Here is a 72,089-nt window from a genome sequence, read left to right as displayed (position 1 = left end):
CCCGAGGAGGGATTCGAACCTGCGACCGTAGCAGTCGCGCGGTTCCGGACTGCGCGCCTAGAACCGCTAGACCACCGCGGTCTGCCTTATGGAACAATTTATAAAGAATTTTCAGCGTTATTTCACACCATGCGAATACCTCACGGTTGATGAACAACTGCTTTCTTATGGGGGGAAGTGTTCCTTCCGGCAGTTTATTCCAAGCAAACCTGCCAAAAATGGAATAAAGGTATTCGCTCTTGTAGATTGTAGAATGATGTACACGATGAATTTAGAAGGTTACTTTGGAAAACAGGAACCAGGGCCTTATTTAGTCAGCAAAATTGGCTAAGTTATTTGTTACTATTTGAAGAAGTTCACGATAACCTGTATGGGTGGTCCACTGATAGTGACCGGGCCAAATATCTCACGAAAGAAGCGTCAAACGAAAAAACTACAACCTGAACCAACCGCAATGGATCAGACAGAGAAACCTGAGTGAAGAGAGAGACCACATCAAAACTTACTAGAACATCAGAGGCATTCAAGCACATTCCCCTCCAAATCGACGTAAGAAATCCGTCGAGTTCTTAATGTCGTGCACACACCAATCTACTACAGCCCTCAACAGGGTACCAGTGTAGCAACATGATATGTCGGAGCACCAATGTTATTCACAATCGGACGAAGAGAAACAATATCCTTGTGGTCTTTATGGAGGTCATACAACCTAGTGGGCACAGCACAAAAGGAATTGAGACTATTGATGGTCCCCTGCGATAAAGAACTTTTCTTCAGTAGGCTGTTAACCTTTTGCTCAACACTTTTTGTGGGACAGCACCGATCCTGCGATACGTTGAATCAGACAGTAAACACTGCATCTTGTTCGAAACAACGGTAGCATTGCCCTTGTTCACAGGTAAAATAACAATATCCTGATGAACACTAAGGACTGCTTTACATTCACTGAGAGTTGATCCCGATACTGTTATTTTACCTGCGGACAAAGGCCATGCTATCATTGTTTTGGACAAGGGGGATTACTTTCAAAAGATGCAGTGTTTACTGTATGAGTCAACGTATCGCAGGATCGGTACTGACCGCACTGAAGTGCTGAGGGAAAGACTAACTGCTTCCTGAGGAATGTTTACTTGTCGCAGGAGATCATCAAGAGTCTTAATTCCTATTGTGCTGTTCTGCCTAGGCTACATGGCCTCACTGAGGTCCACAAGCGAGGGGTTCCTCTTTGTCTGATTCTTAGTAACATTGGTGTAGCAAAGCACCTTGCTAGCCTGTTGAGCCCTATAGGAGGTCGATGTGAGCACCACATTAAGAACTCGACGAATTTCTTATTTCGATTTTAGGAATGATCATGAATGGTTCTGATATCTACTACGTTTTGGTGTGGTTCTCTCTTCACTCGTGTTTCTATGTCCGATTGTTTGACTACGAGCAGACAGATGGAGTTGCCATGGGAAGCCCGTTGTCACCTGTTATTGCCAGTTTCTTTATTGAAGATTTCGAGGAACGCACCTTGGAACCGGCGGCTTTGAAACCTGGGTGTTTTTTCAGATATAGAGACGATAATTTTATTATTTGGCCTCATGGCAGTGAAAATTTGAACGACTTTTTAGAACATCTGAATTCAATTTACCGAATATTTGTTTTACTTTGGAGATGGAAAAAGATGGCAGTCTTCCCTTCCTAGATGTGTCGGTCAGCAGGAAGGTGGATGGTACGTGGGGATATGTTGTTTATAGGAAGCCTGCTCACACTGGTTTGTATCTGTAGGCTGACAGTTGTCACCATCCGGCCCAATGTGAAGGGGTACGTCATACCTTGGTCCACAGGGCCCATGTCATCTCGGATCCTGAAATTTTGTCGGTTCAGTTAGCCCACCTGGAAGCCACAATTTTTCAGAATGATTATAGTAAAAGACAGGTAACATACACGTTACACTATCAACCAATTGTGCACCAGGTGAATGATGATAATATGAAGTGGCAACAAAGCCTACGGCCTTTTGTCTTATGCAGGGAGTATTTCGAACTGGGTTGGTCGTATTTTGCGGAAATATGATCTGATGTGTGTTTCGACCCCATCTAAGATCAGTGTCCTTTTATGTTCCGTGCAGGATGATCGTGGTCTGCGTAAACGGGTGTCTTCCGTATTCCTTGTAGTTGTGGCATATCATATATTGGTCAGGCTATACAGGAATGTGGAATACCAGTGTACTGAGCATAATCGGCACACACGCTTGCAACAGCCCAGAAAATACGTTATTGGAGAATATTGTCGTGGCTTCGATCAGTCTATGGAGTATAGCAAATACGAAGAGTCTCTATTGGGACATTGTGTTATAGAACCTGTCTAAATTAAATTACAAGTAACTTTATAAATAAAGATGATGTTTTTGTGTAAATTCTGCATGGAATCCAGTTCTCTCACTTGTTAAAAAACGCAGGGACAGAGTTTACGCTACCTCATCCGCCGATTATTAATTTTGCTATCGACAACTTCTGTCGTCTGTCATCTTTGGTTTGTGATGGTCCTAGTGTTTACAGTGTGTATGTTACCTTTACGGAGTTTCTGTGAAAACCGGCGTTTTAAATTCGCTTGCATAGCGCTTATTTGCTGCAGTTTTGCCTTTAAAATGGCAGGCCGTGCGCCTGTCGGAATATCGGCGATGGTCGACGACGTCACCCAGCTGCACTTCAGTAAGTTATTTGAACTTTCACGGGACACATCACTTACAAAACTGTAATTTTCCCAATTGACTGTCGGATGATTAAAGTCTCCATCGACGATTACGGTATGATTTCCAACTTAACGTACAAGTGAATAAGTTTTCTCTAAAGTTACATCAGGAGATGAGTCTGGTGGGCGATAGAAGGATCCAATTATCATTTTATGCCCACCCTGACACTGAGTCTTGCCCAAACAGTTTCACACGCAGTTTTATTTTCTGTCTCGCTGGATGTGGGTTTCTTGTCTGCTGCGACAAACACACCACCTCCATTTCCCGTTTGTCTTTCATTTCTATATACAATCAAATTTTCCCCCAAAATCTCACTGCTATCAATTTCAGATTTCAACTAGCTTTTTGTACCTAGCTATGTGCGCTTCTTTGCTCTTCAGGAGCGCTTTGGACGATGGCACTTTGTTGCGATTGCTTCGGCAGTTAACCACTAGAAAACTCGGAGAGTCACCTATATCACCACACACAGTCACCTACCTTGATAGCAGCCTCTAGCGTATCGTGCACACCAGACCGATTTAGGGGCACCGTAGTGTTCTCAACCTACGTCACAAGTCTAGCTTGTCACAGAAAGACACTGTTTCAGTGTTTGTACTCGACTCGGAACCAATGGGCTATGATCAGTTCGTTGAAACTCTGCGCTCAAGCCTAGTCGTCATAACCTTTTCTGCCAGTCGATAGAATGATCCAAGTATGACCTCGGAGCCCACACGACAGGCATTACTTGTTCCTACGTTTGCCACAATGTGCAGCTGGTTGCACCTGTTCCCTCAGAGGCTGCCAAAATAGCCGTTTTAGCACGTTGGATGAGGCGTACAGGCATACACACTGAATGCACCTGGTGTCGTTTCCTGTCCATTGCTGCCGTTTCCGTTAGGGGCGCCATCATTCGACGTACGTTTGAACTGCCAACGATTAATAGACACCTATCTTTTTGCGTTTGCTTCCTCATGACACAGAACAAAACTGGTTTCCGCAAAACAGGTGTAGTGACTCATACTGTATCAGTTTCAGTTTCAGTGAAATACAGCACTTCGAACTTGTTGGTACAGGACGCCTAGACCTACCATAAAAACGCCACTCGCATTCAACTGGATGAGCAGTGACAGATCCCGTACGTTCTGCACAGGAGAGAGGTACGGCATGGAAGGTTATTAGTGGAGGTACATTTGGTACTGGTACCACAGGTACATGATTCTCGGGTGCTCTTCCAATACACAAATTCGCAACAGCTGCCAGTCGTTTGAAGGCTAGTCAGGGCGATTTCCAGATGCTTACAAACCTCAACCAAATCACCCCGTGTTCGAGAACAGTATTCACGGAGGAGTTCCATTTTGGCTGGTGCGACGTATTACAGGACAGTAAACAAATAACTTTAAATTAAACCGGCTGATTATCTTTTGTATCTGTTGAGCTAAGAAGTTACTAATTCCCTAAAAGAACTGCAGAAAACACACAACACGATAATTTTATCAAGGCAAAAAAAAAAAAAACTATTCGTAAAAATTTCTAATTTCCTAAAACTATTTGAGGTTAATTATAGTTTTTAACAAACTCGAAAGTAAAGGTAATTTGGGAAAAATGTAGGCAATATATTTTTCTCTTTAAGAGCAAACTAAGTCCGAATATTTGCTACAGTAACCAATCCACAAATGCCGATGTACTACAAATTAGATTGTGTCCAGGACAATGGTAACTTCCGAATATTTTTGAAAATGCACGTCAATTTGCGTTCAAGTACAAAGAAATTCGGGGTTATCTATTCTTTGGCAGTTAATTGTGAATCACAAATACTGATTTTCTATGTAGCGAGTTATCCGAGAATGCTCGTAGAGGTAACACACGAAAATACACCTTTGTAAGCGTCCGAAAATTCTCTTAAATAACTTATTTCTCACGTATTTTTACAGTTAAATTAGAGAACGATCTTTCTGAATGATGATAGGCCTACTGTTCTCAAAATTTTTAAAAGAACACAAGTAAGTTCAAGCCTACAACTGACGGCAAAAGGAGGGGTTTATCGCGGCATTCGCGAATGTTCGAAATTTCACAATGTATCACAATACGAACAGGTATTAATATAATCAGTTAAAGATTTTGCAGCAGCGACGCAAACAGTAATATATGCGAATCCAGATTTCAAGTCGGCACACGAACCTTCCACAAGTGGTCTCGCACAAAGAAAAACTCTGAAGTCGGCTTTTATATATAAATAAAGATGCGAATTGCACCGAATTTTTACTTACCTGTTTCTGTACCAACGTATACACTAGTGTGCCGAAGAAGAACACTTCAGCATGAGCTATCTCCGTCAAAATCTACGAAAATGCGCAGCACCAACAAAACACGTCCTCTACCTGTTACAGTTAGCAACGCAGTAGCAAATTAGGGCGGCCATTAGGCCATTAGGTAAAAAGCTGAGTTAAGGGTAAAAAGAGCAGTGAAAAGATATTTTATGGTCGATATCACCAATAGGTTATTTTCCTACGTTAAAAATGTGGTTCGGAATGCTGTTATTCGGAGTGATTATAACAGTGAAATCGATTTATGGTCAATATTCTCACAAAATTTATCTTTTTTATGTAATTAAAGCTTAAAAACAAATAAATATCAAGATTTGGTCATGTGATCGAAAACGCTCTGTTATTAGCTGAAGTTGTGGTGACGTCACAAACTAGGAGTAAGACGAAGATATACGTGTGTTCCAGGAGTGATAGCCGAAGTTACTAGGTTCTTCCCTACTTTTTTTCTGCAAATAGTATAGCTATTTAGTGATGGGAAACACATTTACAACTTTTAAGTAAAAATGGAAAGGAATTTATGAACGCTGATAGTCGAAACCTTACAAAAATTGATACGTTTATGCTCCTCTCATTTATAGCGGCGGTGTGTGCAAGGACGGACACACTTTTGTCTGCTCCCTGCAACATCATTAAACCAGCTCAAAACTAAGAAATTGTGGAACTTTAGCAAATGGGTCCGTATCTTATGTCCACATAGTCGACTACCAGCCATGAAATACGACACAAGACACAATAAAATTATTCTTGGCAAATCCTAATGCTAGTCCCCGGTATACAAGGTACTCAGCAGAGAAGGGCAAGGTTCGAGTCCTGGAAGAGTCATAAATTTTCAGAAATTTTGAAACCTTCCCGTCTAATATTGGATGAACGTTTTCTTGCTGACTGAACGCTGCGTCTCTTAAAATCTTTTAACTGCTGCTCTGTCAAGACTACCTGCTGATTATTACGACGAAACATAAAATGTGTTGTCGCCGTGGCCCTCAGTCGTTACCTGAAATTATTAAGACTGATTCTTACCTTTAATTATTTATACTGGATCGCCATCTGACTGCTACAGCAAACTGTGGAATGAATATACTTACTTCTCTTTAACATAATTATAAGCTGCTGGTGGAGTTTCATAATACTTTGTGACTGGAATTCTTTAAGTTGAAGTTAATTTAGATTTGATAAAAGCTGAAGCTCAGTTTAGACTTTTCTTTTAAGATAACAATAAATTCCGTAAAGCATTTACGTGAATGATTTTGGGATAGAAAATTCTTAATGCATTTAATCTGGTAGAAGTTAACTATATTCTGAGAACGATCTTGACAAACAATTACAAGGGGTATAGTTCTTTACAAAAATTCTTAAAAAGTAGCGTTGCGCTACATACCTAATTTTCCATCAAAATTACATAACTATATTCTGAGAACGATCTTGACAAACAATTACAAGGGGCATAGTTCTTTACAAAAATTCTTAAAAACTAGCATTGCGCTATATATAGCGAGTGGCTGGCGACCACACCGCTTCTTTCAAAGTGTTAATTCATACCTCGCTTACAGCGACCTCCTCTCATGTCTCGCTAGCTACGACTGCCTCGTCTCACATCTTACTCGCAACTGCTCGCTTCCAACGCTCAATGCTACAAAAGTGCGGTCTCGCCGCCAACAATGGTTTTTGGTGCAGACAATCCCTGCTACCATTACAGATGTATTACTGCGCGCTGTTTCCCGCTCTTTCTCAAAATGTATCTATGCGCGGTTTCCCGCTCTTTCTCAATAATACACAATGCAATTTAATTAACAAAACAATTTAAATAAGAAACAGTTCAGATAATTACATGCTAAAACAGTTTAAATACGCCTATTACATAATTACATATGCCGCTACTCGGCTTTCTTAAAATTTTACTACGTTGTTGAGTCATATGGACTCAACATAAGTATAAAATTTGATTATAGAAAATAGTTTGAACAAAGTGTATACACAAATGCTGTCATACGAAATGATTTGTCTATCTCTAATAAAGAGAATATGTAAATAGAAAGGGTTTTAGTAGGAATTGTACATCAAGTAAAATTTGGTTCCCTTAAATTTAACAACAAGAATAAGAGTAAATGTGAAAATCAATATACAGATCATATGAAGCAATTGAAAGTTTACATTATGAAACATTTAATTCAAATTGGCATCTCTTAGTACCACAATTAAGGAAGGTACAAAAGGAATTGGATAGCATGGTCAAAGCACTGGCAACTGTCTGTGAATGCACTCAAAAGTCTGTTCCTTTCCCTCACATAGCACAACACCAGGTTTCGCCATGTGGTTCCATCATCGCCTTGCTCCATAGTTTTAGTGTACCCAAACACTAAGTACGTCGTCGAATAGCCTGAGTTGCCGCAGCCACATCAGGATTAAGTTCCATCTCCAATGGTCCATTAAGGTTGGTGGTGTGCATCTTGGTATGCAAACACCTATTGTCGTACATCATACTGTGGTGTGTATCTAGGTATGCAGGCACCAATTGACATACATCGGGCTGTGGTGTGCATCTAGGTATGCAAACACCTCGTCGAGAACATCATTGGTTGAAGTCACGTGTTTCACAATTCACTGATTCTGTGCTCAATAACCATGGGGATGCACAGGAATTAAGGTACGGGTAAAATTGTTTTGGCAATGGGTTCACGGACATTGTTGGTACCATAATTTGACTACCAAATAATTTTCCCTATGACAAAATATGTTGTGTCGTAATTTGTAACAATATGTAGTTTTAATTTAAGAATTCTTCCAGGAACTTATTCCCATATATAAAAGACATAAAAGTTCCTACTTATTCAGTTTGTAATAGGCGTATTTAAACTGTTTTAGCATGTAATTATCTGAACTGTTTCTTATTTAAATTGTTTTGTTAATTAAATTGCATTGTGTATTATTGAGAAAGAGCGGGAAACCGCGCATAGATACATTTTGAGAAAGAGCGGGAAACAGCGCGCAGTAATACATCTGTAATGGTAGCAGGGATTGTCTGCACCAAAAACCATTGTTGGCGGCGAGACCGCACTTTTGTAGCATTGAGCGTTGGAAGCGAGCAGTTGCGAGTAAGATGTGAGACGAGGCAGTCGTAGCTAGCGAGACATGAGAGGAGGTCGCTGTAAGCGAGGTATGAATTAACACTTTGAAAGAAGCGGTGTGCTCGCCAGCCACTCGCTATATGTAGCGCAATGCTAGTTTATAAGAATTTTTGTAAAGAACTATGCCCCTTGTAATTGTTTGTCAAGATCGTTCTCAGAATATAGTTATGTAATTTTGATGGAAAATTAGGTATGTAGCGCAACGCTACCGCAACGCTACTTTTTAAGAATTTTTGTAAAGAACTATACCCCTTGTAATTGTTTGTCAAGATCGTTCTCAGAATATAGTTAACTTCTACCAGATTAAATGCATTAAGAATTTTCTATCCCAAAATCATTCACGTAAATGCTTTACGGAATTTATTGTTATCTTAAAAGAAAAGTCTAAACTGAGCTTCAGCTTTTATCAAATCTAAATTAACTTCAACTTAAAGAATTCCAGTCACAAAGTATTATGAAACTCCACCAGCAGCTTATAATTATGTTAAAGAGAAATAAGTATATTCATTCCACAGTTTGCTGTAGCAGTCAGATGGCGATCCAGTATAAATAATTAAAGGTAAGAATCAGTCTTAATAATTTCAGGTAACGACTGAGGGCCACGGCGACAACACATTTTATGTTTCGTCGTAATAATCAGCAGGTAGTCTTGACAGAGCAGCAGTTAAAAGATTTTAAGAGACGCAGCGTTCAGTCAGCAAGCAAACGTTCATCCAATATTAGACGGGAAGGTTTCACTTGGCGATATCCATTCAGTACGACATTTTAGTGAATCTACTGTGGATATGAATATACTGACTTTGATAATAGTGTGAATAAGTTACTGTTAAGTGGCGCAACGCATATACTAAAGTGTATAACTTTTATTCACAGGTCATCGGCAATTCTGTTTGCTTTATTGATTCGGCGTTGAAAAGTGTTTGTTCAGTGTTGAATACGCTTTGAACAGTGATATATTTTGTTGCGTGTGATGATTATAGACAATGTCCCGCAGAATAATTACTCGTTCTCAAACTGATAAAACTTTTTGTTGCGTGTGATGATTATAGACAATGTCCCGCAGAATAATTACTCGTTCTCAAACTGATAAAACTGTACAAAATACTGACGAGAGATTCTTTTCTGGAATAGGCAGTAATAATACGTGTGAAAACCCTGATTCTGAAACGTTAGGTGAACAGACATTTAATAACTGTAACAATATGGAAGCGTTTAACGAACAAGTAACTTCAGAAATGCCCACAGACAATGAAACGGTAGTGCAAAATAATTTGGCATTAAATGCAACAGACGGTACACAGTCACAAATTCCGCATAGTAGACATAACAGTTTCAATAACGAAACCACTACAATGCAGTCAGACAGAGAGACTCCATTAAGCACTGATTTAGATTCAAACGGTACACAGCTACACAACCTGCGTAGCAGATCCAACAGTTCTCATGACCAAAATTCCGAAATTACGGAAAACGTGACGCAGTCACAATCATCTGAGGATGTTCAAACGAACACAGATCTACAGCCTTTAACAACGAATACAAATACACACAGAAGTCAATCCGAAACGGATCCAATAATGGCATTTTTGCTACAAATGAGACAAGACATGAATCAAAACTTTAACAGAGGGTCACAAGAATTAGAAGAAAGGTCACAAGATCTAAAAAACGAAATTAAGGCAGAACACGCACACACAGATCAGAAATTAGACAACATGTATCAAAATCTAAAACACGAAATCAAAGTAGAAATTCAAACAGTCGCTGAAAAATGTTCACAATCAACACAAGAATTACGCGACAAAATTCAAGAAATATCCGATAACCAAGCAACATTTGCAGTTAGTATACGGGAAACAATGACAGAAAACTTTGCTAAACAAAACGCTCAGATTGATGAACGTTTTAACAATCACACAGAAAACTGTTTGATACGTCACCGTAAACTGGTGCGATCGCAGGATAAAGAACGAAAAGAATTACTACAAACAATCACTAAACAGCGTCAGGACGACAAAAAGAAAGTGTTTGCCCAGGGCAAAACATATGTAGACAATCACATACAGTCGATCTCGGAAGAAATCGAAACGGTCAAAGAAACAAATAATCAAATACAAGACAGGCTTACAGAAATCCAAACACAGACAATCGATGTGAAAACTTCTACAGACACTGAAATCCAGAATGTTAAAGATAAATTAACAGAGGACGTTCAGACACTAACTGACAAAATAGAACACATAGAAATTAACCATGACACAGAAAATTTAAAGGCAGATTTTAAGAAAGTCACCAAAAGCAAACCGTAAATTACGAAACGAACTGACAGAAAAGATCAATGAACTCACTACAAGAATAGATCTTTTAGATACTAACAATGACGAGAGATCAGACGACACTGCACCAGTCCCAGTGCAACAGAACTCTAATAGTAATAACACGCCATTGACAAATATACAACAAACTATCACAGATCTAAAATCGCGTAATGATTCATTGCATCAGCAAATAAATTCTCTACAGCAAGAGATAGCAGACGCACAAGAAACCGCCGCACATAATCATTTTCAACAGAACACACACCGTTACGAAATGCCTCAGATCCATAATACATATAATGTTGGTAGACTTCAGAGAGTAAGAGATTTTACCCAGGAAGAAAGACACCCGAATCCATATTCAAGACAATACGACAACACTTACACACACAGACATGACAGTTTTGATCACAAACATTTTCTTTCAGTTAGAAAGTTTAAAACATTTAAAAACGACAAGGCGCAAATACATCCGTTGGATTTTATCCAACAGTTCAGGGGAGCACTTCCACCATCATGGCCAGTACAACATAAGTTAGAATTTATTGTCAGTTTTCTTGAAGGAGAACCAGCACGACGAATGCGACCAGTTGCTAGACAATGTTTTTCCGTAGATGCATTTGAGGAAGCATTTTTATCAGCATATTGGTCTGACACTACACAAAACAGCATCAAAGATCGGCTACTTAGTTTGCCAAACTTTGAAAATTCTACCTTTCCAACAATCACACAATTTTTCGAGTACATGGTGGAACAGAACCAGTACCTCAACGAGCCATACAGTCAATCGGCATTAATACAGCTTTGCATTTCAAAACTTCCCAGAGCTTTGAAAGTGTCATTACTGACAGGGCAACAAAAGGACAATGTATCCGCTTTTAGAGACATCTTACAACTATTAGAAGCACACCAGGCAGACTACGCATTTGTTAACAAAAATTTTTCACGACAGAACGGAAAACAAACAAACTCAGCTACTTTTGAACAAACACGATTTGGTAATAACAATCCGAGTAAACGCTTTCGCAGCGAAAATGACAACGAAAACAGGAGTAATGAAAAACATTATACTGACACGGTAAATTTATATTCAGGACAGCAACAGATCCGAGACTTAACACGCAACCGAATAGGTCAAATTTCCATATGAATCATCGCTCAGATAATGCGACCGGGGAAGGCCATTACGCGGGTCGACCGCAAAATGAACAAAAACAAACGTTTCTACGGGGTGCAGGTGGGCTGCCGTACAGTCACAGTTATAACGACAGGAGAAAAGAAAACGAACACAGACCGCCGAGGACGTTCCACAATGACAATTTTAACGGACACTACAACAGGGCCCAACAGCTGCGTTACCGTATGAATGTACCAGACACCAGATTTCATCCACCAGACACTGCTAATAATCAAAACGGCAGAACTGTACAGTTGATAGAACACATACCAAACTCCCAAGCTGAAAATCACATATCGGAAGAATTATGACTAGAGAAAACCTGCAATGAATCTCTTAATGTCGATACTATGAAATCACACAGAGAAAACATAACGACCGAAAATGCCATTACATTTGACGACGTGAGAGACACATTGTTACAGGAAAAACCAATCCTACAGAAAACAATATATCACCCAATAATAGAGATAAATTTACAGTCGCACAATATTTTAGCGATAATTGATTCAGGTTCACCTATGTGCGTAATTAACGAAGACACATTTAACAGATGCAATAGCAATAATGATTACCCAGTATTTCCTTTAAACAGAACGAAGGTCAAGGGAGCTTTTGCAGGAAAAGGCATTGAAGTTAAAAGACAGACACAATTAACATTTGTTTTTGCAGGGGAAACGTTCCACAGTGATTGTTGGATAGTTCCGAATTTAACAACAGACATGATATTAGGAATAAATTTTCTTGTTCAGTACGATGCGAAGATTGACTTCAAATCGTCATACCTCACACTACAAAAGGAAAACAGGGAAGTGATCGTAAGATTTCAAAACACAGTATCCTCCGAAGAACAAAATATGCACAGGATCGAGATTATTACTGATTCTCAAGATAACGATTGTTATATCGCACTATACACGAACACACTTAATAATGACTTGGTAGAGGAACAGGAGTACAATATGTTCGAGACAATTACACGCAAGGTAGACAATAGTGTAGCAAAATGCGACGCAGAACGCACAGAACTTGAAAATATTCTGGTACAACACAAAGCAGTTTTTGCCAATGTTCCAGGAACAATGACAGGATTTATGTACGAATTTCAGGTGAAACCACACGAAACTTTCAAAGCAAAGCATTATCCAATCCCACACATACACACAGAAGCAGTTAAGAAAGAATTACGAGCAATGATCGATCAAGGAATAATAGAACCAGCAGCCAGCCAATATATAAATCCACTACACATTGTTGAAAAGAAGGATGGATCACTACGTTTAGTTTTAGATTCACGTCAAGTTAATAAAATAATCATTACAGAAACCGACCGACCACAGACGTTAGAAGAGTTACTGCAAAAATTTCATGGCACCTCCATTTATACTACACTCGACCTCAAATCAGAGTTTTGGCAAATCCAACTACACCCAAATTGCCGAAAATATACGGCATTCCTTTGCTTTGGGGAATGCTATCAATTTTGTAAACTTCCGTTTGGACTAACGATTTCGTCTGCCGCCTTTATACGAGGCATGAATACTATTCTACCACAAGATCTGAAAAACAAAATTACTACATATGTCGATGACATTTTAATTGCAGCAGAAAACTGGGAACAACACAATCATACTCTTCAACAATTACTGAATACATTCGAGCAGAATGGTATAACTATAAACTTGCGTAAATCTGAATTTGGTAAAGCGTCAATAAAATTTCTAGGGCACATTATCTCACAAACAGGTATCGCACCAGACCCTGACAAATTGCAAGCACTGAAAGACATCGACGTGCCAACAAACAAAAAGGAACTTCGGAGCTTTTTAGGTCTTATCAATTATTTTAGAAAATTTATCCACTACAAAGCATTAGACACGCCCTTGCTATACCAGCTTACAAGTAAAAACACACTTTGGTCATGGAATGAAGACGTTGAAGCTGAATTCGAGAACTTGAAAGAAGCATTATTAAAAGCACCTTTGTTATCACACCCTGACCCAACACAAAACTTTTCCGTTGCAACAGATAGTTCAACCACAGCACTAGGAGTACATATTTTCCAAGAAATAAAGGAAGAAGATAAGACAGTCGTGAAACACATTGCTTTTGCAAGCAGGATACTTTCTCCAGCAGAGCGCAATTATTCTGTAACAGAATTAGAGACACTATGTGTAATTTACGCTTTTAAGCGATTCCGTCATTTTCTATATGGCCGACATACAACAATATATACCGATCACCGAGCAATCCAGTTTTTATTGTCAGCAAAACTTACGCACGATAGATTAAGCCGCTAGAAATTATACTTACAAGAGTTTGATTTTACCATTATACACATTCCAGGCACGCAGAATACTGTTGCCGACGCATTGTCGAGGTCCATTCACAATAAACGCATGGAGAAAGAAAATACCTTTTGCTACAACAACCATAGTATTATGTATATTAAACAAGTAGCTTTCGAAAACTTTATATCAGCAGCATTACAGGATATAGAGAGAGAACAGCAGAAAGATGAAACACTGAAAGAGATTGTAACGCTTTGGAAAAACAGAAGTAACGCTAAAGTCAGACTTCATTACACTGTACATCAAAATATACTCTTTATTCGATCATACCGAGACGGTAATAATTGGCTTTTATGCATTCCGGAAGGGATCGTAAATAAACTGATATGGTATACACATCTAAGTTATGGACACTACGGAGCGAGGAAATGCTTTCTGATTCTGCGACAAAATTGCCACTTTAATAACATGGAAAAACACATAAGAAAAGTAATAGCATCATGCAAGATATGTCAAAAAGCTAAATCATCAACAGTGTCACACATTCCACCATTGTATCCCATCATACCGGTTAAGTTAAGACACATGGCAGCAGTGGATCTTTTCGGTCCAATCCCCAGAACAAATAATGGTTATAGTTATATTTTTGTAGCTGTAGAACTAACATCCAAATTTGTAACATTTTCTCCACTAAGGAAAGCAACAGCAAGAACAGTATCAAGAGCGTTTGTAAGAGATTTTCTATCAGTAGTAGGACGTGTACAGAAGGTTATTTCGGATAACGGTCCGCAGTTTAGGTCAGACGTATGGAAGAAAATGTTAGAAAGTAAGAACATAACACCTATTTACATATCAAGATATCACAGTTCTTCCAACCCATCAGAAAGAATAATGAAAGAGATCGGGAAGTTATGCAGAATTTATTGTCATAAAAGACATACAACATGGGATAAATATATTTTACAGTTCCAAGAAGTGATAAATGCAATACCCAATGAATCTACGATGCTTTCACCAACCGTAATACTGACAAATAAAGACCCACCGAACAAAATTACCGAACTAATTACTTTTCCTAAGACGCGTAGGCTTCGACATTGTGAAATAATAGACACAGCATTAGCAAACACTAAAAGAGCTGCAGATCGGCGGAAGAAACAACAGAAGCAGGTAAGTCGACTACAGAAGTACGAGATTGGCGACAAAGTACTGATTCGCACTCATTTTCTTTCCAACAAAGGTAAGCACAGATGCCGTAAATTCGAACTTCTGTATGCAGGCCCTTACAGAGTTCGTAATATTCCACACGCTAATGTAGTGCATGTGGAAACGCTACGTAAGAAGAAATCATTAGGGAATCATCATGTATCCAACGTGAAACATTTCTTGACTTAAATTTTTGCATTTCAGCTGACGAAAGGACGGCGTGACACGTAAGTATGCAACAATGGTAGTTTCAGCGCGCTTCAGTAACAAACAAAGCCGCGACACGCAGCGGGCCGCTAATATTTCACCGTACCTTAAAGAACACAGCAGTACTTAATGATGCTACGCCAGCCAAGACAAATAAAAACACGAGAAACATTTCCTAACTTAAAGAGAACATGCAGACAACGACACGACGTATGAATTTGTGCACTGAGAGCTCATAAATGAAAGAAATTTTTTTATAACGTGACATAATTACTTAAGAAAATGTCGATTTTTGCAATAGCTAAACTGATAATATAGATCGTTCATTAATCAATTATTTTAGTGGTAACATTAACATGTACTCTTTATTCCAGAATGCAGCATTGTTGTCACACGTCATCAAAATGAAACGTAGTTTTAGTTAGAATAAGGATGTGAATCTTTAGGTCACGCAGATAGCTGACGCTAATTGTCATTACAGAAATTTTATAGGTCATGCCGGGAGCTGACGTGATTTTGCAGCAGTTAATATTATGATAAAGTGTTTTATAGGTCATGCCAGGAGCGGACGAGAAGTACCAGAAGATGTTTATTGAAGTCATGCCGTGCACTGACGGTAATTAATACTGAATGTTTTATAATAAGTCATGCCGTGCGCTGACGTTAATTAATGCTGAATGTTTATAACAGGTTATGCAGAGAGTTGACACAGATGCAGAAGAAGAATGTGTATGTTATGTTAGTATATAAGAAATGTATAATGTTAAGAAATAATTTTGCTAGCATGTGACACATTGCAACACTATGGATGGGGACCACACATTACAATGTCTAACCAGAATAATGTTTACCTTAATTTTCAGCTGCAAAAGAATACTTTAAATAATTTTATGACAGTAATTTTATTGTATATTATGACCTGACATTTGACGACTCATAACTGACGACTACACCCCTGAATGGAAGATAAAATTTTAGGACAATAAGTCAAGAAATGCATTGTCAACAAAAATTTATAATTAATGATGTAAGAAACTAAGATATGTAAATACAGAATAAGTAATAATGTACTTGTCTATAACAAATCTGTATACTATCAAATACTGAATAAGTAGGAACTTTTATGTCTTTTATATATGGGAATAAGTTTCTGGAAGAATTCTTAAATTAAAACTACATATTGTTACAAATTACGACACAACATATTTTGTCATAGGGAAAATTATTTGGTAGTCAAATTATGGTACCAACAATGTCCGTGAACCCATTGCCAAAACAATTTTACCCGTACCTTAATTCCTGTGCATCCCCATGGTTATTGAGCACAGAATCAGTGAATTGTGAAACACGTGACTTCAACCAATGATGTTCTCGACGAGGTGTTTGCATACCTAGATGCACACCACAGCCCGATGTATGTCAATTGGTGCCTGCATACCTAGATACACACCACAGTATGATGTACGACAATAGGTGTTTGCATACCAAGATGCACACCACCAACCTTAATGGACCATTGGAGATGGAACTTAATCCTGATGTGGCTGCGGCAACTCAGGCTATTCGACGACGTACTTAGTGTTTGGGTACACTAAAACTATGGAGCAAGGCGATGATGGAACCACATGGCGAAACCTGGTGTTGTGCTATGTGAGGGAAAGGAACAGACTTTTGAGTGCATTCACAGACAGTTGCCAGTGCTTTGACCATGCTATCCAATTCCTTTTGTACCTTCCTTAATTGTGGTACTAAGAGATGCCAATTTGAATTAAATGTTTCATAATGTAAACTTTCAATTGCTTCATATGATCTGTATATTGATTTTCACATTTACTCTTATTCTTGTTGTTAAATTTAAGGGAACCAAATTTTACTTGATGTACAATTCCTACTAAAACCCTTTCTATTTACATATTCTCTTTATTAGAGATAGACAAATCATTTCGTATGACAGCATTTGTGTATACACTTTGTTCAAACTATTTTCTATAATCAAATTTTATACTTATGTTGAGTCCATATGACTCAACAACGTAGTAAAATTTTAAGAAAGCCGAGTAGCGGCATATGTAATTATGTAATAGGCGTATTTAAACTGTTTTAGCATGTAATTATCTGAACTGTTTCTTATTTAAATTGTTTTGTTAATTAAATTGCATTGTGTATTATTGAGAAAGAGCGGGAAACCGCGCATAGATACATTTTGAGAAAGAGCGGGAAACAGCGCGCAGTAATACATCTGTAATGGTAGCAGGGATTGTCTGCACCAAAAACCATTGTTGGCGGCGAGACCGCACTTTTGTAGCATTGAGCGTTGGAAGCGAGCAGTTGCGAGTAAGATGCGAGACGAGGCAGTCATAGCTAGCGAGACATGAGAGGAGGTCGCTGTAAGCGAGGTATGAATTAACACTTTGAAAGAAGCGGTGTGCTCGCCAGCCACTCGCTATATGTAGCGCAATGCTAGTTTTTAAGAATTTTTGTAAAGAACTATGCCCCTTGTAATTGTTTGTCAAGATCGTTCTCAGAATATAGTTATGTAATTTTGATGGAAAATTAGGTATGTAGCGCAACGCTACTTTTTAAGAATTTTTGTAAAGAACTATGCCCCTTGTAATTGTTTGTCAAGATCGTTCTCAGAATATAGTTATGTAATTTTGATGGAAAATTAGGTATGTAGCGCAACGCTACTGTTTAAGAATTTTTGTAAAGAACTATACCCCTTGTAATTGTTTGTCAAGATCGTTCTCAGAATATAGTTATGTAATTTTGATGGAAAATTAGGTATGTAGCGCAACGCTACTTTTTAAGAATTTTTGTAAAGAACTATACCCCTTGTAATTGTTTGTCAAGATCGTTCTCAGAATATAGTTAACTTCTACCAGATTAAATGCATTAAGAATTTTCTATCCCAAAATCATTCACGTAAATGCTTTACGGAATTTATTGTTATCTTAAAAGAAAAGTCTAAACTGAGCTTCAGCTTTTATCAAATCTAAATTAACTTCAACTTAAAGAATTCCAGTCACAAAGTATTATGAAACTCCACCAGCAGCTTATAATTATGTTAAAGAGAAATAAGTATATTCATTCCACAGTTTGCTGTAGCAGTCAGATGGCGATCCAGTATAAATAATTAAAGGTAAGAATCAGTCTTAATAATTTCAGGTAACGACTGAGGGCCACGGCGACAACACATTTTATGTTTCGTCGTAATAATCAGCAGGTAGTCTTGACAGAGCAGCAGTTAAAAGATTTTAAGAGACGCAGCGTTCAGTCAGCAAGCAAACGTTCATCCAATATTAGACGGGAAGGTTTCAATTTTACACGAGATATGAAAATAGCATTAACAAGAACTCATTGTAGCACTTGTTTCGATGGTGGGATGTACTGTATATAGTTTCACATTAATCTTAGTCTGAGAAATGGACAACTGAGGATAAATACATCTACTTTGCTTACAAAGAATTGCCTTTTTTTGGAAAGTATTAACAGTAGTCAAGATATCACCATATTCAAACAGTACAACGAGGTGTAGGACGAGGAATTATTGTTTGCGGAGAGATGTAAAGCGTGCGCAGCACACAGGTGACACCAACGTAAGGGCTGTGCTGTTTTTGAGTGTAAGCTAACGTCAATGTCTGAAGCAGACTTAACTTGATCTTATGTAAGTTGACGAAACATCAAAAGCTTAAACTGTAAGGATCCTAGCTGGACAGTACGAAGATAAAAAAAATGTTTCTAATAAAGTAAAAAGTGTGTGGTCACATTAAATAGAAAATATCTTTTTGAATGTGACGTGTGTGAATAGCTACTGCAAATGTAAAAGGATGTAAACGCCAAGGAACACACATCTGTTTCTAATCGGTGCAGTCAAGTTTTGAAATTGTGGTTTTAGAAGTAAGTTGCAGGCTAGATTCGAACCAGTGACGTAGGCTTTTCATCTTTTAATATTCGACAGTGGGAAAGCGTATCTTGGAGGAAAATTAATGTTAACTTCACAATGCAACACATTTCTAATTAAGTAAGCGAACTTGGGCATCGTCGTGGTGTCATTTTGCCGGTACAGTGAAACCAATTTTTACATGCCTTCTCACTCTCTGAAATATTCGAAAACAATTTTTCAAGAGTTTTTATGGATATATTTGTACAGTATGGTGCTACACACCATTTGAATCCATTTTCCGAAACGTAAATTACAAAACAAGACATCACTGTGAATTAGCTTTATGACAAAAGGAGCTGCAAGCTAGCCCTTGACGTCACAGGCATCACATGACTGGAACGGAGCGTTTAACAGGCTTTCAAATTATTTGGATTGCATTTCTGTTTTCGAAGAAGAATACTGAAATTCGAGAAGGAAAAAAAAGCCTGTTATGAGCATAAAATGGCATAATCAACCGTTTAAAACGATTTCCAGAAAGCAGTCAAATACGCTATTATTTGATTTTCATGAAGTCTTCTAATGCAAAGGCAGAATAATTTGCTAAGGGACATGGCTGACAAGACTGATGCTATCAAATTAATCTTTGAGAAAGATCAGCTTCAAGTTAATGGACTGGGACATTTATTGGAAATCAAGCCAGTCATTTGCCGGCCAGAAATGACTGACTACGTTTCAGTAACTGAAATATTTCATCATGAGTTCTGGAAAGAGATTCGATGACTTTGAACGCTGAAGACTGATTTTGATTTATTTATCAGAACACGATGTATATATGAATCGCGAATTTCCAAAACGACGTAAGTCCACGTTTCCATGGTTATGAGTTATGGGCACAGCAATATTCCAATACCCAACACGCATCGCTTAAGACCACAGAGACTTTAGTTCCTAACTTCTGTACATTATTTCCAGTAACAGGACTTTCGTGTTTACCGCCAAAACAGCCTTAGTCCAGGACTTACGTTGTTTTGCTTGTCAGGTAATGGTAGTTGTTCATAGATTCATGTATAGCTTTAAGTTGGTAAAACGTCTATATTACTTTTGTTTGTCTGGTAGACCTGCAATACATTAGCTGTAAACGAAAATGGCTGTTAGCAGCAGTTCTTTATGTATTGGTGTTGTTGAAAATGAAGAAAATTATGACCAAAAAAGAAGAAAGGAATGAAAAGGGCTGCAGAATACAAGAGAGCTAGAATAAAGCGTGCTAAGGTTAGAGGTTTGGAGCACGTAAATCAAATAGGGAAGTTAGTTTCAGCTAGGCAAACAGGACCTGCTTGCGGGTAAGCAATTTGGATTTAATTTTGTTTCACAATATTGTTGTACACAATATTCTTGTACACATCATTGTAGCTTAATGTGGCTGGTAATTACTAGCAATGCAGACTCTTGTTTATAAAAAATTGGCATATATTTCAGATGCAGGAAACAATGTCCAATTTGATTTCGGAAAGTGCATTGTTAGAAGCTATTAATTACATGAAAGATTTTAACACTAAGAACGAACAAGATGTGTTTTTGCAGGGACAAACTGAAAGTATTTCCACAAAGAGACGAAGTGGAAGGAAAGACGAGCCTGGTACTAGGGCAGCTATATTCAAATATTATGTTAAAGATTCAGACAAGCAGATAGAGGTGTGTAAGAAAGACTTCCTCACTGTTTATTGTGTTACCGTATCCAGGATGAAGAGATTGTGTGTAAGCCACTGCTTCGAGGCACGTTTCCTAAACACCACGCAAACCAGGGAACGCAAAAGAGGCTGATATACTTGCTTCTAATCATTCCAATTTTGCGTCATTTCCTACTAAACAAATCCACTATGGAAACACAGATATTTTCTACTTAAACAGTGAACTAACAGTGAAAACTATGCGTGAAATGTTTCTAGTCAAATATCCTGATAGTAATGTGTCTTACCACTATTGTCAAAGATATTTCAATAACCATTTCCGTTTGAGATTCGGTAGACCTAGTATAGACACATGCATTACGTGTGAAGAACTGAATGCTAAAGTGAAAAGCGGTGCGGTTAATGATTGTGCTAAACCTGCAACTGCAGCAGAACTCTTGGTTCACAAACGTCGCAGCAAAAAGTTCTACAAAACACTAGAAGATACAACCGAGCTATGCACTGAGACGGAATTTTCTTGCTTTAACAGTTGACTACATGCAAAACATATGCTTGCCTAAGACATCAGTTCAGGACATGTATTATTATCACCAACTGACAATTCCAGTTTTCTCTGTGCATGACATGAAAACTAATTCAGTATCCCTCTACACCTACCATGAGGGGCAAGATAAGGAATGTCAAAATGAGGAATGCAGTTTTAGCTAAAAAAAATTTAAAAAAAGGTTGGTTCAAAATGGCTCTGAGCACTATGGTACTTAACTTCTGAGGTGATCAGTTCCCTAGAACTTAGAATTACTTAAACCTAACTAACCTAAGGACATCACACACATCCATGCCCAAGGTAGGATTCGAACCTGCGATCGTAGCGGTCGCGCGGTCCCAGACTGAAGCGCCTAGAACCGCTTGGCCACACCGGCCGGCGGTATGCAGTTTTCTCCTCCATTATTTCAATACCGTTGTCTCATCTAGTGTTAAAGAACTCTGGTTGTTTTGTGACGGCTGTGCAGGCCAGAATAAGAAGAACACTCTCATCAGGTTTTTAATGGCTCTCATCAGGTTTTTAACGGCTAAAAGTGCTCAGAGGCGTTTTGTGAACATCAGACTTCTTTTCCCAATCAGAGGACACACCTCTCTGCCAAATGATGGGGACTTCGCAGTAGTGAAAAGACAACTGTGGCGTGTGGACACACTGTACACAATGAAGGACGTGTATGAATACATAGTCAGCTCTAGCGCTAAAGGAAATTTTACATTTAAAGTCGTTGAAAGTGAGGATGTGTATGACTACAACAACAGGTGGCCGCATTATTACAAAAGAAATGCCAATTCAACGGAGATGTCTGGTAAGGACGTTCCTAGAGATCAAAAGGTATCTGTCACGGTTTCAACTTTTATGGAATTCTGCTTTTCTGCAGAACAGACCGGAATAGTTATGGCAAAACCATTCGTGCCCCAGAACTACCACATAGTCATGCTTATCCAAAGGGTGTGTGTCCAATCAATGAAAATAAAATTAAAGATATACGCAAAATATTCAAGTCTGTAATGAATCCAAACCATTTTATGAGAAAATTGCAGCTTGGGAAACAAAGACAAATGAGTAAAATTGCAATTTCGTTTTGGAAATGTTGTCCTATATGTTTATTTTCCTGGATGGTTTACTGTTCTATGTATTCTGAACGTGATATCAATAAAGAAAATACATAATTATGTGTTTACATGCCAGAATTTTATTACTTAAAAAGCAAAACTGAAGTTAATTTGAAAAACGACTGAAGTCCTTCTTTTTTAAACCAAAGAAGATAATCGAAGAGAAGGTTCCCTTGAGAGATATTTTTAGGTCAGTCTCCCTCCCCCCCCCCCCCTTCCTCAGCCTTGAAAGGAAACAGAGAATACATTTTGTATTTTATTTTTTATTTACACGTCAAGTTCCGTAGGACCAAATTGAGGAGCAAATCTCCAAGGTCATGGAACGTTTCAGCACATGAAATTACAGCATAAAAGTAATAACAGATAAAAATAAATGTTCATGAACCTGAAAAAAGTCTGTCCATAAGTTTAAGTTCAAATGGCTCTGAGCACTATGCGACTAAACATCTGTGGTCATCAGTCGCCTAGAACTTAGAACTAATTAAACCTAACTAACCTAAGGACATCACACACATCCATGCCCGAGGCAGGATTCGAACCTGCCACCGTAGCAGTCGCGCGGTTCCGGACTGAGCGCCTAGAACCGCGAGACCACCGCGGCCGGCTAAGTTTAAGTAAACGCTATCAGCAATACAATAAGAATCAGCTTAATTTTTCAAGGAACTCCTCGACAGAATAGAAGCTTGTGACCCATGAGGAAACTCTTCAGTTTCGATATGAAAGCGCGTGGATTACTGATAAGATTTTTAATTCGAATGGCAGCTTATTGAAAATGGATGCAGCAGTATACTGCACACCTTTTTGCACTAGAGTTAAGAAAGTCCGATCCAAACGCAGGTTTGATTTCTGCCGAGTATTAACCGAGTGAAAGCTGCTTATTCTTGGGAATAAACTAACATTGGTAACGAGATACGACTATAAGAAAATACGTATTGAGAGCCCAATGTCAAAATACCCAGACTCGTTAACAGTGGTCGACAAGAGGTTCGTGAACTCACACCACTTATTGCCCGAACCGCCCGTTTCTGAGCCAAAAATATCATTTTAGAATGGGAAGAGTTACCCCAAAATACAATACCATACGACATAAGCGAATGAAAATAAGCAAAGTAGACTAATTTTTGTGTCGAACAATCACTCACTTCTGATACCGTTCGAATAGTGAAAATGGCACTATTAAGTCTTTGAACAAGATCCTGAACGTGGGCTTTGCACGACAGCTTAATATCTATCTGAACACCTAGAAATTTGAACTGTTCAGTTTCACTAATCATATGCCCGTCCTGTGAAATTAAAACGTCAGGTTTTGTCGAATTGTGTGTGTAGACTAACACGATAGTCGGATAACGAAACCTGTGGCACAAGACTGCAGACGTTGTCGGAATACAAAGTGCCCGACTGCAATCATTCCGCCTTTCCTGTCTTGAACGCCACACGTAAGCTCGAGAAGGAGTGCCCGTCGCCAGAGCTGACTGATTATCAGCAACCGGGCGCTTATCTCAAGGGCACCCGTGAGGCGCACGCAGCATTCCTCTGCTTTTCCTTTTGTGTTTACCGTGAATGCACAGTTCGCTCTTGTTCCCGAGTGAAATAAACGCACAGTGGACCGCTTCTGAGAAACTAACTTCCGGGCTGAGGCTGTACTGGAGGACAAAAAGTATTTCAAAACGCCTTTTTATTAACATCAACGAGTGAAAGAAGCTCGCATCAACAAATACACCTATTTCACCGTGTAAGCTTCCTATAAAAATTCATCTATAAACGAAAATACTGAATATCCTTTTTTTTCAAAAATATTCTCTACGTGTAACGTGTGCTTTAGATATCGTATTCAATTGCTGATCAATACTGGCTGTTAGTCAGCTGTGTGTTGAGCGTGTGAACAGTGTCGTGAAACAAAGCTCAATTTGAGATAATGAAAACTAACCTAATGAAATGCCAAAAACAGCTAACAGTGAAAACTGTTTAGCTGTAACTCAGTACTGAAAAGCGCAATGAAACCGAGGGTGATAGCGCTGTGGTTTGCATATTGGACTCGCATTCGTGAGGACGACAGGTCAGTCCCGCGTCCAGCCATGCTGATTAAGGTTTTCCGTGATGTCCCTAAATCAGTTAAGGCAAATACCGGAATAGTTCTTTAAAAGGGCACGGCCGGTTTACTTCCCTTTTCTTCCTTAAACCCAGCTTGTGCTCCATCGCTAATGACCTCGTTGTCGATGGAACGTTAAACACTAATGTCCTCCTCCATGCTATGGAAGGTGCGTAACGGGAAGCGGAAAGTTTGACTTGAAATATCCAGGAAGTAAAATAGTCCTCATTTCGGTTGAAAATAACTGTTTAATATTACCTGCACTGTTCACTGTAAATCAGTCTGCTTAACAGGCGCAACACCTGAAAAATCTGACTGTGTACTGTTTGCTTACAGGAATGCAAAGTGAGATTTGCCCTGCGATAAAAGTAACTTACCTCATGATCATCATGTTGTTTTGGTGTCTGGTGTAATGATGTTCTCGAAAGTAAATTGAAATCCACAAATAGGGCAGGTAAAGGAAAACAATCTACTCAATACAAAAATTCTTTATGCTTGTCAGGGACAATCTGTGGCTGCGTGTGACTTAAGGTGCAATGCACACATAACAAAATATTCAAATCTTTATTAAGACTGATGGAGGAGGGTTTTACTTACAACTGTTCTTGCAAAATAAAATTCTATTGCCAAAAAGACTGTGCAACATAACACGACTCTAACAATTACAAAATTCTCTCTTTACTAAAAACATTACAAACATTACAGACATTTAAAGTAATTGCGTTACTTGTGACATAACGGAAACAGAGATCAAATTAAAACTAATCATAAATACACTACTGGCCATTAAAATTGCTACACCACGAAGATGACGTGCCACAACCGCGAAATATAACCGACAGGAAGACGATGCTGTGATATGCAAATGATAAGCTTTTCAGATCATTCACACACGGTTAACGCCGGTGGCGACGACTACAAAGCGCTGACATGACGAACGTTTCCAACCGATTTCACATACACAAACAGCAATTGACAGGCGTTGCCTGGTAAAACGTTATTGTGATGCCTCGTGTAAGGAGGAGAAATGCGTACTATCACGTTTCCGACTTTGATAATGGTCGGATTGCAACCTATCGCGAATGCGGTTTATCGTATTGCGACATTGCTGTTCGCGTTGGTCTAGATCGAATGACTGTTAGCAGAATATGGAATCGGTGGGTTCAGGAGGGGAATGCGGAACGCCGAGCTGGATCCCAATGGCTTCGTATCATTAGCAGTCGAGATGACAGGCATCTTATCCCCATGGCTGTAACGGATCGTGCAGCCACGTCTCGATCCCTGAGTCAACAGATCGGGACGCTTGAAAGACAACAACCATCTGTACGAACAGTTCGACAACGCTTGCAGCAGCGTGGACTATCAGGTCGGAGACCATGGCTGCGGTTACCCTTGACTCTACATCACAGACATGAGCACGTGCGATGGTGTACTCAACGACGAACCTGGGTGCAAGAATGGCAAAACGTCATTTTTTCAGATGAATCAAGGTTCTGTTTACAGCATCATGATGGTGGCATCCGTGTTTGGCGACATCGTGGTGAACGCACATTGGAAGCGTGTATTTGTCATCGCCATACTGGCGTATCACCCGGCGTGAATGTATGGGGTGCCAAGGGTTACACGTCTCGGTCACTTCTTGTTCGCATTGACGGCACGTTGAACAGTGGACCTTACATTTCAGATGTGTTACGACCCGTGGCTCTACCCTTCATTCGATCCCTGGAAAACCCCTACATTTCGGCAGGATAATGCACGACCGCGTGCTGCATGTCCTGTACGGGCCTTTCTGGATACAGATAATGTGCGAGTGCTTCCCTGGCTGTCACATTCTCCATATCTCTCACCAATTGAAAACCTCTGGTCAATAGTGGCCAAGCAACTGGTTTGTCACAATACACCAGTCACTACTCTCGATGAACTGTGGTATCGTGTTGAAGCTGCATGGGCAGCTGTACCTGTACACGCCATCCGAGCTCTGTTTGACTCAATGCCCAGGCGTATCAAGTCCGTTATTATGGCCAGAGATGGTTGTTCTGGGTACTGATTTCTCTGGATCTATGCACCCAAATTGCGTGAAAATGTAATCACTTCTCAGTTCTAGTATAATATATTTGTCCAATGAATACTCGTTTGTCATCTGCATTTCTTGTTGGTGTAGCAATTTTAATGGGCAGTAGTGTATTATTAGTTTTCTAAGGGACAAAGATTTCTTTCAACTGATGGTACTTACAAACAAAATTCATTTCTCGTGCTTGCATTTGTTACCTTGAAATATTCCTCCAATAATCTTCTCCATCCATAGAATAAACAACGTTCTTTTACAAACAAGTTTTCATTTCTGTAATAAAGTATTTCAGATCATTTCTTACAATTTGTCAAATATCAAATATCTTTCTCTGAAAACTCAGCTGCTCGCTATTGTGTTTCAAATATGAATGAATCAGCGCTGAACAAAAGCCTGGCGACCAAGCGCACCACAGATAAACTTAAACACAGTCAAGGATCTTATTCATTGCTCGTATAGCGCGCTCATTCATCTTTGTCCCAGAACAGTAAAGGAGAATTATTTACAGTGGCGAACGAGATATGGAAATCTTACAACTGTTATTTAATAATATTTCCATGTTCTAATGGAGGTCCCAAAATAACGTATACATTCGTTGAAACTTGGTCTCTCTTTAATTAAAGCATATAGAAGTAATTTTTTTTTTAAGTTAATAATTCAAAAGAAGGAAGACCAGTTTGGATTCCGGAGAAATGCAGGAACACACTAGGCCAAACTGACCTTATGACTTCTCATAGAATATAGCTTAAGGAAAGGAAAACCTATGTTTATAGCATATGTGGACTTAGAGAAAGCTTTTGACAATGTTGACTGGAATACTCTCTTTCAAATTCTAAAGATGGCAGGGGGTAAAATACAGAGAGCGAAAGGCTATTTACAATTTGTACAGAAACGAGGTGGCAGTTGTTAGAGTCAAGGGGCATGAAGGGGAAGCAATGGTTGAGAAGGGAGTGAGACAGGAATGTAGCCTATCCCAGATGTTATTCAATCTATATATTGAGCAAGCAGTAAAGAAAACAAAAGAAAAATTTGGAGTAGGAATTAAAGTCCAGGGAGAAAAAAAACCTTGAGATTTGCCGATGACATTGTAATTCTATCAGAGACAGCAAGTGACTTGGAAGAGCAGTTGAACCGAATTCACAGTATCTTGAAAGGAGGATGTAAAATGGACATCAACAAAAGCAAAACGAGGATAATGGAATGTAGTGGAATTAAATCGGGTGATGCTGAGGGAATTAGATTAGGAAATGAGACACTCAAAGTAGTAAATGAGTTTTGCCACTTGGGAAGCAAAATGACTGAAGATGGTCGAAATAGTGAGAATATAGAGTGTAGACTGGTAATTTCAAGAAAAGAGTATCTGAAGATGAGAAATTTGTTAACATCGAGTACGGATTTAAGAGTCAGGACGTCGTTTCTGAAAGATTTGTATGGAGCGTGGCCATGTATGGAAGTGAAACATGGAGTATAAACAGCTTAGACAAGACGAGAATAGAAGCTTTTGAAATGTGACGCTACAGAAGAATGCTGAAGAAAGAAACGTTCAACAGACAACTAAAATGTAGATGCAGTGATGCAAGCGTACACTAAATGCTCGAAAAAGAAGAAAAAATGTTCAAATTTGTGTAAAATCTTATAGGACTTAACTGCTAAGGTCATCTGTCCCTACGTTTACACGCTACTTAGCCTAAATTATCCTAAAGACAAACACACCCACCCATGTACGAGGGAGGACTCGAACCTCCGCCGGGACCAACCGCACAGTCAATGACTGCAGCGCCTTTGGCCGCTCGGCTGATTCCGCGCGGCGCTCGAAAAAGAGCGTGAGGCAATGCTCTCGTGGAACCAGTGCTCACAGAATTTTGCAGACTCAGAGATGAAAGCCTTACACTCCAGCACCTCTCCATGCTCTGAGGTATGATTATATGGGTAACCGAATTGGATTTTTCAGTGGTTAATCATCATTTAGCGGTATGCTTTTGCTATTTGCCACAACGTCACTCTACTGCACAACCTGGCAGAAAACCCAAAGAGATTCCGATGGTATATAACGTACAGCAGCGGCAAGGCGCAATCAGTACTTTCAATGCGTGAGAACAATGGTAGTATTACTGACGACAGTGCCACTAAAGCAGAGTTGCTGAACACAGTTTTCCGAAATTCTTTCACCAAAATAGACGAAATATGTGTTCCACATTTCGAATCAAGAACAACTGCCAAATTGAGAACTCCTCAGTGTAGCGAAGCAGCTTAAATCACTTAATAAAGGCAAGGCCTCCGATCCATATCGCATACCAGTTAGGTTCTTTACACAGTATGCTGATACAATGGCTCCATTCTTAGCAACCGTATACAACTCCTCGCTCGTCGAAAGATGCGTACCTAAAGACTGGATAGTTGCTCAAGTCACACCAATACCCAAGAAAGAAAACAAAATTCATTCGCTGAATTATCGATCTATATCGCTAACTGCGATATGCAGTAGGTTTTTGGAACATATACTGTGTTCAAACATTATGAGCTATCTCAAAGAAAGCTGACAAGCAGCCAACACGGATTCAGAAAATATCAGTTTTGTGAAACACAACTAGCTCTTCATTCTCACAAAGTAACCAGTGCTATCAACAAGAGACATCAAACTGATTCCATATTTTTAGATCTCTAGAATGCTTTCGACAGAGTTTCTCACAATTGACTCCTACCCAAATTGCGTCGTACGGAGTATCAAATCAGTTGTGCGTCTGGATTCATGATTTGCTATCAGATAGGTCACAGTTCGCAGTAAATGATGGGAAGTCATACAGTAAAACGTAAGAAATATCTGACGTTCCACAAAGAAGTGTTACAGGCCCTCTGCTGATGCTGACCAACATAATAGATTTAGGAGAAAATCTAAGCAGCCCTCTTAGATTGTTTGAAGATGATGCTGTCATTTACCAAAAATGGCTCAAATGGCCGTAAGCACATCAGCGGTCATCAGTCCCCTAGACTCAGCGCTACTTAAACTTAACTAACCTAAGGACATCACACACATCCAGGCAGGATTCGAACCTGCGACCGTAGCAGCAGCGCGGTTCCGAACTGAAGCGCCTATAACCGCTCGGTCACAGCGGCCGGCTGTCATTTACCGTCTCGTAACATCATCAGAGGATCAAAACAGATAGAAAAATGAAAAAATGATGTAGGCAAGATATCTGTATAGTGCTAAAAAGTAACAATGGCCACTAAATAGTGAAAAGTGTGAAGTCATCCACATGAGTCCTAAAAGAAATCCGCTAAATTTCGGTTACGCTATAATCTAAACGCTGCCGATTCAACTAAATTCTCCGAATAATGTAAATTGGAACGATCACATATATAATGATGTGAGGAAAGCGAATCAAAGACTCTTTTATTGGCAGACCACTTAGGAATAAAACAGATATACTGAACAGACTGCCTACACTACGCTTGTCCGTCCTCTTCTCGAGAGCTGCTGCTTGGTGTGCAATACGTGACGGAAGCCACCGAGAAAATTAAAAGAAATGCAACTCGTTTTGTATTATCACGAAATAGGGAGAGAATGCCACGGATACGATAAGCGAACTGCGGTGGCAGTAATGAAAACAGCGGTGTTTTTCGTTGCGGCAGGACCTTCTCATGAAATTTTGATCTCCAACTTTCTCCTCCGAATGCGAAAATGCTTTGTTGGCTCCCATCTAGATAGCGAGAAATGATCATCATAATAAAACAAGAGAACTCAGAGCTCTCACGGGAACATTTAAGTGTATTTCCTGCGCGATATTCGAGAGTGGAACTATAGAGAAATAGCTTGAAAGTGGTTCGATGAACCCTCTGACAGGTACTTAATTGTTGAATAGTAATCATGCATCTGTAGATGAAGATGCACGAAGAAGATGAACGTTTCCAAGATCTAAACCTCTGGTCGGAGGAAGTCACCTTTAAACTTAACGCAAGAATTAAGAACCATAACTGCATGTACTGGTCTAGCGAAAACACAAACGTAACTTTATTAGAAGACTTCTTCTCTATACCATGAGGTGCACTCAAAATGTTTTATTTGCCAAAACTTACTTTTGGGTTTATAACCCAACATCAGTGGCATCTGATACAGAGGAACTGTATGTGCATCGATTTCTACAAAATGTTAACTGTACATATATAGCAGTAACGAAAATCTACTTGCATTATGCACTTCTATAGCAATGACCTGTTTGTCACTCATTGTGATAGGATCTGAAAAAGTCCAGTAACATAGTACACAATTGGTCACAGATGTTACCGCTGTCAAATTTTAGGCAGTGATAGAACTTGATAATGTTTGATATTTGACAGAAGGTGTCTTTTATTAAATATCTGAAAGGGAACAATTGACAGGAAAGGGTGAAAGAAATACAGTAGAAGAAGACTGGGTAGCTTTGATGGCTGAAATAGTGAAGGCAGCAGAGGGTCAAGTAGATAAAAAGACGAGGGCTAGTAGAAATCCTTGGGTAACAGAAGAGATACTGAATTTAATTGATAAAAGGAGAAAACACAAAAATGCAGTAAGTGAAGCAGACAAAAAGGAATACAAACGTCTCAAAAATGAGATCGACAGGAAGTGCACAATGGCTAAGCAGGGATGGCTAGAGGACAAATGTAAGGATGTAGAGGCTTATCTCACGAGGGGTAAGATAGATACTGCCTACACGAAGGTTAAAGAGACCTTTGGAGAGAAGAGAACCACTTGCATGACTATCAAGAGCTCAGATGGAAACCCAGTTCAAAGCAAAGAAGGGAAAGCAGAAAGGTGGAAGGAGTATATGGAGGGTCTATAAAGGGGCAATGTTCTTGAGGAAAATATTATGGAAATGGAAGAGGATGTAGATGAAGATGGAATGGGAGATATGATACTGCATGAAGAGTTTGACAGAGCACTGAAAGACCTAAGTCGAAACAAGGCCCCGGAAGTAGACAACATTCCATTAGAACTACTGGCAGCCTTGGGAGAGTCAGTCCTGACAAAGCTCTACCATCTGGTGAGCAACATGTATGAGACAGGCGAAATTCCCTCAGACTTCAAGAAGAATATAATAATTCCAATCCCAAAGAAAGCAGGTGTTCACAGAAGAGAAAATTACCGAACAATCAGTTTAATAAGTCACAGCTGCAAAATATTAACGCGAATTCTTTACAGACAAATGGAAAAACTGATAGAAGCTGACCTAGGGGATGATCAGTTTGGATTCCGTAGAAATGTTGGAACACGCGAGGCAATACTGACCCTACGACTTATCTTAGAAGTAAGATTAAGGAAAGGCAAACCTACGGTTCTAGCATTTGTATACTTAGAGAAAGCTTTTGATGATGTTGACTGGAATACTCTCTTTCATATTCTTAAGGTGGCAGGGGTAATATATAGGGAGCGAAAGTCTATTTACAAGTTGTACAGAAACCAGATGGCAGTTATAAGAGTCGAGGGGCATGAAAGGGAAGCAGTGGTTGGGAAGGGAGAGAGCAGGGTTGTATCCTCTCCCCGGTGCTATTCAATCTGTATATTGAGCAAGTAGTAAAGGAAACAAAAGAAAAGTTCGGAGTAAGTATTAAAATCTATGGAGATGAAATAAAAACTTTGAGGTTCGCCGATGACACCGTAATTGTGTCAAGAGACGGCAAAGTCTTGGAAGAGCAGTTGAACGGAATGGACAGTGTCTTGAAAGGAGGATTTAAGATGAACATCAACAAAAGCAAAACGAGGATAATGGAATGTAGTCGAATTAAGTCTGGTGATGCTGAGGGAATTAGATTAGAAAATGAGACACTTAAAGTAGTAAAGAAATTTTGCTATTTGGGGAGCAAAATAACTGATGATGGTCGAAGTAGAGAGGATGTAAAATGTAGACTGGCAAAGGCAAGAAAAGCGTTTCTGAAGAAGAGGAATTTGTTAACATCGAGTACTGATGTAAGTGTCAGGAAGTCGTTTCTCAAAGTATTTGTATGGAGTGTAGCCATGTATGGAAGTGAAACATGGACGATACGTAGTTTAGACAAGAAGAGAATAGTAGCTTTTGAAATTTGTGGCTACAGAAGAATGCTGAAGATTAGATGGGTAGATCACATAACTAATGAGGAGGTATTGAATAGAATTTGGGGAGAAGAGGTGTTTGTGGCACAACTTGACTACAAGAAGGGATCTGTTGGTAGGACACGTTCTGAGGCATCGAGGGATCACCAATTTAGTACTGGAAGGCAGCATGGAATGTAAAAATCGTAGAGGGAGACAAAGAGATGAATACACTAAACAGATTCAGAAGGATGTAGGTTGCAGACAGTACCGGGAGATGAAGAAGCTTGCACAGGATAGAGTAGCTTGGAGAGCTGCATCAAACCAGTCTCAGGACTGAAGACCACGACGACGAGGACTCAAAGCATTTAAGATTTTTTCATACGCAACTGAATGACCTTAATGTTTCACGATTGTGTCTTCTTTGAAGAGATTGTCGCTAGTGACACTTACCAAGCAATGTTCCACGTGATAACTGCTTCTCTTAATGAAATTTTTGCCAGTGAAGATTGTTACTTTTAACAGGTTAGGGTACCACCTCAGTTTCAACTTTGTGTGAAGCAATTTCTCAGTTGCACATTCCGCTTGAGATGGAACGGACCGAGAGGAAGTCCTGTGGTGTATCCAGCTCGTCACCGGATTAAACCCATTTAGGGTTGTTATCAGGAACATAGTGCGGGCCGTTGCGGCCGAGAGGTTCTAGGCGCTTCGATCCGGAACCGTAGCTGCTGCTACGGTCGCAGGTTCGAATCCTGCTCAGGGCATGGATGTGTGTGATGTCCTTAGGTTAGTCAGGTTTAAGTAGTTCTAAGTGTAGGGGACTGATGACCTCAGCCGTTAAGTCCCATAGTGCTCAGAGGCATTTGAAACATTTTGAAGGAACACCGTGCACCCCGCAAAACCACAAATATTGGATGAACTAACAGAGCGGTATGAGCAAGCCTGCAATGCTGTTCCATCAGAAACATTACCACTGTTATGTCCTTCTGACCCTGTCGTTGTCGGCCATATATTGAGGTATAAGGCGTTCATTTTGAGCACATGCCACGTTAAGTTTCAATTAAATCTATACGAAACCAATAGTGTTTCATTTGTTTCTTCCTCAATTGGACATATTTGGTTTAAAAGTATACATTATTTTTGTGCACCGTGTATGTAAGAGGAACTTTGTAAACCTAATAGAGAACGCACAAATGTCTTACTGAAAAAAAAAGCAATCGTGAAATTTCTCACCATTTCCATTAAATATCGGTTCGACCATTACTGACCCTGCTGTACAGATATCACAAAAAGCGGTGCATATTTTGAGCGCGCTTGTGTGAACTATCATGATCAACTCATTACCTGACCTGTCACGTTGTGAGGATCGTCTATCCCCATAGGTCGTACTAGCAACGAAAGCTTTGGTAATAATTACTTATCTGGCCGTTGGAAGAGCCAACAATACAATTGTTCTGACAACGAGCTGCCGATTGGCAGCGTTGAGTGCAGTCCTTGTTGGTAGGGGTTCGTTGAGGTCGCTTGGATGATGAAAAATGCCGTGTGCGGAATCCGTGCACGTTTTGGGGTGCCTATGATTTCATATTTGATTTAATTTATGATTCGTCCATGCCGGGATTGCGTAGATTCCTGTAGCTTTACTGTGTAATGTCCCCGTTTTTGCTTACTGGCAGACAGTCTAATAATTCGTAATTAATGTGCCCCTTTGATAATATGCATTCAGTTATCTTTTTTGTTACACGAAAACTAAAGTTCGTTATCTTCTGTACTGAATTTTAAATAATTTTATCGCTTGCAACTCACTTTAATACTTCACCAAAAGAAAAGCACGTGATCAGGTGGAATTTGATTAACAAAACTTCCATGAAATATGTCTTAGGTGACACCGACCAAGAAGAACCGTTATTTGGGACGTAGTATGAAATTCTTGTAAACCTTGATGAGTTAAAGGGGAATTAGATTTGTGTTTAATGTATATTGCGAACGATAGATTTCATTGGAAACAGAACTGTGTTGTCCGCCAAGACGTTTTTGCTTTACCATTTTTCATCATTCTCGTAGTTCAGAGCCAATATGCAACTCTGTTGTTCGGATCGGCTGAGTTCGAGAGAATGAGGTTTTTTTCGATTTTTTTACACACAGAAATTTTCTCACTCAGAGGTTTACATTACAAGAAAAGCTTAAGACGCTCGTCGTCGTAAAGTTTCTAGTTCCGGTTTATGCAAAGACATAAAAAAAACCAAGTTCAAATGTTAAAACTTAACAGCTGTAGCTATCAGGTTTCGTTTGCATGGGTGCTGGGCGAACAGTTTATGTGGAACTTAAGTTTTCAGTAGTTGGCTGATACTTGAAACGGTCATCCAAGAGTAGTCAGTGTTGAGTGTAGCCATTCGATAATCACTTTCAATGGCTCGCCGTGTCCATACAAAAGGTTATGATATTTGTAAGGGACTGATGCGCGTTGCGCCGAACCGTAGAAACTTGTAACAATTATACCACCTCGAGGAGTACAGAGATAAGAGATTGTGGGCAACTGGGTCACTACAGTGTGTTCCCGACATTTATTTGTTTCTAGGAAGGAAAAGGGGGGGGGGGCAACTGAGATTTTTTTCCATTCTGCGCATTACGTCATACTCGGGAAGCTTCTCGAAGTACATGCACGCTTTTGCCGCACTGAGCCGAGAGGTTTGACGTCAATACTGGACGCGCCGCTGTACGACGAAACTCACTCCTTGGTTTTGCGCGGCGTGGCCGGTATAAACGGAGCTTGTTTTGTTCTGTTTAGGGTTGCAAACCGTCCCGATACATCGGGACCGTCATCGTTATAGACTTTTTGCCCCGACATCCCGACAAGAACCACTTTTGTACCGATTTTGCAAAATACTGTTTCAAGCTCGGCTAAAGTACTGAAGTAACGTCATCTGTTAATGTAACATGTAAATGCGGTCTCACTTAGATTATGTTGATAAGGTCGTCCCACAAATGGCGTTGCATGTTGCGTATCCTGTATCGACGATACAAGCACCTTCTAGCTCTGGCGCCATCATTCGAGAAAACACCAGACTTCTTCAGTAGTACTGGGTTGGTACTACTGTATCTAATCAGCGCCACGTGAAAGAATCAGACAGTTCCCATTTGAATAGCGATTTGATGAGATCAAAAATGTAGAAGGAATTGGGTGCCCTGCCCACATTCTCCACAATACTATCACAAGCGACATTGAAGTGTCGACATTGAAATAATTGCCAAGAAAATATTTAATTATTTTTCAATGTACACGGCAATATCAGTTCTACTTATAGGTTAATGCCAATCATCTGACTCCTATCTCACTCAAAAACAAGACCGCTGTCGTTAATACCCGAAGTTGGGAGAATTCCATTAAAACAGTTTTTTGACGCCAAAGACAATCCACCTAAAATAATTTAAACTGTTTTTCAGTAGTCTGATCAGTGAAATTTTCTTCATGTTCCTCCAGTAACATTTGGGTAAAAAAAAAGCAGGATAAGAATAAAGTCTCGATAATTGAGTTAGTAAATATATCTATCGACGCTCAAAAATGTCTGAATTAAAGGAATACTGCCAATTTTATTCGCTTGCAAACCAAGATGAATTCGAACAAATTACAGAATGAGAACCCTAACCAAGAAATACTTAATTTTATTTCGGAATTTAAGGAAGAAAGAATGGTTTTCTATAGCATAGAATTTGATTACTTAGAGAAATGAGCTGTTTCTTTTAATAAATACTTAGTGTTTGGGTGCCGTTTTTGAAACCCCAGATTGTGTGATGATTGAAAACACTATTACACTATGTGATCAAAAGTATCCGGACACCTCCAAAAGCATACGTTTTTCATATTAGGTGCATTGTGCTGCCACCGACTGCCAGGTACTCCATATCAGCGACCTAAGTATTCATTAGACATCGTGAGACAGCAGAATTTGGCCCTCTGCAGAACTCACAGACTTGGAACGTTGTCAGGTGGTTGGATGTCACTTGTGTCATACGTCTGTACGCAAGATTTCCCACAGTCCTAAACATCCCTAGGTCCACTGTTTCCGATGCGATAGTGAAGTGGAAACGTGAAGGAACATGTAAAGCACAAAAGCGTACAGGCCGACCTCGTCTGTTGACTGACAGAGACCGCCGAAAGTTGAAGAGAGTCGTAATGTGTAATAGGCAGAGATCTATACAGACCATCATACAGTAATTCCAAACTGCATCAGAATCCACTGCAAGTACTACGACAGTTAGGCGGGGGGTGAGAAAACTTGGATTTCATGGTCTAGCGGTTGCTCATAACCCACACATCAGGCCGGTAAATGCCAAACGACGCCTCGCTTGGTGTAAGAAGCGTAAACATTGGACGATTGAACAGTGGAAAAACATTGTGTGGACTGACTAATCACGGTACACAATGTGGCGATTTTATCGCAGGGTGTGGGTATGGCGAAAGCCCCCTGAACGTCATCTGCCAGTGTGTGTAATGCCAACAGTATAATTCGGAGGCGGTGGTGTTATGGTTTGGTCGTGTTTTTCAAGGAGGAGGTTTGCACCCCTTGTTGTTTTGCGTGGCACTATCACAGCACAGTTCTACATTGATGTTTTATGAACCTTCTTGCTTCCCACTGTTGAAGAGCATTCCGGGGATGGCGATTGCATATTTCAAAACGATCGAGTACCTGTTCATAATGCACGGCCTGTGGCGGAGTAGTTACACGACAATAACATCACTGTAATGGACTGCCCTGCGCAGAGTCCAGATCTGAATCCTATAGAAAACCTTTGGTCTGTTTTGGAACGTCGACTTCGTGCCAGGCCTCACCGACCGACATCGATAGCTCTCTTCAGTGCAGCACTCCCTGAAGAATGGGCTGTCAATCCCCAAGAAACCTTCCAGCGCCTGACTGAACGTATGCCTACGAGAGTGGAAGCTGTCATCAAGGCTAAGGGTGGACCAGCGCCATATTGAATTCCAGCATTACCGATGGAGGGGGCCACGAAATTGTAAGTCATTTTCAGCCAGGTGTCCGGATACTTTCGATCACATAGTGTATATACTTGCTAAAAATTATGTGAACTTTTCAGGTGACAATTGTTTTCAGGAATATATGTATCTTAAAGGGTTTTTAGAAACTAAGCATGACCTGCAAGAGTGGAAGTCTAAACACTCCGTGGAACCAAGGGGGATTAACTTAAGGAAACCGAAAATTCTGAGCGCAAACGCAAACTTCTAAAATTGTGCTAGTATTTGCTTTCTATTCCTGTACACAACGTCACTGTGAAAAGAGTATTTTCGCTGATCTCCGCACAGTCGATTGATGAATGAAATCGACTGCTGCCAGGGACTGTGGAATCAATCTTACTGTGCCAGTTTAACTACAAGCTGACCTGCATGGAGTTTTATAAATTAGTAGAAGGAAGAAAAGACTTGGGGAAGGAGGTGAAATCTTCTGAAAAATATTGTGCACCAACTACTTCTGCCGCATCAACGTCCCTGTATCTACGTTCAAAATAAAAAGTAATTATGTTAAATAAAGATTTTACTTCTTTTTCATATCCCCATCTCAGTGTCCCGACAAGGTCTCAGCTAGATATTGCAACCCTAGTGCTGCTAGTCTTCGGTTTTCTGTTCAACCGAGTTCTTCGTTCTGTTTGACATTAATAATGCCGAATTGAGCTGTGGCTTTATTTAAATATTATATTCAGAAAACTGATCATAGTTTTCGCAAAGATGCTTAAACGTGTTATCAGTAGGTTAAGCTCCGTAGAAGAAGTGATGGGAATAACATTAAAACTGATACCTGCAACATAATTTTAAAGAGGGCGATTACTTACCAGATGATCAGGCCGAATTATTGAAACTTCCACAAACGAAGATCTTAAAGTAGACTACAGTGCGTACATTACCTCAGTAATCCCACTTGTCTGGTTGTTCCATCCGCCACCGAACAAATATCACAAAGAAATAACAGTAGCACAGCTAGTGGAAATCATAAACGTACGCTTAACATGTCTTCACTGTTACTGGAGAAGAAAAAAGTAATGCAAACAATAGCAACAGAAAAATGCTGCATCGAGGATGAAAGTAAAAAAAAATGTCTTGAGAAGGAACTAACATTACTCAAGAGGAAAAAATCAGCGTTTAACAATAGAAAACAGAAAAAAACCAATTTCTAGTCAATGCTTTAGGCAGACAGAGAAAGGCATGGCATAGCCTTCAGTGTCTGGCGACAAGTGTTCCAGTGGCTGCAGTAAGGTCCCGAGCAAGGCTACCTGCAATACTCAGTGGCCGTCTGCGGGCACTGATAGTGAGATATCGGTCTTCTTGTGGTGTTGTACACTGTGGACGTCCCGTACTGTAGTGCCTGGACACGATTCCTGTCTGCTGGATCGTTGTCATAACCATTTGAGATCACACTTTGCGGCAAACGGAGGTCCCGAGCTACGACCTGCTGTGTCTCACCAGCCTCTAGTCACCCTAGTATTCTACCCCTCATAACGTCATCAATATGTGTTTTTGAGCCATTTTCTATTATCCTTCGACCTGTAAACATTTTATAAAGATGATGCTTCACACGCCATGCGGGATCATTGTTGTGTTAGGCAGGCTACGGAACAGCTGAACGTTTTTAGAACGCTTCCATGTACTGTTCTTACGATAATAGGTTCTACGCTATTGGAAATAATGGTGTTCTTATTTCAATTTCCAGGAGTGTATATCGAGTTTTACTCACCATAAAATTCCTCTATATGAAGAATTGCCGATATTCTTCAAATAGATTTACTGTGTTGTGCAAGCTCTTGAATATTTAGAATTCGTAATATTTACAAACGCTGCACAAAATGAAACCTGATGTTCCAGAAAAACGAAAACAGTAGAAAACCCTGGAAACTGGCTGGTTACTAGTGCGCATTTCTCCAAGGGCTTCTAAAACCGGATCGAATCACCGTCAATGTGTTCCTAGGTACACTGTCTTCTCCTGCCTGGCCACAGCTGGGAGGAACGAGAGCGACAGGAATGCAGTTGCGAGCCGATAACGTGCTCAAGACACAATAGTACGTGCCATTCTAACGATACTTTTAGTAGTACAACAAATGCGTCAACGTTGTAACTGTGACTAATTTGTACGGCTTAGTGTGATGTAAATGTATGAACTCTTCACTGCACTGATACCCAAAATAATCAAAGTCGCCGTCTCTATATAGACAGAATTAGTAGTTCCTGCGTAAATAATTTACTATTACTGGTACGGTGTATGCAGCTACTGAATTGCATGATGTTTCCATTTGATTATGGAAGGGTTTTCTCCTCCTTTTCTTGCTCGCAAGATGTGCTTGCTGTCTGCATGCACGTTTCAGTGGAACTTAATTCTCTCTCACTAGTACTGTACATTACGGCAAGAAAGGAAGAATGAATTGATTGTTGGTGTTAATAACGATCATCCTCCTTTACCTCCTCTGCATTACTGCAGACGACGTGTCATTGAGCACATTTGTTCTGTGCATGCAGTACACATGAGGCGCCTAGTTGTTTCCACTGCACTGTATGGAATACGAAGGTTCTGTTATAGTTCACTAACCTGCTGTCTTCAAGTTGATGTCCCCAGCGCAGAAAACAGCACGCAGGTCGTAGGTTCTGTATCTTGAGGCTGAAACTGCCTTTTAGCGAGGTTCTGTTCTGAAATAATGTATCACTTCTTTGGGATGCCACTCGCATTTTTTTAATATTGCCACTCGAGAAGACTACATGATCTTAATACCACACCTTCTGATACAGCAAAGTACATGATGAAACACAATGTTTACGAAAATGTATCTTTACACTATTTGTGGCACGTGTCTGAGCCTCATGACTACCGGAGTGAGTCTTTTAATACTGAATACTGGCAAACACATCCTGCCACAGACAACATGACTGTACATCTCGACTGCCTAATACAGACAGACGAACAGGAACGTAAATAAAAATTGGAAACACATCCTAAGACAGACAACATATCTGTTCTTCTCGACTGCCGAACAGCTCGAAACACTTCGCGCGCCATACCAGAAAAGACGTGACCCGAACGCTTCCAAGTGCTTCGTCTGCAATTTCGTAATTCTAAAATGACTGATTGATAGTGAGCTATTGAGAGATATTTATATTAAAAAGTGAAGTCATTCTAATGAGTAGTTTAACTAATAATAATAACTATACTTTAACGTTTTGGCGCCCTTGCTCCGAACACAGCAGCCAATCACAGAGCAGTAGCATTATGCACGCGGTCGTTCTCACGGGAATGGTACCGAATCTAACATCTGTCACCGGTACCCAACACCACGTTTCGTCATCTATATACTTCTTGCATCTCCACTGCTCTCGGAACAGCTTCTTGGAGCCTAATATGATGGCTGACTAAGCCAGAAATATTACAACATAAAAAAGTAAAAGAAACTGGAAGATCAGATGAGGCGAACAGTGTAGCACAAGAAGCCTGACAAGGGTAATGGCCTACAACGCCGACCTTGGACAGCAACTGGACGAAAGGGAAAAAGCGGTGATACTCTTTCTCTGCTCCCCGCCTCGCCCCTCGCAGCCATTCTTTTCAGCTGCCTACTTTACAGAGCTGCTACCTGTATTCAACCTGTATGCAGTTCCGAGTCTAAAAAGAAGCCTGACTGTTCCCACAAAGAACCCTGGAGTGATTATAATCGCATATGGTTAGCAGACGCCCTCTGCAGCTTTACTTCTGCCCTTGGGAGATGTCAGTGTTGAACAGAGTTTGCCTCTAGTGTCTTTATTCTCTATCCAAAGCATTTGATTGTGTGAACCATGACATTATCATAGAGAAATTACAATTCTGTGGTATAAATGGAACAGCATATGAGTGATTTAAGTCATATCTACAGAACGAGAAGCAAAAAGTCTCTTTATACGCTTCAAGTGATTCAAAGGAGTTTGCCACTTCATCTAACTGGGGGGAAATAACATTAGGTGATCCGCAAGGATCGATCATGGGTCCCCTCCTGTTCTTGATGTATGTGAATGACCTCCATCCTTATGTGAAACAAGATGCTGGACTGACACTGTTTGGTGAATCCAGTAAAAGAAAGCCCGATAGAAAATGATACAAATAAGGTCTTTGGAAGAGTTATTAATTGCTTTTCTGCGAATGGGCTTCCACTGAACTTTGAAAAAACACAGTACATCCAATTTTCTGCTGCAAAAAGTGTAATTCCTTCAATAAACATAACACATCAAAAGAAGTCAGTACCCATGGTAGAGCACACTATGTTTTTGAGTGTACATATATACGAGAATTTTAATTGGAAGATTCATATTTTGAATCTCCTAAAGCGACTAGGTTCAGCCACTTTTGCAATCAGAATAATTACCAATTTTGAGATGTAGAAATTAGTAAGCTAACATACTTTGCATACTTCCACTCTCTGATGTCATACGCATTAATATTCTGGGGCAACTCAACACTTAGGCAAAAGGTAGTCACTGCTCAAAAGAAAGTAGTTAGAATAATGTGTGGGGTTCATAGTCGCACATCTTGTAGGCGTCTGTTTAAAAGGTTAGGAATTCTTACAACTGCTTCACAGTACATTTACCCAGTAATGAAATTTTTTTCTCAACAGCTTGGACCAGTTTAAAATCAACGACATTCATGATTACAATATCATAAAAGATAAAGACCTACACTATTTTTTACTTAACCTACCTTTGGCACAGAAAGGGGTTAAACGTTTTTGTAAATTACCAGATGAAATAAAATGTCTGACAGACAGCAGTAATAGTTTGAAAAATCATACATCCTCGACAACTCCTTCTATACCATAGATGAATTATTGAATATGAGTAAATAAATCTGGAGATATAATATATTTGTTTTGTGCCATTTAAGGGAATGGGACAGATAATAGAAACATTTAGGTATAACACTATAATGTAAAGAAAAAACTGGTTTTCTGTGCGCATTTACTGTGCGTTCGACATGTTCCACATCATAACAGTTTTTCCGTGCTATTGATCAATGTAACACGTAACTAACTAACTAATTATGTATTGTTGCAAGATCTTTGGCTGAAGGTCATAAAGACGTTCCACCACAGTGGTCTTTGGTTGGGTTGGGTTGTTTGGGGAAGACCAGACAGCGAGGTCATCGGTCTCATCGGATTAGGGAAGGATGGGGAAAGAAGTCGGCCGAGCCCTTTCAAAGGAACCATCCCGGCATTTTCCTGGAGCGATTTAGGGAAATCACGGAAAACCTAAATCGGGATGGCCGGGCGCGGGATTGAACCGTCGTCCTCCCGAATGCGAGTCCAGTGCTCTTGGTTATCACAGCTTCCTGTCTGGGTGCTCTAATTTGCGTTGCAGTAACTATAAGTCAACGTTTGTTCTTTAGCTGATGCATTAATCCCAGTGTAATTCTGTATTTCACTGCCGTCCTCGGGCCACCAGCTACAACGGTGATACACTGTTGATAACACATGTCCAAAGAGTGCGTAAATCTTCGTAACGATTATCCAGCCTTCAGCAGACTTGCGTTAGTATCTCCCTGAAATTTAGACACCTATACAAACTGGATGATGAGGAGGAGGAGATTAGGGTTAAACGTCCCGTCGACAACGAGGTCATTAGAGACGGAGCACGACCTCGGATTGGGGAGGGATGGAGAAGGAAGGCGCCTTGCCCTTTCGGAGGACCCATCCCAGCATTTGCCTTAAGCGGTTTAGAGAAATCACAGAAAACCTAAGTAAGGATGGCCGGGCATAGGTTTGAACCGTCGTCCTTCCGAATGAGAGTCGAGCGTGCTACATACTGCACTACCCCGTTCGGTAACTGTACGAACTTTGCTCGTCGATGCTGCTGAAGAATTGTTTCAGTATTTAGTTCCTTCTATATTCACGCCAAACAAGAATGTTCAACATGGAAAGCCATGGCCACGGTTTTTGGGAATTCTTCTGTTAGACTTTTTGACTAGAAGATTGACAGTAAATGCTGACAGGTACTTTTGAGAAGAGGAGTGACAGTAAATGCTGACTGTGAAACATTGTTAAAGCTTAGGCGTGCTATTCAAAATCGCCGGCAGGACTGCTCTCTAGCGGCGACGGTCGGCTTCACGATAATGCTCGGCTTCACGTTGCGGCAAGAACAAAGACGCAGCTGGACGAGTTTCACTGGGAATTACCGAATCATCCACCATACAGTCCTGATTTCACACCATCAGTTCCATCTGTTTCCAAAACTGAAGGAATGTCTTGGTGGAAAGCGTTTGTTAAATTACATCTTGAAACAAACTGTTACTGCGGTTCTAGGCGCGCAGTCCGGAACCGTGCGACTGCTACGGTCGCAGGTTCGAATCCTGCCTCGGGCATGGATGTGTGTGATGTTCTTACGTTAGTTAGGTTTAAGTAGTTCTAAGTTCTAGGGGACTAATGACCACAGCAGTTGAGTCCCATAGTGCTCAGAGCCATTTGAACCACCTGAACCAAACTGTTACTAACTGGTTTGTCAGTCAGGTGGCAGTTATTTTTTGATGCTCGGATACAAAAGCTAGTGCCACAACTTGACAAACGTTTAAATGTTCATGTTGACTATGTTGAATTGTGAAAAAATGTGCATATTGTAGTTTATGATGCAGTTTATGTTCATAAATAAAGTTTCTCTTACTTCATTACAAATCGATTCCTTCTTAAAAAATAACCCTCGTAAATACCAACACGATAACAACGCGCAGTTTAAAAACACCATCGTTAGCAAGCCAGATTGTAGACCGTAATCTCACAGGATGATTGTAATATAGAAAAGTGCCCAACTACATGAGTAAAGTTGTTAGTTTTGACATGTGTTGTCAGGATGGTGGGCGTGCAGCACTTTCCTATTATCCTTCAACCTGTACAAATTTTATAAAGATGATGCTTCACGTGTCATGCAGGATCATTGTGTAATCCAGGCTACGGGACAGCTGACAGCTTTTGGAACCCTTCCATATACTGTTCTCGCGATAATACGTGCTACACTATTGGAAATAATGAGCTTATGATCCAACAGGACATTTTCCTGTATTACCGTCATATTCAGTGCTTTTTCACATTTTGAACGATCTGAAGTTCGTTGCAGATAACAACTGAAACTAGTTATCGTACTATAATAATTGTGATAGGAAAATTGCGTCGAATCATTAAAAGGTATTTTAATTTTAAAAAATTGTTATGTAATAAACCACATTAAGACTGCCTCTCCTCTCTGACAATGTCAGGCTTGAGTATTCTGATCCTGCAAAGAGAACTTGATAATGTTCATTAACAGGAAACGTATGAATATACTCAGTACCAAACAAAACAAATATTGAAAATAAGTAATACACTAACGAAAGAAATCGCAACAGCAAAAAATAATTAATGCAGAGTAACGTAATTTTGGGAACATATTTATCTAGGCTTCATGTTTAAGTAATTAATATTGAAGGTCACAGGTTAACGTACGCGCGAGATCAACCATTGCAAATGTGAAATGCTGGTACATTAATAACAGGTGTAACCATGAATATTGAATGTAAGCATGCAATCGTGCACGCATTGTGTTGTACAGGTGTCTCGATGTCAGTTTGCAGAATGGAGTTGCATGCCCGTTGCACATGGTCGGTCAATACGAGGACGGCTGTGTGGATGACACTAGAGTTGTCGCCTGATGACGCCCCATGTGTGCTCGATTGGAGACAGATCTGGTGATCGAGCAGGTCAAGGCAACATGTCGACACTCTGTGGAGCATGTTGGGTTACAACAGCGGTACGGGGGCGAGCGTCATCCTGTTGGAAAACACCTCCTGGAAAACTGTTCATGAATGGCAGCATAATAGGTTGAATCACCAGATGGACGTACAAATTTGCAGGCAGGATACGTTGAGCACTAAACGTAAAAATGCAAAAGAATATCATCGCCTGAATTAACGACTGAAATACCAGCTAACTGTTAATTTTAATTTCTGAACCGGACCGCAGTATATATCCTGCCAGTTTTGTGAACCATATAAGTTGTTATATGTGTGTTGCCTGTTCCGCCGAACTCCACACGTATGATGTTATACAGCGTGTACATAAAGTCCGGGAACACTTTCAATTGTTTATTGCACAAGAAAAAAACATTGTACAGATATCATACATATGTCATTTTGAAAAGAAACCTCGAAAGTTTTTTTTTCCCATGTGTACCGCCACAGCGTAGTTTAGTAATTTGCCGATAGTCAGCGCTAGTCGCAAACGTAGCGAGTTCAGCTGCGGAGCGATCTTTCTGTGTTTTGGAGTTCGACAAAAGCAAGTGTGCTACAGCTGTTCTGCGGATGTTTAGAACCAAGTACGGTAAGAAGCTACGAAACAAGGAAGGCCATTTATCTCCGGCACGACAAATTCGTTACGACGGGTTGCTTCTGCCCGGTAAAGAGAAGCGGACGTCCCAGTGTGAGTGAAGTGAATGTGGAGTGCGTACGAGAGACATTCATATGGAGTCCAAAGAAATCGGTGCGTCGTGCATCCCGTGAACTCAAAATGGTTCCACTGACAGTGTGGAAAGTCCTGCGACAGAAGCTGTCTATGAAACCATTCAAATTGGAGCTAGTGCAGAAGCTCGATGATGCATTGTTGATCGCTTAACTTTTAGCGACGAAGCCACTTTTCACACTAATGGAAAAGTGAACAGGCATAATTGTGGAATTTGGGGTACAAAGCATCCACACGCATGCATTGAATTTGAGCGTGATTTCCCAAAGGTAAATGTTTTTTGTGCCTTGTCGCGTCGAAAACTGTATGGGACATTCTTCTTCGCTGAGAGCACTGTCATTGGATATTCCTACTTGGACAAGTTGCAACAACGGCTGATGCCTCACGTACAATCGGACTCTCCGCTCATCTTTCAGCGGGATGGACCTCCACCCCATTTTCATCGCGAAGTTCGTGGGCACTTCAAAACGGTGCTGCCGCATCGATGGATCGGCCGTGCTACAGAAGGGGACAGCTGTTTCATGAAATGGCCTCCCCAATCACCAGATCTCACTCCGTGAGACTTTTTTTCTGTGGGGACACATTAAAGATCTGGTGTATGTACCGCCTCTATTACGTGATTTAGCTGAGCTCCGGCAGAGAATACGGAAAGCGACTGCCACAGTTGACGATGCCATGCTGGGACGGCTATGGCAAGAATTCGATTACCGTATTGACGTCTGCGGGGTCACTCATGGTTCGCCTGCCGAATGTTTGGAAAAAAAAACTTTCAGAGTTTCTCTTCAAAATAAAGTATTTATGACATCTGTACGACGTTGAGCCCTTGTACAATAAATAATTGAAAGTGTTCCCGGACGCCTTAACGATAATGTCAACTTCAGTCCCGATGCACGCGGTTGTCAACTCTTGCGGGAAGCAGATCAAGCTTCGAACAATGAAGATAATGGACGGTGGACGCTACATTTCTAGGGTGCGACAAGCTGAGAATCTGGGTTGGAAGGGAAGTGAATCCGTATAACCGAACGGCTGAGACGACCATTTGCATGAAGCGGGATATCCAAGTTCGAGTCCCAGAGCGATCCAAATTTTCAGTTCTCGCCGTTGAATTAAATTCAATGCCCAGTTGCGAGTGAGATCCGGTTTTTCTCTTAAAACATGATAAGTGCCAATCTGGTAGACAAAATATAAGGGACAGTCAAATGAAAACGAGCCATAATTCTGGCCATTAAAATTGCTACACCAAGAAGAAATGCAGATGATAAACGGGTTTTCATATGGGTCAATCTATTACACTAGAACTGACATGTGATTACATTTTTACGCAGTTTGGGTGCAAAAGATCCTGAGAAATCAGTACCCAGAACAACCACCTCTGGCCGTAATAACGGCCTTGATACGCCTGGGCATTGAGTCAAACAGAGCTTGGATGGCGTGTACAGGTACAGCTGCCCATGCAGCTTCAACACGATACCACAGTTCATCAAGAGTAGTGACTGGCGTATTGTGACGAGCCAGTTGCTCGGCCACTATTGACCAGACGTTTTTAATTGGTGAGAAATCTGGAGAATGTGCTCGCCAGGGCAGCAGTCGAACATTTTCTTTATCCAGAAAAGCCCGAACAGGACCTGCAACATGTGGTTGTGTTATCCTGCTGAAATGTAGGGTTTCGTAGGGATCGAATGAAGGGTAGAGCTACGGGTCGTAACACATCTGAAATGTAACGTCCACTGTTCAAAGTGGCGTCAATGCTAACAAGAGGTGACCGAGGCGTGTAACCAATGGCACCCCATACCATCACGCCGGGTGATACGCCACTATGGCGATGGCGAATACACGCTTCCAATGTGCGTTCACCGCGATCTCGCCAAACACGGATGCGACCGTCATGATACTGTAAACAGAACCTGGATTTATCCGAAAAATGGCGTTTGGTCATTCGTGCACCCAGGGCCGTCGTTGAGTACACCATCGCAGGCGCTCCTGTCTGTGATGCAGCGTCAAGGGTAACCGCAGCCACGGTCTCCGAGCTGATAGTCCATGCTGCTGCAAACGTCGTCGAACTGTTCGTGCAGACGGTTGTTGTCTTGCAAACGTCCCCATCTGTTGACTCAGGGATCGAGACGTGGCTGCACGATCCGTTACACCATGCAGACAATATGCCTGTCATCTCGACTGCTAGTGATACGAAGCCGTTCGGACCCAGCACGGCGTTCCGTATTACCCTCCTGAACCCACCGATTCGATATTCTGCTAATAGTCATTGGATCTCGACCATCACGAGGCATCACAACAACGTTTCACCAGGCAATGCCAGTCAACTTCTGTTTTTGTATGAGAAATCTGTTGGAAACTTTCCTCATGTCAGCACTTTGTAGGTGTCGTCACCGGCGCCAACCTTGTGTGAATCCTCTGAAAAAGATATTCATTTGCATATCTCAGCATCTTCTTCCTGTCGATTAAATTTCGCGTCTGTAGCACGTCATCTTCGTGGTGCAGCAATTTTAATAGCCAGTATGTACTTTACTTTGTAACAATCCATACCCACAAGATTGTCATGATTATTTATTGCTATCGCAGAACACTAACGTATCGCTTGATACAGAACAAGATACTAGTCTCTTTTAACTGTGTCCAAATGCCTGTAAACCTTTATGCAGAGTTCCGTCGAACAAAATTGTCTTACTACTCTGGAGGAGAGAGAGGCAGTGCCGTAGTGTTCGGCGATGATCGCCGACTGGGCATAGCGCCACTGCGCTATGACTCACCTATGTATGTATGTCAACCGGGGACCCAGAAAAGACGGAGAGGCTCCGTCCCCGCCGCAGCCGCAGTGGTCCACAACTCCACGACGACTACCACAGTCCACTTCACCCCTTCGCCGCCCCACACCGAACCCAGGGTTACTGTGCGGTGTAGCTGAGGGGGAATAAGGTGAACCAGCCCGCATTCGGCGAGACAGATGGAAAACCGCCTAAAAACCATCCACAGACTGGCCGACTCACCGGACCTCGACACAAGTCCGCCGGGTGGATTCGTGCCGGGGACGAGGAGCTCTTGTTCACTCCGGAAAGCCGTGCATTAGACCGCACGGCAAGCCGGGCGGGCTCTGACTTAGCTACATATGCTGCAGCGTTGGGTGAGCAACTCTTGAGGGCGTGTCTAGGCCGACTTCGCTCATCCATTGCTGCGTCTCGTAGCGACTATGCTTACTTGTGGTTCCGTCACGAGGTACAAACCTTCCCTTGGTGCCTCGGTCTTCTGACGACACTGCAGAAAGAATACATTTCTCTGACATTGGAGGATTTGCGGTCCAGATTGCATACCAACTATGTTTCTTCCATAGTATCCTGATACATTAGCTCCATACTTAACAAATCATATACCCTCGTTCGCTCGACGAAAGATCCGTACCCAAAGACTGGAAAGTTACATAGGTCACACCAATATTCAACAAAGGTAGTGGGGTGTAATCTACTAAATGACAGGACCACATCATAAAAAGTCGATATGTAGCAGGATTTGTGAGCATATATTGTGTTCGAACATTATGAATGACCTCGAAGAGAACAGTCTATTGACATACAGTGAACAAGAATTTAGAAAACGTCGTTCTTGTAGAACACGACAAGCCCATTAGACACACGAAGTGTTGAGTGCTGTTGACAACCGATTTCAAATTGGTTCCGTATTTCTAGAGTTCCAGGAACTTTTGACATTGTGTCACACAAGCGAAACTGCCTGCTTATAGAATATCGTCTCAGTTCTGTGACTGGTTTCGTGACTTCCTATCAAAGAGGCGACAGTCCATAGTAAATGACGAAATGTCATCGAGTAAAACAGAAGTGATTTCTGGCATTCCACAAGGTAGTGTTATATGCCTTCTACTGTTCTATGTCTATATAAATGATTTAGGAGGCAATCTGAACAGCCGTCTTAGGTTGTTTGCAGATAATGCTGTCGTTTATCGTCTAGTGAAGTCATCAGAAGATCAAAACACACTGCAAAACAATGAGATCATCCACATGAGTGCTAAAAGCAATCCGATAAACTTCGGTTACAGGATTAATCAGTCAAATCTAAAGGCCGTAAATTCTACTAAATACTTAGGAATTACAATTACGAACAAATTGAATTGGAAAGAACACGTAGAAAATGTTGTGTGGAAGGCAAAGTAAAGACTGCGTTTTACTGACAGAACTATTAGAAAATGCGACAGATATACTGAAGAGACTGCCTACACTACACCTGTTGCACGGTCTGGGATCCGTTGCAGATGGAATTAACGGAGTGCATCGAGAAAGTTCAAAGAGGAGCAGCACGTTTTCGATTATTACGAAATAGGGGAGAGAGTGTGACTAACAAGACACAGTGTTTGGGTAGCACATAATTAAAAAGAGGCTTTTCTCGTTGCGGTGTAATTTCTCTCGAAATTTCAATCACCAACTTTCTCCTCCGAATGCGAAAATATTTTGATGAAGCCGACCTACATAGGGAGAAACGATTATCATAATAAAATAAGGAAAATCAGAGCTCTCACGGAACGATATTGCTTTTTGTTTTTTCCGCGCGGTGTTCGGGAATGGAATAATAGAGAATTATTCTGAAAGTGGTTCGATGAACTCTCCGCCAGACACTTAAGTGTGATTTGTGGAGTATTCATGTAGACGGGCCGCGCGGAGTGTCCCCGCGGTTCGAGGCGTCATGTCACGGACTTCACGGCCCCTCCCGCCGGAGGTTCGAGTCCTCCCTCGGGCATGAGTGTGTGTGTTGTTCTTAGCATAGGTTAGGTTATGTAGTGTGTAAGTCTAGAGACAGATGACCTAAGAAGTTGGGTCCCTTAGGAATTCACACAAAATGTTCAAGTGTGCGTGAAATCTTATGGGACTTAACTGCTAAGGCCATCAGTCCCTGAGCTTACACACTACTTAACCTAAATCATCCTAAGGACAAACACACACACTCATGCCCGAGGGAGGACTCGAACCTCCGCCGGGACCAGCCGCACAGTCCATGACTGCTGCGTCCGAGAAAGCCCTGCTAACCCCTCGTGGCTTGCTCACTCCAACCTGCAGACGCTTTGAATATAGAATTTCAAGACAAGAGTATTCAACATTCCGTCCATCGAGTACATGAGAGTTTGATTAGTTAAAAAGATAAAATTTCATTCTCCATCAGCTTAGTCCACTGAACAGCTACAACAACGTAGATGTAAATTTCACTGAAGAAGATTTAATTGTTTTGCTAGTTATAACATTCTCATATATAGAGATTCACACACATTTGAACATTTTGAACCATGTAGATGTAGATGTATTGAAATTGGATTATTTGTCTGGATTCATTCTACGCTTGCTGTTTCGTCTTTGGCCTGAAGAGGAAGTCCCAGTCTCATCAACAGTAACAGTCAAAGCGTATTATTCAAAAGACGTGTTTAGCTCTTATTTAGCAAATATCTCAAGTGGGCTCTCTACATAAATCTGTAAAAACGGAACTCCTACAGGATCACTTTATTGTCCGTCTGTCTGTCCGACCAACTACTAATAACCGTTTTTCTCAGGCACGGTTAGACGTACCAAGTTGAAATTTATGTCACATACTAAGGTATACAGTTCCTTGGCAATGTAAGAAATCGAAGCTCTTAAGTCAATGTAATCAAAAGATAGGGCCATTTATATTTTAAATTTTGCAACTGGCAAACTCGCTCATCAAAAACCTATAGGGTACTTCCCGTTGACCTAGGACCTTGAAATCCGGTGAGAAGTAAGGCTTCAGAGTACAATTAACGGAGATAAATGAGAACATTGTTGATCTATAGTGATATCACACGAAAAGGTATTTCTTTTCTCATTTATTATCCGACCTAAAACTTAAAATTAAACCATTCTCGAAAGTTTTGGAATTACCGAGACCGATATGCTACCAATATCAATGCTGATAACAGGAAAGCCGGCCGTTGTGGCCTAGCGGTTCTAGGTGCTTCAGTCTGGAACCGCGCGACCGCTACGGTAGCAGGTTCGAATCCTGCCTCGGGCATGGATGTGTGTGATGTCCTTAGATTAGTTAGGTTTAAGTAGTTCTAAGTTCTAGGGGACTGACGACCTCAGATGTTAAGTCCCATGGTGCTCAGAGCCATTCGAACCATTTGATAACAGGAAAAAATTGTCGAGAGTCCTGATTCCCAGGATGGATGAGCTGCCTAATTTACATAATTAAGTTCGCACGGAACCCTCAGAGTACGAGTCCTGTTCGCTAGTATCCAATTTTTTACATTTTCTGAAGTCCACTGCTTTTTCCTTCGTTGTTAGCTGAATTTGAAGTCGACGAAAATACCACCACCATTTGTGATTCTTCGGGTTCATCTAACCTGCTTGTTCTCTTTGCCAAGCGGTGTGGCGGCGACGGTTCCAATCTCCTTACTGCCATCCATGTTTAAGATTTCTGTGATTTCCCTATATCGTTCAACGCAAACGCGGGAATAGTTCCTCTCAACGGGCGCGGATACTTTCCTTCCCCTTCATTCAATAATCCGAGTTCTCCGTTGGCAACGACCTCGTTTTTGACGGGCCGCTAAACAGTGATCTTCCTTTTTCTTTCCGCTTTTCCTGCATTTGCGTTTCTTGCACTTCACTTTTACAAATCTTCACAAAACTTGGCGTCATAGAAATATTATTACTCTATCACGTGTTCCGCACTCAATACAGGAAAAAATATAATACGAACGTACAAAAACGCAGTCCTGCGTGAAAAATATTTCTGTTACTGTATTTATTTGCTATGTTCTTTTAGTCTGCTATCTGTATGTGTAAAAGGTAATGTGTTGACTGACTGACCCATTCACTCACTGATTCATCGTCGCCCAGCCAAAGCTGCTGAGGATAGAAATTTGTAATTTGGAGATGGTGTTGATCTTTCATGTAGGCGTCGTTTAAGAAGGGATTTTTCCAAATTCCGGCCCTAACAGGGTGAAATAGAGGATGAAAGGTTTTTTGAAAATATCTTGCTAATTTTGAAGTAAGACCTACGAAAATTAGTATTTGGTTTCCCAGACAAAGAAAAAATACGTGTTTCAGCTTTTTTTGGAAATTCAGCAATTAAGAGGGTAAAATACTGGGCGAAAATTGTTTTGGAAATGAATCCATTTTGGAAATGAATCATTTTAAAGTTACATCTACGAAAATTGGTTCTGACCTCTTTGTTAGGAATAAAGAAAAACATGTTTCAGTGTTTTTGGAAAATCAGCCCATTAAGTGAGTGAAACAGGAAATGAAAATTTTTTGGAATTATTTCAGTATGGAAACATTTTCAAAGCTAAATCTATGGAAATTTATGTTTGGCTTCTCTGTTAGAAGTTAAAAAATATGTATTTCACTGTTTTTGGAAATCAAACCCTTAGGGGCTGAAAATTTTTAATAAATTATTTTGTTGTAATAAAAAACTTTTAAAGCTAAATATATAAAAATTGGTATTTCACTTACCGATTAGATTTAAAGAGATATGTGTTACGGGATGCAAGTTTCTACGGAAATATCACCACAAGAACGCAAAAGGCGTTATTACCAAAAATCGCAGACTCAATCTATAAGAATTACTTTTTGATTAGAAGTAAATTCGGAAAAGACGATGCTTCTACGGCCTTAATTAGCGTGAAAAGTTTGGGAGATGTTGAAATCTGTAAACAACATAAAAATTTCATTGAAGAGAAACAAGAAACAGAAATATGTGCACACTATACAGTCTACGCGAGCAAAGCAGCGGGCGCAGGCTTAGTCTATGTATAAGAACAGACCGAATGTTGCACATTAATTGCATCTACATACTGCCATTTGGCCGTCTGGTGCACAGATATGTGTTCATCCGGAATCCAGGGAGCACATCACTATGCAGCATTGGTAGATCACAAGTTTTGTAATTTGTAACTCTGCACTACACTATTGTACAACACTACACTACACAGAATTACACTACAGTACAATACACTAAATACTGCACTTCGTATCAGAGCCAGTCTGGATTTCCGATTTGCCTGAACAGTTGGCTCCCGGCGCGCTGAGGCACAACTCACGATTCGCTGGGGCTGTGCTACTGAGCCACCCGAGGTCTGGAGACTGGGAGACAGCTGTTAGGGTCTCAGGAAATCCTTCCGAGGCTCATCTACCCACTGCCCCTGGAAGATTGTTGCACGTAAATGTTCCGCTGTTGCGTGTCTCGTTGCCATGACAATTTTTCTGAAGTTTTAGAAAGGTGCAGTGAAAAAAAAACCACTAATGTAGAACGCAGGTTTGTAAAAGCTGAAAAATCCGAAAAGATGAAAGTAAAACCAAGTTTTCTTCGTTGTCTCCCAGTCATGTAGGCTTACATTTCGTAAGATTATAGTTTATCTGCCAGCAACTTCAGTGTATGCTACAATTTCTCATTCCTTATTATGCTACAGATTGTTATAATACCAAAGTAAATAACAGGTGAAACTACAGTAATATTTCTATGACGACAAAAAACCGCCAATGCAAAAGAGCAGTTTTTCAAAAGACAAAAAAGTCGGAAAAGGTGAAAGTAAAATCAAGTTCAAGCTCCACTAACAACGAGGGGAAAAGCATTGGATGTCAGAACATGTAAATAAGGGAGAAACCACCAAAGACCACCGAATACGCTTTGTAAATAAAAATGAAGTCAAGATATGGCCTGATCAGTAGTCAGGAGATCGCCCTGAAGCACATGTGAGCTAACGTTGACCGAGCGAGGTGGCGCAGTGGTTAGCACACTGGACTCGCATTCGGGAGGACGACGGTTCAATCCCGTCTCCGGCCATCCTGATTTAGGTTTTCCGTGATTTCTCTAAATCGTCTCGGGCAAATCCCGGGATGGTTCCTTTGAAAGGGCACGGCCGATTTCCTTCCCAATCCTTCCCTAATCCGAGCTTGCGCTCCGTCTCTAATGACCACGTTGTCGACGGGACGTTAAACACTAACCACCACCACCACCACCTGCTAACGTTGAAATCACCGTGTTAGAATATACGCCAAAAGAGAGAATGACTTAAGAGTGCAGTAATATGCGTCAAGATGACGCATCTTTAAAGTAAATCTTGTCTCGGCTTGTGATGACCGAAGACAGTAATCAATAAGGCCTCGCAGTTACCTAATCGCTGCTATATTGACGTAACATCAGATAAACGCAACGTAGGAGGCAGTATGTACTGATCAGACAGAACATTATGACCACCGACCTACTATCGATATAAACCTGTCCAGCGCCACCTGGCGAGGTATGACCGCTAGTCAGATACACGCTCGGTGCATGTAGAAATGGTGAGCGTGCTGTCCGTGTCTAGAATGGAGAAGGCGCGCGATCTATCTGAGTTTGACCGACGGCAGACTATGATGGCCCGGGTGGTCGGCCAGAGCGTTTCGGAACCTGCACGACTTGCCCGGTGTTCGAGGAGAGATGTGGTGAGTGTCCTCAACACGTGGCGAAACCAAGGTGAATCCACGTTCAGAGGCGTCTTGGGGTTGGGCGGCCACCCCTCATTACAGATGTCAGACGTCGTAGGCTGGGCGGACTGGCAAAACAGGACAAGCGGCGAACTTTGGCGGAACTAAACATCAGAATTTAATGCTAGGCAGAGTACAGGTGTGCTTGAACACGCAGTGCACCGGACACTCCTAACGATGGGCCTCGGCAGCCGACGACACCAGGACATTGGCAACTACGACTGAAATGAGCACTAGACGTTGGCGCACTGGCAGACCGTTGCATGGTGTTATGAATCCCGATAGCTTTTTCATCATGCCCATGTGAGAGCACGAATCCGCCGTCTTCAGGGGAACAGCTCGTTGACACCTATGCTGCAGGATGGAGACAAGCTGGCGGCAGCTTCTTTACGCTCTGGGGAAGATTCACGGGGGCATTCATGTGTCCAGTGGGGCTCGAGCAAGGCATCATGATGGCCAATGAGTATCGTAGACTGGTTACTGACAATGTCACTTCATGGCGATCATGCTTCCCGACGGCAGTGGCACTTTTCAGCAAGATAATGCGCCGTGTCACAAGACTGGGAGTGTGGTGGAGTGGTTCGAGGAGCACAGTGGCTGGCCCCCAGCTCGCCAGATATGAACCCGATCGAACACATCTGGGATGTGATAGAGCGTAGCGTCCGAGTTCTTAGTCACCGCGTCCCCCACCCCCACCCCCTAAAAAAATTACGGGAATTAGATGACTTGTGTGTGTAGATGTGGCGCCAACTCTCTCCAGCGACCTAACAAAACCTCACTGCTTTCATGTCACGATACACCGCCGCTGTTATCCGTGTCAGAAGTTCAAAAATGGCTCTGACCACTATGGGACTTAACTTCTGAGGTCATCAGTCCCCTAGAACTTAGAACTACTTAAACCTAACTAACCTAATGACATCACACACATCCATGCCCGAGGCAGGATTCGAACCTGCGACTGTTGCGGTCGCGCGGTTCCAGACTGTAGCGCCTAGAACATCTCGGCTACTCCGGCCGGCCGTGTCAGAAGTGGATTCGCTGTTAGGTAGGTGGTCATAATGTTCTGACCAGTGCACATACCAACAACACTATGTGTAAGGATGATGTAATAACTGAGATCTTTGTGGAGAATCCCACGCCAAATACAAGGAGAGATCAAAAAGTTTCCGTTCGAAGGCCGTATAGTCCATAATCGGTATGCCAATCAGGCAAAATCGCCAGTGAATATTGAAGTGCTCATCACACCGATGGACCAGGTGGAAGATACCTGTTTGGTAGAACATTGCTGCGTTAAGAAGCTGCGTTAAGAACTTCCGACGGAAGTTTAAGGAGGATGCTTATGCCATTGCATTTGAAACCTTGCAAGTCAACATTACTATCCGCTCTAAATGAGTGTGATTCTGACCGAAGACGTGAATACTGTGAGTGACTGCCAATTGCATATCCTCGGTTGACAGGAATCGTTGTCCCTTCAACGCTTTTTTTAAGGGACTGAAGGCTTGATAATCACACGGGAGAGATCAGGACTATAGCATGGGTGCTCGTGTGTGTTGCACTTGTTCGTGATGGATGCCGCTGGCCTCCGAGATCAACCTGCGCCTTGTGTCGAACCGCAACCAGCACGGAACTTACCGCACCATTCCACAATGGTGGTTATCGACAGACATGCTGCTTCATACATATTCTTCATTCTTTGGTGGATGTCTACCGGTATTTGTCCATCGGCAGCCAAGAAAAGAATAACAGCAAATTGGTCCTCTTTGGCTGCATTTGGTAATAACGTCGCCATAGTTTACATTTCCACATTAAACAGGAATGTAAATAGCAGTTATACGTACAGTGACACTGACACAGGAAAGCAGTGGTAGTGCAGTTGGTTAGAGAAAATAAATTGCGCTGCCACGAGAGCTGGTGATACTAGGAAACGAGCTGCGCTATTGTAGCCCGTAATTGAGTTAAAACAGTAATGACTATGTTCCATTAGCAGCTCCTGAAATAATTAAAAAATTAAAGATTTAAAGGTACGATATTACTGCGAGAGAAATGATGAAAAATTACATCATATTCTAAAGCTAATTGTGACAAGAGGTATTACGGAGCCACGTTTGTTAAACACAATTTGGGACAAGAATGAAGAAAGAAATTTCAGTATGAGTAATCTCATAACAGTTATACCACGTGCGGTGTAAGTCACTTAGCTGCTGCGCATTTCTGTCCATGGTCAAATTTTAGCTAAGTAATTAAGTAACATCCACCACATTTAAAAATCGCGAAACCTGTGCACAGCGAAATTTGTTTATAGAGTTATAGCAGAACTACTTTATTACCAACATGTGACAATTTGAGTCACGGCATCAGCCGTGCATTTTTTTGTGACAGTGAAAAATACACATTATGAACAGAAAATTGTTTACAGAACAGCGCCCGCTGTGACCGAGCGGTTCTAGGCGCTTCAGTCCGGAACCGCGCTGCTGCTGCGGTTGGAGGCTAGAATCCTGCCTCCTTAAGTTAGTTAGGTTTAAGTAGTTTAAGTCTAGGGTATTTGTGACCTCAGATGTTAAGTCCCATAGCGCCTAGAGCCATTTGAACTATTCTAGAACAGCGCGTGTTTGCTTTGCAGTTGTGGAAATTTGATAGACACAGCCGCCATGCAGGCAAGCTGTCTACAAATTACATAGAAGGTACGAGTTGACAATTTCTGTAACTGGCTTACCAAGCAGAGCCGCCCAGAATTAGTAACTACAGAAGAAAATTTCAGCTCTTTGTACAGGAATTCGTTCAATAGCCCACGAAACGTGCAAGAAGATTTTTTAAGGAACTACAATTTTCCGACGGAAGTTTAAGGAGGTTCGTAACGCCATTACATTTGAAGCCTTACAAGTCAACATTACTATACGCCCTAAATGAGGGTGATTCTCACCGAAGACGTGAATTCTGTGAGTCGTATGTGATCCGCAGCGAAAGCGATCCTGACTTTTAGAAAACAATTCTTTGGTCTGGTGAGTCCAGTTATAAGTTAACTGAAAGAGTTAACAGACTCAAATGCGTGTACTGGTCCTCTGAAAATCCGCGATTTGTTATTCACGAGGAAATATATCTTGAAATGTTGGGGAAGTTATTATTGAATTAGCAATACTCCTGTGCTTGATGTTCTACGAAACAATCAGATCTGACAACACTACGGATTACGCATGTGTGTACTTTTGGACGAAAGTTTGCAAGAGTGTTTAGGAAGGCACGATAAAATCGTTTGGCCTCCAAGAATACCGGACCTCACACCATGTGATTTTTCACTGTGGGGTATACTGAAACACAGTGTTGTCTCTACAAAACCATTACGTATAGAGCATTTAAGAGTTTTCATTGAACAAGAATCTGAAAATCATTTTGGTTATAATGGGGAGTTATACGACAATATATGTAAATCAGTAAGTTCAGGCCAAACGACCAAAAAAATAGGCAGAGTCAGAAAATTTTTCTTAAGAGAACGCAAAGACATAGAGAGGATATGTTTGGGGGTTATGACTGATCATATTTCCAGCTTTATTTTATATTTTCATTACAAGAAATAGCGCCCACCGTTATGGTTTGGTCAAAGACATGCGAGCTTTAAATACCCCGGCTGTGTACAGCGTACTCCCTCAGGAGTGCCGGCCGCGGTGGTCTCGCGGTTCTAGGCGCTTCAGTCCGGAACCGTGCGACTGCTACGGTCGCAGGTTCGAATCCTGCCTCGGGCATGGATGTGTGTGATGTCCTTAGGTTAGTAAGGTTTAAGTAGTTCTAAGTTCTAGGGGACTAATAACCACAGCAGTTGAGTCCCATAGTGCTCAGAGCCATTTTGAACCCTCAGGAGTTGTCTGAAGTAAAAAATGGATAACATCAGTGGTACTATATATATGAGCTCATACCTAACCACAATGAAATAACCCGCAATTTAACGATATGGTGCTAACTCGAACGCTGAATTCGATTTTTGGAGATTTATTTCACTTTTTTAGCTTTACAAAAAATAGTTAATATTAACAAATTTCATATGTTTTAGGTATAAGCTCCCAAGAAAGGTGCATACTTTTCAGAGTCAAAGGTAGAAGTTAAAAGGTTGAACCGTTTTTATTTTACGTTGCACGTAAAAACACGTTTGATGTTTACAGAAAACATTTATATGAATTATTAGTTCAAATTGAATAAAAACTATATATTTTTATAAATTTTTGATGTCGCTGAGCACAAATCTGAAGTTAGATTTTCAAAATGCAAAATGGCTAATCCAATATGGCGGACCAAAAATTATGTTTAAACCAATTTTGACCAAATTCTGGCGACAAAAATTTTTCATTACTTACGTTTGGTAAGTTCCAGGATCGTATGCCAACCCTTCCTCTAACTCGAACTGTTAAGAAAAATCAAATGGCTCTGAGCACTATGGGACTTAACATCTGAGGTCATCAGTCCCCTAGATTTAGAACTACTTAAACCTAACTAACCTAAGGACATCACACACATCCATGCCCGAGGCAGGATTCGAACCTGCGATCGTAGCGGTCGTGCGGTTCCAGACTGAAGCGCCTAGAAGCCCTTGGCCACCCCGGTCGGCTCGAACTGCTCCTGGAGAATAATTTCCTCGTCTTCCTTGGCTAGAGAAGTCGACATGGCTGAGCTGAATACCCTGCGATCGGCAGCCTGCACTAGTCGTTCGTCAACTTTTGCGGCGAATATATTTTGCATGCATACTGCAGTATAAATTACTTTGTGAGCGTGCGTCACCGCACAAGTTTTCTACCTGAGCCGGGCGTCTCCGGCTGAGAGCGCCGGTACACTACTTGGAACAATGGGCTGTAAAAACTTTTGTAATGCAAGAATTACTCATTCCAACATTCTAGACACATACATCTTCCAAAAAGTGTAATAAAATCGGATTTAAGACCATTTTTAATGAAAACGTTGCTTTAAATGTCTAGGCAGCAGTCGAGAACACTTTGAATAATTTCAGTATGACAAGTGACTTTGTATAAACCACTAAAACTACAAAACACTGTACTGTATTTTCCGTTCACCGACTTTTGCCACACCCTGTATAGAGATGTTTTTTAACTTGGTGCTATAGAGCAACCAGCAACACGTAGGACATTTTAACTACAAGATGCAGAAAGGGCATATCTAACACAGCTTGAAATTTACGTTTCTTTGCATCAAGTGATAGCTTTAGTGTATCTCTATGCGCTGCACAGAAAGGTCTCAGGTGTATCGATTAAAACGCGATTTTGATGGTTGTTGATTATAATGAAAGATGCAGAATGGACATCTCTAGCACAGTTGTTTCCTTTCTGCAAAGTAAATATATCCTTTCTGCGCCTTGTAGTTCAGTTGCACAGCAGACTCACTGCTCGTTACGTCACTGTATTGAGAACCGAGGCCTACGGGAAAGACAGGCCGCGGCGCATACGTCACGAAGGTAGTTCTGCGCTCCTTCAAACCAGCAGACAAACTACTTTTGTACACCTGTTAACTCGTAACTAGGCATGTCCGTACAAACGAAAACTGAATCTTCTACTGGAGTCCGCTATTATGGAATCTTACTGTTACTGGTCCTATAATGATGGGAAGTCCATAGGCCTGCTTATAATTTGTTACGGCCGTACTGGCGTACAATAAAATAAAATCATGCTAAAATTATTATCAGTTGCATAAGGCACCACTTCCAGCATGTAATGAGTACTGTTAAGCAGTAGAGACTAAATGCTATAAATAAGCCGTTATACTATTTATATCGAGTATTGATCTTAAATTAAATTTTGCTGTAGTACTGTTAATCAGTAAGACTTCATAACAGCAGATTCCAGTGGAAGATGCAATTCTCGTTAGTACTTACACGCACAGCTGCGAGGTAACAGATTTAGAAACGTACTTTGTCTGCTGAACTGAACGAGCGAGCGAGTTCAGTACTACCTTCGTGACGTACGCTCCGCGGCCTGTCTTTCTCGTGGACCTCGGTTAAGAAGAGTTCGTCGTGGAGAATTTGGCTGATATTCTAGCTTTCCAGAAATGATGGCCCAGGCACTATAAAAAGTTGTGTGTATCGGATGAGGCAGGAGGAAGAGGTATTCCTAGGGCAAATGGAATTAGTTTACACTCTCCGAGTTGAAGTGTATTAAACATAAATGAGATATGTTGCTTTCAAGTGCGTTGATGGACTAGACACCCACAATTTTTCCCTTAAATGCTACAAAATCTCACTGAGTCTACTTCATCAGAAAGCATGCGACACTGATAGTGTTCCAATAACGATAAAAAAGTGGAGAATCTACAAAAATTTGCACAACGTATTCCAGCAGGATACTGTGAGATTTTAGAGACACTTTTCATATGGCCCATGACATAAACAGAGAAATATGACAATGAGTGAGAAGGAAAACTGTCTGTAATTACTCTATTCATTTGTTTTTCTGAAGTTCCTTATTAGTTTTGACCTCTTCCTAATATTACCGTGTGAAACCATACAATACAAAGTTTCTGGCATTTTGCTCTTGTTTATTTCATTACAATTTTTAAAATTTCTATGATTATGGAAGTTTGCAAAAAGGACATGTGTAAAATGCATATAAGGCACGATAATTAACTGATATGTCACACGTTGAAGTAGCTTTCCTTTAAGTACTGTGATAAAACAAAATGCAAAGCCGCGGTAAAGTTTCATGTGCAAACTTTGTGTTAGAAACTATCTACGAACTGTCTGTGTGTCTGCTGAAAACTTTCACTTTTGTTAGATATCTCCCTTAAACATCTTGTAGGTCAATTTCGATCTTTGTAATTTATAATCTGTGTTTTGTAATGATTTGCAATGCCGGCGGACACAGTACTGATGAGGCCTACCCATTGCGTACTTGAATCAGTTCTCGCGCTTTGTTGGACAAAAAACAGATGTGTTTTTTTTTTTAACACAACGTTATAATTTAATTTATTGAAACTGGTTTTCTTTGGCAGTTGCAGACTTTTCGCACTTTTCACGTAGCAAATTGATTCCATGATAAAAAAAATCGGGTTCTTTTGAAGTGATTCACTGTGTGTGGTTCAGAAGGGCCATGATGCGTGGATCGAGACAATCTGTAATCCGAACAGGCGACATCTAGCAAACATGGCATCGAAGTGCCTCCAACGTTTCCTTCGCTCGGTTTGTAACATGTGGTTTGGCACTGTCGCGAAGCGGAATGACTTTGTCAACTGCAGCATACTAGGAGCGTTTGTCTTTAAGTGTGCGATTCAGACTGAGTAATTTTACTTCGTAGCGTTCAGCATTCAGCGTCTGATGTGGTTGCAGCAGCTCATGGTACCAGGAAACATTTTGTCACACTACTCGAAATATCTTTGAATCGTTGAAACCAATCTCTGGACGTTGTTTCCGATGAAGCATGTTCTCTATACCGTTCCACTAGTAAACGGCGGCCGGCCATTGTGGCCGAGCGGTTCTAGACGCTTGAGTCCGGAATCGCGCTGCTGCTATGGCCGCAGGTTCGAATCCTTCCTCGGGCATGGATGTGGGTGATGTCCTTAGGTTAGTTAGCTTTAAGTAGTTCTAAGTTTAGGGGATTGATGAGCTCAGATATTAAGTCCCATAGTGCTTAGAGCCATTTGAGCCTGCAGCAGACGTTTTGAGGTGACATCAGATGTGTAATAATTTCCGCAAATGCTGTTTTGTAGGTACAATAGCCGATATGTTCAAGTCATGAAATAGGTATGTTCTTTTCCTTCCACTCGAAAGTCACCCACAGATATGAAAGTCTACTTACTGTTAGTTCTCGTGCTATGCAGCACAAGTACATCTACTGTCCTCGCTTCAACAGCGAAAATTAATTTAAGCTCTCATTATTTGAAGATCACTTATGTGTTCCGGAGAAATAGAGGGACATGAGAAGCGATACTGACACTACGGCGTATCTTATAAGAGTGATAAAAAAGAGGCTCACATACATAGATAGTCATTTATAGGATTTGCTGCTTTAGAGCAAAGCTTTTGACATCGTTGTTTGTGTGGTATCAGCGTTCGATACCACACTTGTTAGGGGTTGCTGATATCGACCGCGGCCCGTAGTAGATATCGCTGCACTCGCGAGTCGCGACTAGCGCCGCGCCGCGGCTTGAGACAAGTATCTAGCGAACTCTCGTCCAGTTTTGCTCGGGACGTCAACTAGGAATGTAGCATAGCCTTCAGCTGATAGGAAGCAACCTCTAACAAGGTGCTTAGTCAAGTATGGTACAAGTAATGCCTCTCTAGATATCTGTTTGTAATTACATGTATGCAGCATATGAAGAAACCTGTAACATAATATATATTAATTTTTTACCAACGACTACTATTTATTTCAGTGGTTGCAGATACAGACTAAGCAGCCAGATCCTTACCGACTTCAGTGCCAAACCTGCAGTATATGTTTCTATTTAGCATTGGCCACATGTCATCATAACAACTGCCGATGAGAATCATAACAGTTTGGAACACACTCTTTGAAAAAATGAGGGTACCCGGGAGTTAAAGATTAGTGCAACTTGTCCAGAAACCAGACTGCAGAAGGACATTAAAGGGAAGTAGTGACAGGGAAGGGAGTGAAGGAATATTGTAGGCTATCCCCGATGTTTTTCAATATGTACACTGAGGAAATACACTACTGGCCATTAAAATTGCTACACCAAGAAGAAATGCAGATGATAAACAGGTATTCATTGGACAAATATATTATACTAGAACTGACATCTGATAACATTTTCACGCAATTTGGGTGCATCAATCCTGAGAAATCTGTACCCTGAACAGCCACCTCTGGTCGTAATAGCGGCCTTGATACGCCTGGGCATTGTCTCAAACAGAGCTTGGATGGAGTGTACAGGTACAGCTGCCCATACAGCTTCAACACGATACCACAGTTCATCAAGAGCAGTGACTGGCACATTGTGACGAGCCAGTTGCTCGGCCATCATTGACAAGACTTTTTCAATTGGTGAGAGATCTGGAGAATCTGCTGGCCAGGGCAGCAGTCGAACATTTTCTGTATCCAGAAAGATCCGTACAGGACCTGCAACGTGCGGTCGTGCATTATCCTGCTGAAATGTAGGGTTTCTCAGGGATCGAATGAACGGTAGAGCCGCGGGTCGTAACACATCTGAAATGTAACGTCCACTGTTCAAAGTGCCGTCAATGCGAACAAGAGGTGATCGAGACGTGTAACCAATGGCACCGCATCCATCACGCCGGGTGATACGCCACTATGGCGATGACGAATACACGCTTCCAATGTGCGTTCACCGCACCGTCGCCAAAGACGGGTGTGACCATCACGATGCTGTATACAGAACCTGGATTCATCCGAAAAAATGACGTTTTGCTATTCGTGCACCCAGGTTCCTCATTGAGTACACTAACGCAGCCGCTCCTGTCTGTTATGCAGCGTCAAGGGTAACCGCAGCCATGGTCTCCGAGCTGATAGTCCATGCTGCTGCAAACGTCGTCGAACTGTTCGTGCAGATGGTTGTTGTCTTGCAAACGTCCCCATCTGTTGACTCAGGGATCGCGACGTGGCTGCACGATCCGTTACAGCCACGTGGATAGGATTCCTGTCATCTCGACTGCTAGTGATACGATGGCGTTGGGATCCAGCACGGCGTTCCGTATTACCCTCGTGAATCCACCGATTCCACATTCAAACAGTCATTAGATCTCGACCAACGCGAGCAGCAATGTCGCGATACGATAAACCGCAATCGCGATAGGCTAAAATCCGACCTTTATCAAAGTCGGAAACGTGATGGTACGCAGTTCTGCTCCGCACACGAGGCATCATAACAACGTTTCACTAGGCAACGCCAGTCAGCTGCTGTTTGTGTATGAGAAATCGGTTGGAAACTTTCCTCATGTCAGCACATTGTAGGTGTCGACACCGGCGCCAACCTTGTGTGAATCCTCTGAAAATCTAATCATTTGCATATCACAGCATCTCATTGCTGTCGGTTAAATTTCGCGTCTGTAGCACGTCATCTTCGTGGTGTAGCAATTTTAATGGCCAGTAATGTAGTTAAGCAAACCAAGGAGAAATTTGGGATAGGAATTACAGTTAATGATGAAGAAATAAAAGCTTTGACATTTTCTGATAACACTGTAATTTTGTCAGAGGTGGCGAAGGACCTGAAAAATCTGTTGCACCCGGAGTGAATAGTGTCTTGAAAAGGCACGATATCAGCAAATGCCGAACAAGGGTCTGGAATGTAGCAGAATTATAACAGGCGTTGCTGTGGGAATCAAGATTAGCAAATGGGACACTAAAGGTAGTAGACAAGTTTTGCATTTTGTGGAGCAAAATAAATGGCGATGGCAGACGTTCAGAAGATATACCAGGAAGTGCTGTAAAGTAATGTCTGTGAATTTTCATTCTGTTCTCATTATTGGTTACAAATCAGGCATTTACTCGGTAGAGCCGGCCGGAGTGGCCAGGCGGTTCTAGGCGCTACAGCCTGGAACCGCGATACCGCTACGGTCGCAGGTTCGAATCCTGCCTCGGGCGTGGATGTGTGTGATCTCGTTAGGTTAGTTAGGTTTAAGTAGTTCTAAGTTCTAGGGGACTGAGGACCTCAGAAGTTAAGCCCCATAGTGCTCAGAGCCATTTGAACCGTTTTTGAACTCGGTGGACTTTCCCGCTCAGTTTACTCAAGCTGCACCCATCTGCTGGTACAGGGTTCCGAACTGTAGCATGTAATATGGCGGTATGTAACGTAACTATGAGGTGCGCAGGAAACAGCGTCTTGTAATCGAGTTTCCTGATAACATGCCTCCAATTGAAATCAATAGAAGAACGAAAGGTATGTGCGGTGATGATTATCGACGTCAGTAATGTGCGACGTTAGGTTATTCGTGCTCGCAAGTGAGTGGTGGTGCCAACCTCAACGTGTGTGACAGAGCTCGGAGTGGATGATGGAAATGGAAATGAGCGTTTGGCGTCATTTGCCGGGAGGCCTCGTTCGGGTCAGGTCCGGCCGCCTTGGTGCAGGTCTTATTACATTCGACGCCACATTGGGCGACCTGCGCGTCGGTTGGGGATGAAATGATGATGAAGACGATACAACACCCAGTCCCTGAGCGGAGAAAATCTCCGACCAAGCCGGTAATCGAACACGGGTTCGTAGGACGGTAATCCGTCACGCTGAGCACTCAGCTATCGGCGCGGATGGAGTGGACGATCGCGTACAGTAAACGAAAAGACTCATCGAAATCGGACCGATGAATCATCAGGGAAAATCATTTGATAACATAGACATAGCTCTGAAGTAAGTGTGGCATATCACGAGAGAGTGTACAGGCCATCATTGCAAAACTGCCGTCACGAAAGCTTTATGCATTGGAAGGTACCACGAATGCTCACTTCTGACATGGAACAGAGGAGATTGGACACCTATCAACAATATATTTTAAGTTTTGAGCATGAGGGTGATGGGTTACTTAAGAATATTGTGACGTGTGATGAAAGCTGGACCGCCATTTTGACCCCTAAAACAAGAGGGCGTTAGCGGACTTCCGCCACAAGGGATCACCGAAGCCATGAAAGTTCAACACCATGCCATCAACAGGCAAAGTCATGATCAAAGTGTTCTGGGACGTTCAAGATCAGAAGATCAAAACAAACTGCAAAATGATTTAGAAAAGATTTCTGAATAGTGCGAAAAGTGGCAGTTGACCGTAAATAACGAAAAGAGTGAGGTCATCCACATGAGTGCTAAAAGGAACTCGTTAAACTTCGGTTACACGATAAATCAGTCTAATCTAAAAGCTGTAAATTCAACTAAATACCTAGGTATTACAATTACGAGCAACTTAAATTGAAAGAACCCCATAGAAAATGTTGTGCGGAAGGCTAATCAAAGGCTGCGTGTTATTGGCAGGACACTTAGAAAATGCAACAGACCTACTAAGGAGACTGCCTACACTACGCTTGTCCGTCCTCTTTTAGAATACTGCTGCGCGGTGTGGGATCCTTACCAGGTAGGACTGACGAAGTATATCGAAAAAGTTCCAAGAAAGGCAGCATGTTCTGTATTATCGCGAAATATGGGAGAGAGTGTCACTGAAATATACAGGATTTGGGCTGGACATCATTTAAAGAAAGGCGTTTATCGTTGCTATGAAATCTTCTCACGAAATTCCAATTACCAACTTTCTCCTCCGAATGCGAAAATATTTTGTTGACACCGATCTAGACAGAGAGGATCGATCACCACGATAAAATAAAGGAAATCAGAGCTCGTACGGAGAGATATAGGTGTTCATTCTTTCCGCGCGCTAACGAGATTGGAATAATAGAGATTTGTGAAGGTGGTTGGATGACCCTCTGCCAGGCACTTAAATGTGATTTGCAGAGTATCCATGTAGATGTAGATGTACTCAGGTCGATTGACAAAATTTTAACGTTCCATTACTCTCCTTACACTCATTTTCGCTTCGTTCATCTTTTGTCAGGTAGGTTTTGACTTCTCTTGAACCTGTGTTGGGGCGCTCTTTGTTTACTTGTTTGCAGCAGTTTTCTGTCGCGGCTATTAAACAATGGGGGGGGGGGGGGGGACTTTCCCATCCCTTACGACCTTGCTCGGAACGTATCTTTCTAACGTATGCTGAACGATGCTTTTGAATTTTTTCCATTTGTGCTCCACATCTTCGTCCTCAGCACGGAATATTTGATGCTAACTACTCTGATACTTTGAAGTTTGTGTTCTGTCACTTTCACTAAGCAAAAATATTTTCTTGCGTTTCTTAACATTCCTCTAAAACCCATAGTCATGGTAGGTGCGTAGGTATAACGCAGTTTATGACCGCTCGCACGGGTGGTGAGGCAGAGACCGGCAGAAAAAACACACGATTCCTGAGGTCGGTTAAACGAAAAAGAAGTTCAGAGCGTAGCAAAGTTGACTTAAGCATGTATAACAGTCCAGGGAACGATCCACATCCCAAACGTGAAACAGGCAAGCTCAAAACCCTGCTGTTTAATACGACGTGACTAAAGGCTTCGAAGGCTAGGATGAGAGTGACTGGCAAGTGCCGGGCCGAGGTATTTACAGTCTCGCGTCAGAGGACTGCTCCACGTGACATGCCTGCCGCAGTGACACCTCCCACGGGAGCGAGCTGCGGCTTTGGTATGTAGCCCGAGTACCTCTGACACGCACTCCATGACGATACTCGGTCTCGACGGCGACTCTCATCACAGTCGGATACTAAAGACAGACCAGCGCGGAGAGTAGATTTCAGAGTACTTGATGGCTCAACACAAAAGTTTTATCTCAAGTACAGGTAGTGTTGAGGATCAGTGGACAAAGTTCGAAACCATCGCACAATATGCATTACATGAGTACGTGCCAAGCAGGATCGTAAGAGATGGAAAAGAGCCACCGTGGTACAACAACCGAGTTAGAAAACTGCTGCGAGAGCAAAGGGAACTTCACAGCAAACATAAACATAGCCAAAGCCTTGCAGACAAACAAAAGTTACGCGAAGCGAAATGTAGTGTGGGGAGGGCTATGCGAGAGGCGTTCAATGAATTCGAAAGTAGAGTTCTATGTACTGACTTGGCAGACAATCCTAAGAAATTCTGGTCCTATGTCAAAGCGGTAGGTGGATCAAAACAAAATGTCCAGACGCTCTGTGACCAAAATGGTACTGAAACAGAGGATGACAGAGTAAAGGCTGAAATACTGTCTTTTTCCAAAGTTGCTTCACAGAGGAACACTGGACTGTAGTTCCTTCTCTAAATTGTCGTGCAGATGACAAAATCGTAGATATACAAATAGATGACAGAGCGAGAGAAAAACAATTGAAACCGCTCAAAAGAGGAAAGGCCGCTGGACCTGATGGGATACCAGTTCAATTTTACACAGAGTACGCGAAGGAACTCGCCTCCCCTCCCCCGCCCTCCCCCCCCCCCCCCCCCCCCCCCCGCACCCCGCCTTCTTGCAGCGGTGTACCGTAAGGTCTCTAGAAGAGCGTAGCGTTCCAAAGGATTGAAAGGATTGGAAAAGGGCACAGGTCATCCCCGTTTTCAAGAAGGGACGTCGAACAGGTGCGCAGAACTATAGACCTATGTCTCTAACGTCGATCAGTTGCAGATTTTTGGAACACGTATTATGTTCGAGTATAATGACTTTTTTTGGAGACTAGAAATCTACTCCGTAAGAATCAGCATGGGTTTCGAAAAAGACGATCGTGTGAAATCCAGCTCGCGCTATTCTCCACGAGACTGAGAGGGACATAGACACGGGTTCCCAGGTAGATGCCGTGTTTCTTGACTTCCGCAAGGCGTTCTATACTGTTCCCCACAGTCGTTTAACGAACAAAGTAAGAGCATATGGACTATCAGACCAATTGTGTGATTGGATTGAGGAGTTCCTAGATAACAGAACGCAGCATGTCATTCTCAATGGAGAGAAGTGTTCCGAAGTAAGAGTGATTTCAGGTGTGCTGCAGGGGAGTGTCGTAGGACCGTTGCTATTCACAATATACATAAATGACCTTGTGGATAACATCGGAAGTTCACTGAGGCTTTTTACGGATGATGCTGTAGTTCAAATGGCTCTGAGCACTATGGGACTTAACTTCTGAGGTCATCAGTCCCCTAGAACTTAGAACTAGTTAAACCCAACTAACCTAAGGACATCACACATATCCATGCCCGAGACAGGATACGAACCTGCGACCGTAGCGATCACGCGGTTCCAGACTGTAGCGCCTAGAACCGCTCGGCCACGCAGGCCGTCGATGCTGTAGTATATCGAGAGGATGTATCAATGGAAAATTGTACTGAAATGCAGGAGGATCTGCAACGAATTGACGCATGGTGCAGGGGATGACAATTGAATGTCAATGTAGACAAGTGTAATGTGCTGCGAATACACAGAAAGAAAGATCCTTTATAATTTAGCTACAATACAGCAGGTCAGCAACTGGAAGCAGTTAATTCCATAAATTATCTGGGCGTAAACATTAGGAGTGATTTAAAATGCAATGACCATATAAAATTAATCGTCGGTAAAGCAGATGCCAGAGTGAGATTCATCGGAAGAATCCTAAGGAAATGCAGCCTGAAAACAAAGGAAGTAGGTTACTGTACGCTTGTTCGCCCGCTGCTTGAATACTGCTCACCGGTGTGGGATCCGTACGAGATGGGGTTGATAGAAGAGATAGAGAAGATCCAACGGAGAGCATCGCGCTTCGTTACAGAATCATTTAGTAATCGGTGATGATAGATAAACTCCAGTGGAAGACTCCGCAAGAGAAACGCTCAGTAGCGCGGTACGGGCTTTTGTTGAAGTTTCGAGAACATACCTTTACCGAGAAGTCAAGCAGTATATTGCTCCCTCCTACGTATATCTCGCGAAGAGACCGTGAGGATAAAATCAGAGAGATTAGAGCCCACACAGAGGCGTACCGACAATCTTTCTTTCCACCAACAATACGAGAGTGGAATGAAAGGGAGAACCGAGAGAGGTACCGAAGGTACCCTGCGGCACTCACCATCAGGTGGCCTGCGGAGTATAGATGTAGATTTAGATGTAGAGAGTTGCATCAAACCAGTCATTGGACTGAAGTCCACAGCAACAAAAGCAACAGCAATAGTCATTCTGTATACATACAATGAGGTTGTAAAGGTAATGGGATAGCGATATGCACCTATACAGATGGCGGTAGTATCACGTTCGCAAGTTATGAAAAGCAGTGCATTGGCGGAACTGCCATTTCTACTCAGATGATTAATGTGGAAAGGTTTCCCGTACGAAGGCAATTAACATACTCTGAACGCGGATTGGTAGTTAGAGCTAGAGGCATGGACTTCCATTTCGAAAATCGTTAGGGAAGAAATATTCCTAGATCCACAGTGTCAAGAGCGCGCCGATGTACCAAATTTCAGGGATTACCTCTCAGAGCTGACAGTGCACTGCTCGAACCGGCCTTCACTTGATGACTGATGTTGTGGTTGGCAGGAGAGCCAACCGTGTTAGTAAAGGAGACCGAAATGCACGCGTTTTAGCTCACGCAGGCTGGCGTGAGGTCTGAAACATGGCAAGGGAATTAGAACTGAGAAAAACGGGCGTAGCTGGTGGAATACTTAACTTTAATCCATTAATGACCAACGTCGCTCTTTATGGTACATGATTCACAATTTCAAAAGTACGGATACGCTGCTCCCTGCCGCCGTTGGATAAGTAGCTGCAGCAGCAAGTCGTATAACCCTAGCTTACTTATTTGTTAGATAGTTTAATTAATTTCTTTGCGTGTTTTTGGGTACTTGCATTGTTTAATTCAT

This window comes from Schistocerca gregaria, chromosome 7, assembly GCF_023897955.1.
Source record: "Schistocerca gregaria isolate iqSchGreg1 chromosome 7, iqSchGreg1.2, whole genome shotgun sequence".
In the NCBI taxonomy this organism is placed as follows: Eukaryota; Metazoa; Arthropoda; class Insecta; order Orthoptera; family Acrididae; genus Schistocerca; species Schistocerca gregaria.
This window is presented reverse-complemented; position numbering follows the sequence as displayed.